At 51.0% G+C, this 70,569-nt stretch overlaps 1 protein-coding gene across 7 annotated transcripts; it reads left to right on the forward strand.

Annotated features, from left to right (window-relative positions):
• The first annotated feature begins 801 nt into the window (after positions 1–801).
• On the forward strand, positions 802–21,685 carry LOC143266930 (uncharacterized). Of its 7 annotated transcripts, XM_076542976.1 has the most exons (5): positions 802–1,167; positions 16,500–16,846; positions 18,076–18,157; positions 18,562–18,666; positions 20,061–21,685. In XM_076542976.1, the coding sequence occupies exons 2-5, from the start codon at positions 16,708–16,710 to the stop codon at positions 20,131–20,133; spliced, it is 399 nt and encodes a 132-aa protein (XP_076399091.1). In that variant the 5' UTR covers positions 802–1,167; positions 16,500–16,707; the 3' UTR covers positions 20,134–21,685. The 7 variants fall into 7 exon arrangements, 2 of the variants coding, with proteins under 2 accessions (XP_076399091.1, XP_076399092.1); XM_076542977.1 differs by lacking the exon at positions 802–1,167 and having other exon boundaries at positions 2,510–16,846; positions 18,565–18,666; XR_013041780.1 differs by lacking the exons at positions 802–1,167; positions 16,500–16,846 and adding an exon at positions 17,321–17,454 and having other exon boundaries at positions 18,562–21,685.
• The last annotated feature ends 48,884 nt before the right edge of the window (positions 21,686–70,569 follow it).

Raw genomic sequence — 70,569 nt, forward strand, 5'->3', positions numbered from 1 at the left:
AAGTGTCACATTAAGTTAAATGACTGCAAGCCTCCACCTGAAGATGGTTAGGGAACTCAATCTCGGTGATTATTTGGCTTCTCTATGGCCCCTGGAATCAATCTTCGGCTGACTTGTTTTGGCAGAAGCCTAGGGACGGTCCACACCGGCCCGGGATAAACACACAATTAACCACTCCCGCGCTGGTAGAGAGGGAGGAGACAGGAAAACAGGTAGCCGGTCAGCTTCGGGAAATGCTCCTATCTGCACAGCAGCAGCTTCTCTGTCTCACCCTTCACGGAACCCAGCTTTTCAAGAGGTTCTCTCCCCGAGAACTGCGCCGGGTACTTTAAATATACCATCTCCTGGGTCTGCCACGGAGCCCTCAAAGGCTGTCCCTGCCTAGGTGGAGGGTGGGGAGGCTGAGGCCGGCTGCAGGGCGCTGCACCGCGGCGGGGGCGCGGCCTGAGAGCAGGGCGGCCGGCAGGGGGCTCCCGGCGCCGGTCTTCGAGGGAGGAAGCGCCGGCAGCGGATCGGACCGGCCAGAGGAGGAAAAGGGAAAATTACTGGGGCTCGGGGTAGGGGGCGGGAGGTGGGAAGGGCTGCGTGACTGGGTGGAAGGCACTCGAGACTGTCGAGTCGAGCGTCCAGTGTCCAGATCCTCGGCCCAGGGGCGACTCTGGAGGGGGAGTCCCCACCCCACACTCCCCGCAGGGTCTACCCGCTTGGGCCGCGAGCTGGAGCAGGCGTCTCGGCCGGGGGCGGCGCCGGCGAGGGGCGGACGGAGGGGCGGGCTGGGGCGGAGCGCGGTCCGCTGGGCTCGAGGAGGCTGTGCTGGGCGGACGCTGGTCGTGTCGGTCCTCTGGGAGCCACGGAGCGCGCAGCCTTCCTGATGTGTCACCAGCACGTGGAGCCAAGTCGCGCCGAGAGAGCAAACGAGAGGAACCCCGCAACTTTCGAGGGGCCCTGCTGCAGCGCACACGTCCTCCCCGGCGCGGCGGGGGTCCCGCGGCGGTCCCTAGGTCCCCGTGCAGGTCTAGAGAGGCCCCGGATCCTCGGCCAGGCGCGCACGGAGCTACGGGAACATCGGGGCGCGCGGGCCGGGCTGCGGCCACTGTGCGGGAAGAAGCAGCTTGGGTTCCGAGGCGCCGCGGTTCGGTCCCGCCTCGCCCGCCGGGCTGGGCGCAGGTAACAGGGCGGCTCGCAGTTGGGCCTCGCGGGCACGGCGTGCGAGCGCTGGGAAGTTTCTGGGTGTGCAGCCATCGCGCTCGGGTGGATTTAGGGCCGGGGACGCACACCTCCTCCCGCGTCCCCAGCACCGTCTTTCGGGCCGCGTGCGCTGTGCGTCGTGTAACCCTTCGAGGGCTGGTTTCGGAGCCCGCGGGCCGAGGCCGGGCGGGGCAGGTGGCTTTTTTGCGGAACGGTCCCTGAGCCTCCGCGGTGCCAAGATCGAACGGCGGGACTCAGCCCCGGGCAGCCCATCGGGGCGCACGGCACCCCGAACTCCAAAGCGGACGGGAGCCGAGAGCTGGGTCTTTGCGGGCAAGATGAGGGTGTCAGTTCAACTGGCCTACAAAGTCCCAGTCCTCGGTCCCCAAGACCGGCATTTTCTCCACGCTCCTCGCCGCCCGAAGCCGGCCCCTTCTTGGTCCTCGTGCGCTCCGGCTGGGCCTCCACCTCCCATGTCCACTAGGGTGGAAGGACTGGGAAGGCGCGCGCCGCGGGGTGTCTCTGCGGTTTGGGGGAAATCTGTGCTTCGGCAGAGAAATAGCAACGCACTTGAAAGTGTGAGTCGGCAACCTCCTGGCAGAGCTGGGACCTTGCTGGGGGTGATCTGGGGTCGGGGGAGAAAGGGCTTTTTTCTTCTGGACCCGCCTGCCTTGCTGTATGGCGCCAACCTTGAGTTTGGGGGTGGGGAAGATAGAGCCTGATTTCTCGACTTGCTCCTGGGGAAGCGGCCTGGATGCTGAGCCCCTCTGTGTCTTAAATGCTGAGTCTGTGGACACATCTCTAAGCAGTCTTTTGCCCACTTTCATGTAACCTAATACTGAGCACCATCAAGTTTTATGCTGAATAAAAGCTCCTTCTTCCTTAAGCGCTATTGCTCGTAAAACTTTGCTTATTGCCCCCCCCCCCCCGCGCAGACACACACACACACACACACACACATACACACACACACACACACACACACACACACACACACCCTACACACACATACACACAAATCCACGAAAAGTCTTGAAATCTCGGGTTCCAGAACCTGGCCCCTTTTGTCTTTATGTGTTGTGTGGCTGTCTGGGCAGCTTTGAAAGAAACATTTAGGAGCATGCGCTTAGGAGACTTGAACTCTGTGTATGAAGGGCAAGTTGACCAAATAGGGCACCGCTGGCCCCCTTCTTCCTGGCATTGGGAAATGAGAGAGGTTTCTAGAAGCTTAGAGGCAGGAGAAGGAAGAAACCAGGTTGGCCCACCACTTGGACAGTTGTACAAAGACCATATAAGAGGTATCCCCCCCCCCCCCCCCCCCGCCCCCAGGCTCCCCACACCTGCGGGCCACGTGCAAAGCTGTCCCTGTACAAATCATATGCGGGCTGCTGTCGCTGTCCCTTGGTGGCACGTAGCAGTGAGAACAGGGGAGGGAGACAGGTGTGGAGAGAAGTCAGGATTGGGCCGGTGAGTCCCTGCAAGGATCATAGCCTGAGTTTTGTCCACGTAAGCTGCGTCCTTCAGGCTCTAGGTGGTGGAATGTGCCTGAAGTATGGAAGAAAAGAGTTCCTTTGACCATGGTGTAGATTTCCTAGCATCTTAACAAATTCCATTTCGAGACGAAACTGTTTAGGAGTGGAAATGGTGGGCGCTTTAACTGGAAGCCTGGTTCCTAATTAAGAAAAATGCTTTCTTTGGGGTTGCTGAATCAGGCTGGAAAAAAACATGTTACCCTGTTGAACCAGTGCCTCTCCCAGCCCCCCGGCATAGGTATCGAAAAGTAAATGACGTGGAAATCTCCATAGTATTTTGTGGTCATAAACCATCCGCAGACGTGAGCTGGAATCGTGGGATGCAGAAAAGCCGGTGGATCTGGCTGCTTTGCATCCACCTTGGAGGGGACAAACTTTGGAATGTAGGACATAAGTCATTGGGACACAGAAGCCCTCCAGCATCGGTGGCCTCTAGTTCCTCCTCAGGCCATGGCTGGCCAGGTGTTGGGGAGTTTTTTTTTTTTTTAGGTAATTATTTGGTCCTTCATTTCTTTGAGGGATGTGAATGATTTTCTTTTCTTTCGGTGTGTGTGTGTGTGTGTGTGTGTGTGTGTGTGTGTGTGTGTGTGTGTCGGGGAGGTTCCTTTACAGGAAAACAAAAAGGATTCACTGAACTAGGTACTAGGCTGGGCTAGCCTGCCCTCCAGCAGCAGCTGATTTCTGCTTTGATTCCAACAAATGCACTTAGCAAAAGTAAATGTTACAGTTGAAGGCTTTGCAGCTCGGCTGTCTACAGGCAGACACCTCCCTCCTGGCCGCGGTACCACACCCTATTCCATCCTCGGAAAATGGGTACCTCAAGGATTCTCCAGAGGAAGTGACTGGATAGCCAGGCTCGGTGTGCTGGAACCTTCTTCAGGAAGCAGCTAAATGCAAGGTGGAAAAGCCAATGGGAGGATTTTAGCCAGACCTCCAGGGAGACCCATGCTGGACTCAGGTACTGCTTCCTGGGAGGAAACTTTCATTCCCTCAACTCTTAAGTAAATTGCAGCCCTGTGAATAATTAACCTCACCCTTCTAGTTTTTTTATTATTTAAATAAAATCCCAACTTATTAAAGGTTAAATATCAGTTTTTGCCTAGCAGGATAGGAATGAAAAAAGATATATTGGGAGAAGCTAGTCTCCTAGTCTTTACCTTCAAGTCTCCTGGCAACTTTGAAAGCTTTTATTTTTATTTTTATTTTATTTTATTTTATTTATTTTATGTGTATGGGTGTTTTTTCTGCATGTATGTCTGTGTATCACATGCATGCCTGGTGCCCGTGGAGGCCAGAAGAGGGTGGGACTGGAGTTACAGATGGTTGTGAGTGGCTTTGTGGGTGCTGGGAAGGAGCAGCCAGTACTCACTGCTGCTAAACCATATCTCCAGCCCCAGAAGTCTAATATTTAGAAATGCTCCCAGTGTTTTGTAGTTGACTACGCTACTGGCCTCTGAGTTTCTTCCTGGGCTCTCTTCACTGCCTCTTTGTCCAGAGTGAAGCTGTCTGAATGCTCCAGGATAGGGACATTCTACCCCCACCCCTGCACCCCCTTTACCTAGCAGCTGCTTGGCCCTTTACTACTTCACGGGGTTGACTCCCTCCCAGGCTGCCCTGCTTTCCTCTGGAAGGCCGGGAAGTATTTGGCTAGTTTCAGGATGTTCAAACAAAAGCATGGAGCCCCTAATCAGTGATAAGTCCCTGAAAGAGAGCTGTGGGAGGAGGGAGGGACCATTTTAATTTCCAGAGGCCACCAAAGCACATGGTGGACTTGGGGGTATTGAGGCTCCAGTTCTGATCCCTCTGTAGTCAGGGTGGCCTTGGCTCGATGGCTTGACTGTACCCCAATTTCTCCTTTGTGAATCAAAGGTTATGAGTCTTACCTTGGGAGGGTGTGGTGAGGCTTATATTTTAAAATGTGTACAGTGGCTGGCACAGTCTGGCAGCTCTCCCACGGTTAGTCTGTACACACACACACACACACACACACACATTGTGAGGTCGGGCGTGTTCATGGTGGTGTGGCCACGTGCCCCACTTGTATTTTGATATCCCTGTTTCTGTCTGTTGGTGAAGGGAGCAGTGTGATGGAGACCTTAGGCCTTTGAGTCTGGCAGGTTCTCCTAATGACGGTTGTTTGCTGACACATACGGCCTTGGGGAAGTTACTTGGTGTACTTCGGGAAGTACACCAGGAACAGTGGCTTCTTGATCAAAAGCTGGGGGTAATATCTGGGAGCCTTTCCACCGCCTCAGACTCGGTCCTTTGCTTTTTAGAAAAAAAAATTAGCATATTTTATTTATTTGTTTGTTTGTTTATTTATTGTATATATGCGGGTGTGCCTTCTATCATGTGGCTCCCAGGGATCAGAATCAGATCATCAGCCTTGGCAGCAGAGGACTTGACTTCATTCTTCCCAGCCCTCCTGTTGCTTTTTAGTGGCTGTCCTCTATGTGCTGAGGACTGGACCATCTGTGAGAAAGCTGGCCTCCCCGTCCCCCCCCCCCCCCCCCGTCCCCCCCACTGCTCACACTGGCTTTTCTGGCAGCCCTGAGAGCAGATGAGGGGAAGTGTGGCGGGAAGGGCTTCCCCAGGGTCTCACAGCTGGCCTTCGTGGCACAGCAGCCAGTTCCCTGGCCTTTCGGGGTGTAGCTCCCAGGTCGGGAGCCAGCAAGCCTGAGCTCCAGCCCGGGAGGTGGGAGGTCTGAATTAGCCAGCACGGACCTCAAAGGAACCCTGGCTTGTAGATGTGGTCGCTTTGCACTGTTCTGCACAGGAGTCCATCAGCCGGACAGCCTGAAGACTCCTCTGGGGGGGACCAGCCCCCACACTGATTGACCCCAGGAACTCTTGGGGAATGAGGGATAAGAGACTTAGTTAGAAATAAGGAGAGAGAAATAGAAAGCACAGGACAGACTCGGGTGGGCCTGGATCCTTTTCCACCGGCCCAGAACTTTATTCCAAAGGTCTGTTTATAACAATGCCAAGGATGGAGCAAAAGCCCTCCCCCTTGCTAGTTAGACCCTTCCAAACACCTGGTACCCAGGCCCATGGCCCAGTCAACCTCCCATGCAGTCAGTCCTGCTGGGAACAGCCACTAGGAGACGTATGGGCTCCAGCACACTTCATGAAAAGCCCCAAGAAAGACACCTCAGTTTCTCTGGTGGCTCCGGGCTGGCTTGCTCACTGGCTCAGTCACAAGTTCAGCATACTCTATAGGGGAACAAAAAGTTTGCTGTATATATTTTTTAAACAGATAATCATCAGATTGGGGGGGGGTGTCAGGATTTCATGGGCCTCTGCTTCCCTATGGCACAGTAATGCTTTTATTTAGAATTTCTAAGGCTTTAACTATGCTTCAGTCTCTAGCTGCCTTAACTGGCGCTGCACAGAAAGGACAGGCAGATGACTTCTCACCCGCTGTGGGTGTGCCCTCCCTCCTTCTGGCATGTTCTGGGCAACTGGGGAATTTGGAAATCACTCTGCCGCCAGCCCAGGAGGACTGAGGAGACGTGCCCCATGGATCCAGCTGTTCTGTGATTGTGATTTCAGCACTGCCACTCTGGGGCCTGAAAGTGCCTGCTCTGCCCAGCAGGGAACTGGACTGAGGACACTGTACTCCCTGGGGACTCAGCCCTCCTGAGTATCCTGGCCGGGAGGTGCAGGTGCAGGGACAGGACATGGCAGAGGGGGGATGGGCTGCGTGTGGGAGAGCGGGAGGGGCGTGGGAGGAATTTGGAGAGATGCAGCTGTGAAGTTTGGAAGACTTTGTGGTGCATGCTCATGCAACCCGCTTCCTCTCACTGGGCTTCTGCCCTGGGGAGTGTGGGGTTCAAGGGCAGGCACTGACTCCTGGCTCTTAAAGGCTAAAATCCCAGTCTCACGAGCACATGCGTTAAGAAATGACCCTCCAGGGCTGGCAGGATGGCTCGGTGGGTGTGCTGCTGAGCACACCTGAGGTCTCAGTTTTATTCCCTTGAACCCATGGTGGAGGGAGAGAACTGACTTCTGAATGTTGTCCTCTGACCTCCATGTGTGTGCTGTGGCATGGACGCATCTGCATTTTACACACACACACACACACACACACACACACACACACCAATAATAATAATTAATTTTAAAAAATAACCCTCCACCTTTTCCCTCCTGTCCCTCTGAAAACAAAGAAAGGGTATGGTGCTCTTTGCTGGTAGCATCTTGCTTTCTAGAAGGCTGTCGGGGAATGTGCCCTTCTGCTGAAGACGAGGCTGGGGAGACCGTATTTCAGATTTGGAAGCTTGGTCAGTGTAGACACTGGCTGGATTGGGCCGGTAATGCTTCCTAATATGCAGTTTCCTGACTCTGCCCAAGCTTGCTTTGTGGGGCATTATGAAAAATGAACAGAAACGCCCGTGGGAAATGCCAGGCCCAAGGTGGAGGCTAGGACATGGATACTGTTCCCAAGTGTTGTCAGAGTGTACCCCTGAGCTTGTGGGGCCAATGAGCAAATTCTGGGGAGGCCAGAATAGGACAGCCTGCAGCTGGCAAGCCTGCTTGCTGACTTGATATCTGGAGAGAAAACTCTAGAAGGAAAGCCTTTGCCAAAGAGGCTTACCTGAAACAGGGTTGGGGTGGCAGAAGTGCCCGGTTTTCCAGAGGACTCCTGTGGTCACTACTGGAGACTGTTGGAAGGGACAGGTCAGTGGGAGGGCAGGGTGATGTCTGACCCCTTACTACTGACCTTGGCTGTTGTGGGCTTCAGTACGTAGAGGCAGGAGCCGATTTATAGGAAGAAAATATGTCTTTGCTTTTGGGAGGTTTTTGTTTGTTTGCGACAGGGTCTCGCTGTGTAACCTTGGCTAGCCCGGAGCTCACTATTGCTCTTGGAAGTTTGAGAGCAACAGATACTTGGAATTATGAACTTAAGTATAAGCAGAATGTTAGGGTTCAGTGTGCCCGGCCAGACCTCTCCACATCGGGGAGAAGCCATCACGCCACTAACTCCTACCTGGTTGGTGTGGAAGGTGAGCCCTCCCTTCCCAGAGGCTCTGACACACACACACACACACCCACTCACTCACCCTCACACTCTCTTCTTCCTGAGTCTCATGGCAGCGAGTGCTCATCCTTGGCCAGGTCCGAGGGCGGGCATACACACCACAGTCACGCTAACCTTGGCCAGATTTTGAAACGTCTGGCAAAAGATCCCATTTCCACAATGTGTCTTTTCCACAGAGAGAGGCTTAGGGCGGGCAGAGCTGCCACGCTAGGAAAAGGGTCTGGGATCCTAACTTGGATGTGAGGGTGGGAGAAAGGCAGGGGTCAGCCTCTGAAAATAGAAGTAGCTAGAAAATCGGCCTCTTCTTGCCAGGTCCCGAGTGGGGGAGGGGGCTGTTGCCAGCCTCCCCTGGCATTCTCCTTGCCTGTCCTCTTGCTGGCTTTTTTTTTTTTTGTAACTAGACAAGTTGTGACAAATATCCCATTGCTCTCTGGGCCGTAGACTTGTGAGGAGCCCTGCCTGGAAACCCAGCCTCATTCACTTGGAGCCATAATTAGGCAAGAGAACAGTTCATGGGCCTCTGATTCAATAAAGACTCTTTTATGATGTTGGTTTTTCCCAGAAAAATAATACCACTTTGCCCCATTTATTGCATTTGATGTGTAATCATATTAGAGGCAGGCAGCCCAGGGGACTGAAGTTACGGATGTGGAGGTTTTTGTTTTTTCTGTTTTTTGTTTTTTTTTTTCACTAAAGTCTGTCCGTGTCTTCAGAGAGCAACAGTGTCTCCAGAAAGAGAGAGAGAGAAAAAAGTGACATGGGAACATTGTTGAATGTCTTGGAGGATTTTTCTCTCTTGTCCATTCAAAAGATGTTTTCTCCCTTCAGGGCGAGAGGTGACCCGGGAATAAAACCCAGAAAGTGAAACTAACGTGCCTGGCCCTGGGCACCGCCACCCTGTTGCCTCTGGGCCGTCCTATGTTGCTTCCCCCAAAGCAATGCATATGCTCCTCATGTGCCCCTGATGTCCGTGTTTGCCCTGTGGGCGACACATGTGTGCTGAGGAGGGCGGGGGAAGGTACCCTCATCCTTTCTGTAATCCCCTGATGGAGCTCTACCAGACCACGGAGTGAGAGCTGCAGGCACCACTGTGGCAGGGTGGCTGGCCCAGCTAGCCTTGACTAAATATAGCCAGGAGTTCCCCAGCAGCATTGGGTTTATCAGCCCCCGTGCCCCCCCCCCCCCCCCGCACTAACAGGACATCTGTCCCAGGTGCGTGGTGTTTGGAGGGTATGCCCTTCCATGTGCAGGACCCCTCCCACCCCCCACCCCACCCCCCAGCATCTCCTTTGCCATCTTGTCCCCAGAGCTGTTCTCATGTTTCCCAATCAGGGAGTAAAAATGACTCCCACAGATCTGCCCAGTGCCAGGGTAAGGAGGGGGGTGGGGGTGGGGGGGGAGAATCACCAATGGAATCAAGAACTTCTTTCCCAATTTGGGGTTTAGAAATCTCGGGCGATGAGGAAATTGCTGGTAGTCATTCGTAGGAGTAGTCTTAAGAAAGAGGGCATGACATTTCAGAAAGCTGAAACTGGGTTGCATTAAACAAGAGAAATCGATTTAATTCCAGAATGCGGGGTGAAGCCATCCCCCAGCAGCCTCTTCAGACGTGCTATAGTGGGGACGGGCCGTGCGTTTTCTAGGGGAAGCTTTGTCTGTGTGTCATGAGGTCTGTTGTAGTAAATACTCCTAATTTGGGCTAACAAAATGGATCAGCAGGTAAAGAATGCTCCCGCCAAGCCTCAGGACCCGAGTTCAATCTCCAGGCCCCACGTGGTGGAAGGCGAGAACTAACTCTTGAATCTGCTTTTTGCCCTACAGGTGTGAGCGCGTGTGCGCTTACACACACACACACACACACACACACACACACACACACACAAAATTAAAAAAAAAAAATTCTTACTCTAAGATTATTTTTGAAAGGTTTACCTTAGGTTTTCTGGATGAAGTCCTGTTACATTTTATATTTTTATTATATTTTATACCCCTCCCACCAAGGAGTATAATTAGAACATCTGAAACCAGATTATCCAATTAGCACATTTTTTTTTTTTCTAATTAGCTTCTAGGAAGTTGTGATGAGAGAAATCATTTTAGATTTCCAAATGGAGCTTTGGCCACGGGGATCCTCTGAGGAAGGACACAAGGGAAAACAAATGGGGTCTGTAAAGTTTGGGGTTCCCACCCACTCCCCTGCCCCTGATCAATGCAACCCGTCATGCCTGCCCCTCAGACAGCAGCAGTGACCGGCCACAGGACAGTTTATTGTCCTTGTCCACATAAACAGAGTGGGAGAAACTATTCATTCACGACTGCTTCCTCCTCCTGATAGTACTGCGGGTTTCTCCACTTTTTAGCCAAGTCAGGAGCTGTTCTTTGGAGGGAAGAGATGTCTGGCGGTATGTAGTCGTTCAGTGTGTCCTTACCGAATGCCTGTGTTGGCTTTCTTGTATCTACTTGCAGTGAAGGCCGCTGGGCCAGGGTCAGGAGTGCTGCCCAGCCAAGGCCAGCAACGTGAAGTCGAGACACAGTGTCTGCACTTTGTAACTGTTGCTGCTGCAGGCCCGCACCCTGCCTCCCAAATTCTGAACTGGACAGAACTTTGAAAACCCCAAGTTGCAGCTTCTGTAACTAAATCTTTGGGAAAATGTGACCCAAACCGACCTCAGACTACTAGTCTATATTTATCCCAATGTATGAATATTCATAGGTCTCACTGCAGAGGTATTAACATGTTTGATTACTGTTGCTGTCCCACTGGGGTATTGTGTAATGTGTGGCTTAGGCGTCACGTTCCATCTGAAAACCTGGAAGGTTTCACAAGGACATCTGGCCTGAGACGCTGGGGTAAGAGACGGTGGCTCTTAATCCACTTCATTAAGGTGACAACAGTGGTGTGCCCCGAGCTGGGGCAGAGAAGAATCTGGCTTTCTAGGGTTCCTTTCTGGTTATAGTAGGAGCCAGCCAGCCCGCAGGCGGGCTGCCCAAGTAACCACACTTCTTCCAGTGGCGGTGGCTGGGCTGCGCTGCCCGGCCCTTCCAGCTGTTCCCTCACAGACCTTGAGCCACAGCCCGCAGGCTTTGCTTACTTGTCTTCTGTATCAGCACTGTGCTTGCTACATGCCAGTAACTATGGCTCGGGAACCAGCAGAAGCATTTTTTTCTTGTATAAAAGTTCAGATTACAAGTATTTTATGCCATGAGGGCCGTCCATGTCTTATAACTAAGAAAGTCTCTGCCCTTAACAATGGTTCAACCATTTTACCATGATGGGCCACAGTGTTCTGAGAGGAAAGTGTCCTGTATACTTAAGAAATCAAGGTTGATTTCTGAACCTTACAAAATGTGTGGGAGTAATATACTTAATATGTGTCCGTCCGTCTCCTCCAACTCGGGGCATTGTTTGTGGTACCATAGGAAGAGTCTGGGCTAAGCTACATCACTCTGTTCAACCATAAGCATTTACTAAAAACTTGCCCTTAGAAGTTTTTTTTTTTTTTTCCAAAATTTATTTTATTTATTACATATACAGTGTTCTGTCTGCTTGCAGGCCAGAAGAGGGCACCAAATCTCTCTATAGATGGTTGTGAGCCACCATGTGGTGCTGGGAATTGAACTCAGGACCTCTGGAAGATCAGTCAGTGCTCTTAACCTCTGAGCCATCTCTCCAGCCCCAGAAGTTCTTTCTTTGAAGCTCTTTTCTCATATGTATATGTTAGTGCCCATATGTGCCACGTGTGTGCTTTGTGCCCACGGAGGTCAGGAGAGCACATTGTTACAGACTGAGTTGGGCCGTGTGGGTGCTAGGAACCAAACCTGGCTTCTCTAAGAGCATCGAGTGCTCTTCTTCACTGCTGCGCCATCTCTCCAGCCCTGCCCTTAGAATCCTGACCTTTTCCTGGGCTAACAATGTGCAGTGTGTTTCTGTCACAGTACTGGACAGTGGCCGTGAGCTGCAGCATCCAGCCAGCCCCATAATCTCAAAGATGAAACAGCCCGCCCTCTGCAGTGGGCTGTTGTTAAGTGAGGAAGTCCAGTAGGTTAGGCGTCGCACACACATTTCATCTCATGATGCCCTTAGCTTCTGATAGGTGACTGGCATGACCCCATGAAAGCTGAGGAACGTCTCTAGTCTGTTCTGTTATTGTGGCCTGACAGCAGCCATAGAACATGCATCAGTGGATGAACACACCTATGTTCTAATAACACTTTGTAGAAACAGATGGCTCAGTGGATGAGGCACCTTTGTGCCGTTTGGAGCCTTAGGTAACCCAGGTAAAGGCTCGACAGGATTTTACATCTATCCGTAATGCACTCGCTGGTCTGGAAACATGAGTGACCCGCACTGGGCTTGGGAGCAGATGTGTGTATGTATATGGAACGTACATCTAGGCCCAATTCCAGCTGTGCTGAGGGGCACCTGGGTCTTCACCCTCTGGGCACTGAGCTTGTGCCCCATGGTGTTCCAGCCATCAGCACAGGCCAGACAGCCCTGCGGCTGGGAGAGCTGGGGAGGAGCCAAGGCTCTGAAAGTGAGTGTTCTTACCAAAAGAATGTCTGGCAGAGAGATTGGTTATCATAAAGCCAGCAGCTCTGATGGATGGCTTTTAGATCTCCTGGCTTGTTCATCAGAGGCCAGAAAGGCCAAAAAGACTGTTCACTGCAGGCCAGGATGAAATCCAGCGAAGCCTCTGACCCTCTGACCCCCACCCTCCTCCACAGCCTCCTGGCCTGGAACTGACTCCTTAGGAGAGCTGGAAGGAGCCGCAGGCAACCGGCCCCTGCCCGCAAACCTGGCCTCTGTCGGGCTAGCCCTCGCCCCAGTGGCTTCTCTCTGCAGGACAGGTTCCCCTAATGACTCCTTGGGCCTGGCGCCCTCTGCCTAGACCACTTTCCAGCCAGGGTGGGGCTGGTACATAGCTTCCCTTCCCCATCGCATTCCAAACAAGGGCTGATATCTAGTTGGCTTTTCTTTCCCTTCTATCATGGTTTTGTGGGTGACTGGCTATTTTAGGGATTCTGTTTGATGGGAACGTCCCCGCCTTCCAGCTCCCTGTAAGCCTCGGTGTGGGTCATCAGCCCCAGAAGAAAGGCGTGGGCCAGCTCGGTCAAGAATTTGTGCCCAGCACGGGCCCACACGGAGTGAGGACTTTGGGGAGGCGAGTGGCACTGGGTTGGGTGGCCAGTGTTCAGTGGCAAAGCCAGGCCTAGAGGTGTCACGTAGGCTAGCAGGGGGGTGTTCCTCTGACCACTGCCAGGGGTCAGACCCTGCCTTCGTTTTGAGCGCCTGCACCAGAATGGGAAGGACTTCCAGGAATCCCAGGGGAGACTGTGGCCAATGAGGATTCCGGGCCTCCTCATGAGATGGTGATGAAGGTGCTTCTGGACCATTTCCAGATGGGGTAGACCAACAGTGAGGCGTAGTGTCACACAGTGTGATGTGTGTGTTCAGGTGGTAGAGCAGGAAAAGATTCTAGCCCGGGGACGGGCTGAGGTCAAGAAAGGTCACCCAGAAAAGGTGAGTTAAGCCTTGACGCACAGAGCAGGGAGGATGGTGGTGATGGCTGGCCTTGACCAAACCATCTCACTGAGGGCACAATTCTGAGTCCCTCACACAAACGTCTTTTTGGGGTGGTGGGGTGGAGGAGGTTTCCTCCAGACAACCTGTGAGATGGGCAGACCCAAGGCTCACAAGCTCAAGCCTAAATCTCCAGGAGGGAAGTGCCATCCTAGGCGTCTGTGGCTAGTAGGTGAGGTAGCAGGTGGCCCCGGCAGGCTGCAGGGGCTGTGGGGATGGGCTGCTTAGCAGACGAAACATGACATGGTCATGTTCAGAGCTGTAGATGACTAAGATCCTAGTGTTCGGGGGCCATTCGGGTTTTTGATTTACTAATGGAGTATATGGCTATGATCTTGGTGAAGGCGGGAAGCTGGGCTTGCTTCTCTCCGTGTGAGCAGGGAAGAGACCTGGAACATGGGGAAGAAGGTATATTGGCAGTCCTGGGGCACAGTAGGGCACACCTGACCCCTCTCCCCAGTCCTCTTAGTGGGCAAGAGTTCTCCCAGTTCCCCCCAGCCCTCGGCATAGAGTGGGGTGTATGTGTTGAGCCTGCCAATCAATCACTTTGTCTACTTGGGTTCTTTCTAACCTCACATTGCCCTGCAAAGTGGGGTTTATTATTCCTGTTGACAGATACAAAAGACAGCCAGGCAGCAAAATAATCTGCAGTCACACATTGAGGAAGGTGTAGCCTCGGGTCTCTGTCTTTCTCAGGGATGCACTCTTTGCCATTATGGGCCACAGTGTTCTGAGAGGAAAGAGTCCTGTGTACTAGACAGAGCTCATGGACCCATAGAACTTATCTTAGCTGGATAAGGTAGACTCCCATTGGCCTGTGGGGTGGATTCCATCCTTGCTGGGAACCTGGGTAGAATGGCCTGGCACCAGGAACCAAGTGTCTTGTTGATGAATGGCATTCACTGAAAGACCAGGCTCTGTGGAGTGGGGTCTGTTTGGATCTTCCAGGGTTACAGCCGGGAGTTAACCCTCTGTTGTCAGGTGGCTCCCCCAGGCCTGAAATGGGGGAAACCATCCTGTTAAAGAGTATCCTGAATAAGACCCTGATTCCGGAAGATTTTACACTTTTATGATGTGTATGTGGGGGAGAGCGTGCACATGCACGTGCCTCCTTGCAGAGGGCAGAAGACGGTCTCCAGTAGTGTGTTCTCTCCCACCGTGGGTTCTAGGCGTTGAATTCAGGCCACTGGGCTTGTGCTCCGTGTGTTTACCTGCTGAGCCATCTCACTGAGCCATCTCACTGAAAGGTGTTTGTTTTTTTTCTGTTTCCTACAAGGCGCAGGGCAGGGCAGTTACTGGCCTCTTCTTTTTGCCATTTTCTATTACCGTTCCACCCTCTCAAAGCCTACAATTCCCTGCTGAGTCAGTTTTCCACAGTTTGAAAACATGTGGAACATTCCAGAAGTCCGTCTTTGCCCACTGTTTTGGTGGATCCACCTTCGTACATGGGCCCACCTGAAGCTCTGGACTGTGTGCAAAAGGTAGGGCAGGGTGCAACAGAGAAGCCAGAGGGCTAGCCTGTGCTACCTCTCCCCCACGTCCTCATGTCATAGCCACTTGCGTTACTTACTCAGTCACGGACAACCTGCGATTGATGGTATGCCTCCACTAGCAGTCCTGAGTTTAGTGATAGAGAAGCTATCTCATTCCCTTTTTATAGATTATGTGTGCGCATGCAGGGATGCGTGCCTGGGTGCAAGAAGGATCTCTTGGAGCCGGAGTTACAGGGGTCTGTGGGACGTGTGACTGGTGACTTGGATGCTGGGCTCTGAACTCTGGTCTCCTGCTTGCACAGCAAGCGATGTTGACCACTGAGCCATTTCTCCAGCCCCGGGTTTGTGGGTTCCACATTAAGACAGGGTCTCATGTAGCCTAGGTTGGCGTCCAGCTTACTATGTAGCCAAGGCTGACCTTGAACTCTTGCTGCGCCTGCGACTCCTTGTCTGGCTTGTCTTCCTTGGGTTGTTTTTTTTTTTTTTTTTTTGCAGCGCTGTTAGCAAAGCAGGGCAGAGCCCAGCTGCTGTTCCTCAGGCTCACACCTGCAGACCGATCTTCCGCAGAGCTGGCTCCAGGGTTCCTGGGCTGCTTTCCTTCTCTCTTGAGTCAGGGCTGGCCTCGGCAGGGGCCTGTCCGGAATAGGCTAGAAACCCCTCTTCCTGAGCCGTATCAGACCCGAGACCCTCCCTTGACTCCCGAGACCCATTTGCCCCAGGGTGGATCCATGTCCACCTGTGAGAGTCACATCCCTCAGTTCAAATCCCTGGATCTCTGCGGCAGAGTGCACCATTTGGGTTCTGGATTGATTGACTGGGGTGGGGGGGCGTCAGTGGGCTAGGGCTGGGTAAGGGACCAATGTCTCTACCTCTCCTCACCTGGGCCAACTGGATGACCGACCACCTTACCTGGCGCGTGTTCAAGGACAGCAAGAAAAATGAGGGACTTTCAGGGGCAGCTGTGGTTTCTGACTCAGTCATAATGCCCCTAAAAATCCTTATTGTTCTTGCAGTGTGCATCGGGCGGCTGAAGGTGGCGGCCCACCCATCCCTGGCCCACCCGGCCCTTCGAGGATGGAAGCAACTTCCTGTTGTTAGATTGGAATGTTACCCACTCCCCACCCCCCAAATGAGGAGGGATGGGGACATGCTGGTTGTTGAAACAGTTAATGTGTCTCACACATTCACTTGCATGCATGTACACTTTTGGGGGAGGGGGTATGGGGGTGGGAAGGGCTGGGGGACATCCCTGTTTCATATGAGGTAAAGGTTGTTGGGGGAAAAGGTAGATGTCTTGCAGGATTCCCGCTCCTGTTTCCTGAGAAGTGGGGCAGGTACCTGGGTAGGAACTGGTTTTTTTGTTTGTTTGTTTTTTGTTTTTGTTAAAGCCTCAAGTGAAGAGGTTCCAAGAGCTGGTAGCCATGTTCATCCGGGCATGTCCCCTCTGCTGTGATCACAGAACTTGCCTATTCTTAGGTGGACATTCTCTATCCCGTTACTTCAGAAACCATCATCTCCATGTTCACCCGGTGCCCCCACCTTTTCCAGCCCCACCCTACATCTATTTTGACTTGGGGGGTCTCTGGGTGTGAATAGGGGGCTGCAAAGCAGCATGCCTGCTTTTAATCCAATCATTTATTCTTTTTTTTTTTTTTTTTAAACAGGATCTCGTGTAGCCAAGACTGGCCTTGAACTCCTGATCCGTCTGCCTCCGCCTCCTAAGTGCTGAGATTGTAGATACTCAAGCTACCATCCTGGTATGGTCCAACATTTTGTGACATGCTCCTCTTCCCTACCAAGCCACAGAGCTGTCACCAAAAGTCAAAGCCAGCTGAGGCTGGGCTGGTGGCTTGTCCTCAGATGGACAGGTGAATGAGCAGTAAAGCATCATGGGGCCTGCTACAGCAAGTCACCCAGTACCTCGCGGACCTCGCGTCATCGAGGGACAGTCGTCTTCAGGATGTCTTCAGGAGCCAGCTTGGAAGCACTCGTCATCGACAAGATGGTGTCGGTGCGTGGTGTATGCTGGACCACCATGACTGTCCCGCCAGCCCTGGGTCTGTGGGCTCCATGCCCCCAGCTCTGCGAGAGCTGGGTTTGTTCAGGAGCTAACTGCTGGCGTCTCACCGGGTAAAGGTTAGACCGGATTTGCTCTCACCGGGTGAGAGATGAGTGAGACTCTGACGCTGAGACTCTCACACTCGGGATGGACAAGGGTGACAGCTGTTCCTTCAGCTCTAACAGCTTTGCTGGCTTTTGCCAACTTCGGTCACCACCCTCCTCCCCTGGAGCCTCTTTGCTGGTCCCTGCCGCAAACCTCCTCGTGTTCCCCCCCCCCCCCCCCCCCCCCCGCCATGGTCCTCATTCTTTACCCCAGTGCAGGGCTGGGGAGATGCTTGTCTTGTTGTGGGTCCCTTCCTGAACACGCGGCGGCTCGCCTGTGAGCTCACGTGGAGAGGCAGAGACGGTTCTGTGCGACCGGCCAGCCAAAGCCAGCTTCAGTGAGACACCCTGTCAAAGAATAAGGTGGAGAGCGACTGAGGAAGGCACCCTGAGGTGGGCCTCTGGCCTGCACACACATGAGTGCGAACATACGCACACAAAGACAACATACATCGGGTGGGTTTTTTGTTGTTTGTTTTTTTCAAGAGAGGGTCTCACTCTGTAGACCAGGCTGGCCTCCAACTCAAAGGGATCCACCTGCCTCTGCTTCCCAAGTGTGTTCGAATACCATAGAGCAATGAAAACATGAGACTTGCTCTCAAATGCTGTCGGGCATGCATTTGGGAGGAACAGGGCTCGTCACGCCCATGCCTGACTCCTCTGTTCTGAGCCCTGTCTTCACGCTTTCCTTCTGGCCCCACCCCGTTAACAGGATGGGGACTTTTATCGGTGGGGGAGGGGCACATGCCGTGGGGCACGCAGGGGGGTCAGAGGATGACCTGTAGGTCTCCAGGGATCAAACTTAGGCCATCAGGTTTGGTGACAAGTGCCTTTACTTGCCAAACCATCTTCCTGGCGCCTTTTAAAAATGTATTAGTTTCTCTTTTCGTCTTCATAGGGGTTCCTGGGATTGAACTCAGTTTGTCAGCCTTACAGAGCAAGCACCTGTGAGCCAGAGAGGGACGTTTTATAGGAGCCATAGGGCTGTGCCTTCAGGAGCCCAGATTTCTTTTTTTCCTCTCTTTCTTCTCACCTCTCTTCTCCTCCCCTCCCTTATCCTTTTTCTTTTCTCTCAAGGAGGATGTGACTGTGCAGGGCCACTGCTGCCTTCCAGCCAGGAACTCGGGAGATCTTGCGATCTTGCTGGAGGGAATCTGAGGTGAGGTCCTCAGTGAGGATGTCCTTGACTGACAGCTGTCAGGCTTTTTGACCCTTGAATCACTCAAGGCAGTGGTTCTCACCCTTCCTCGTGCTGCGACCCTTTAATACAGTTCCCCATGCTGTGGTGACCCCCGACCATAAAATGTCTTCGTTGCTACTTCATAACTGTCATTTCGCTACTGTTATGAACTGTCATGTAAATACGCAGGGTGTCTGATGTGGGACCCCCCAAAGGGGTTGCAGCCCACGGGTTGAGAACCGCTGACTTAAGGCGTGATAAGGGCCTGTAGCTGGGTATCAGTTGACGCAAACCAGATCAGAGTTGTAGGGATCAAGAGGAACCTGGGGTGAGTGCCTTGGCTTGCTGGTGGCTTTTCTTGCATGCCTTTGTGTTCTGTTTAGCAGCCAGGAGGCTACAAGCCCGCCAGAGGGGAAGGAAGACGTTCCCTCCAACTCTGTCTGGAGAACCCCTTGGAGGATGGGACCCCTTGCCTCTGGCAGGCTAAGGTGATCAGGGTACTCCCTGGGGGACCCAGTCAAGAAATGGCAGAGCCGTGATTCACATCTGCAGTATTGACTCCAAGATCAGCGACATTTCTGTCATAATAGTGATAGTCATTTTTAGTATATAAGAAACCAAGTACACGTTTTAATATGTTTGTGTTTGCCTGTATGTATGTGTGCCATGTGCATGCTGGTGCTCACAGAGGCCAGAAAAAAGATGGTCAAGACCCTGGGAACTGTATGTGTATGTATGCATGTATGTGTTCCATGTGCATGCTGGTGCTCACAGAGGCCAGAAGAGACGGTCAAGACCCTGGGGACTAGAGTTATAGGTGACTGTATATAGCTGCCCAATGTGGGTGCTGGAAACGGAACACCTCTCCAGCCCCCTAGTGTAGTACTGAATAGCAACCACTTGATCGTAATATCCAGAGGTGGGTGGGAGCAGGTGTCTGACCCACAGGAGGGTGGGTCACTTCCGTTAACTTCCAGAGGGCGAGTGTACACGGGCCTGGATCCTCGGTTGCCATTCAGTCCGTCACACTATTACCAGTCCGAGCTCTAGATAGGACACAGTCACCTGGTTGCTGGGTGACAGCTGCCTGCCATTTCTCTGCTTAGGGACAACCAGGAAGGAACATAGCCATGCTTGGGGCTTGTGTGGAGGGAAAGCCCCTGGTGCTGGGGTGTCATGGTCCTTGGCAGCCTGCCCCTCCTTCACTTCCAAGTAGCCCCAGAAGCACGGCCTCGGGACTAGCTGAGTTGGCCGTCGGTACAGTGAGCTGACCGTGGATGCATTGTTAGCTCCAGGAAGTGGTTAGCTATTTTCCAGAAGGTCTGCAGAGCCGGACAGCCAGCCTGCCTTGGAATTGGCGGATGGGAGTCAAGAACACTGCTTTCCTGGAGCCCCTGGGCTCTGGGCCAGGCCCTCAGGCTTCCTTTAGAAGTGTGTGGGGGGGGGAGGCAGTGAGCGAGTGAGCCATTCTTGCCCAGCTTGGCACAGGCCCTCTCCCCTCCTCAGTCTGCCTCATGCCCCTCTTTCCACCCAGCCGCCTCTGCAACAGAGCGCACACTCTTGGCAGTGGCATCCACGAAGCCTGCTTTCCAGGCCAACTCGGCCAACACCTCAGCAGGGGAATTACACAGCATGGGCTCTGGCCTGGGTAGTGGGGCTAAGAGGAAGCCCCCGGTTGCCTTGTCGGACCCGAACCACCAACCCCTGCCACAGTGGAACCGAGAGCTCTGAGCGCAGGTCCTGGGGTCTGATCGAGCGCGGCCTTGGGGAGGCTTGCGGCCTCTCTGGGCCTGTTGCCCACTTGATAGCTGCAGAGTCTTCTGTAGACCGTCTGTTTTGCATACAGATCTGACACTGTTTCTGCCTTTCTCTTCCCTTGCAGGACACTTGTGCGGGGAATGCTGGTCCCTTGGAGGGTACTTGCACTGCCTGACCCGGAGGTGACATCCGGGTGAGTCTTCATACGGTGGATGGCGTCTTCTGCGGTTGATCCTGCAAGATGATCTTTCCTGACAGTTTCTTCTTTGGCCTCTGGCCCTGGCTGAACCAGGGGCTGATGACTCTGGATTGAGGGGCAGTCCTTGCCTCTGCCCTGGATTCCCTGAGGTTTGGGTCACTGAAGCCCAGGGCCTGAGGAGGTATCCTTCCCCTGGGAGTTTCAAGCTCAGACTCCTGCAGCTACAGGGCTCTGCCTTAAGCCTGTGGCTTCTGCACAGCTCCCCCTTGCCCTGCCAAATGTCTTGGGGACAGGCACCCAGCAGCTTCCGGGTCTGCCTGACTGCTGGAGAAGCAATACTAACCTGCCGTCCTATTTTTATTTTTTGGTCCTGGTGTTTGAACTCAGGGCTTTAGACATACTAGGCAAGTGCTCTATCACTGAGGTACATGCCCAGCCCCTTTTTGAGACAGAATCTTGCTATGTAGTCCAGCCTGGGCTTGAACTCAATCCTTTTTGCCTCCATCTCCAGAGTGCTAGCATTATAGCTGTGTACCACCATGCCCGTGTGGCTTTCCTGTTTGGACTCCTGTGTCGGGAGAGCGACCCTGATGGAGGTGGGGTCCATTCCCCATGGCTTGGCCATTGCAGAGCTGTCTGGACATAGGAATGGGTAATAGCATGGTACACTGGATAGGCAGAGGGACGGGTTAGTTTCCCATGGCCCTTGTTTCTGTTGATATATTGTTTACTCTGTGTCACCAGAGTCCAGGTAGGGCCAGCACCATCCCTGGCTTTAGGGGTAGGCATGTGTTCCAGGCCTGGACAAAGACTGCTGAGTTCCCCCGCCCCCCAGTGGGACTTCAGCTGCATCTTTTCATGGGAGTTAAGTTGACAAGATGTCAGCTTAGAATTGCTGGTGGCCGACTTATGCAGCTGAGGATGAAGCCAACAAAGAAAGAAAGAAAACACAGATTATGCCATGTGGACTTATTCCTTGCTACCCAGCAAGTCCCTGAAGCCAGCAGTTGGACTGACCTGATTATATGAGCCAGTGTATTTTTTCTAAAACAAACTCATCTTGGGTTTGTGTTACAGAACGGCTCCTAGTACCGCCTGTGATTCCTACCTTCCTTTCTCAGAACAGCGTTGTTGAGCTGTTCTTTCTTTACATGCAACAAAATTCACCAGTGTTAAGTGTACGACTCCTAGTTTTTTCAGGAACACACGCCCTTGTAACTATCACCATCAGGTTGGAATATTTCTTAACCTGCCCTAGAAGCTCCATCGATCCCGTGACGGTCAGCCCTCCAGCCGTGGCCCACCGCTGACCTGTTTTTCTGGTGATTCTTGTCTTTCCGGGTGGTCACACGGTGTCTATTATGTGTCTAGTTTCTCTTAGTGTGTTTTCATGATTCATCCCTCCATGTGCATCAGGGTCCAGCCACTCTGTTGTAGGCCGGGCAGCATCATGCCATGTGGGTACAACCACCATTTGTTCATCCGTCTGGCATACGATGGCTGGTTCCAGATTTTGACTGATATGAATAAAGCTGTTCTGCATGTTCAAATATTGTGTCTTGGGTGTATGTTTGCATGTGGACAGCAGGTTCGCTCTCCGGTTGAAGAAATGGGTCTGTGAAGGTAGAAAGACTTGGCCAAGGTCATACAACTGGCACAGGGGACCCGGGGAGGGTGGTGGTGCAGCTGAAGGGCTGAGTGTTGGGTGTGCTTAGTTCAAGGGGTTCAGGACCACGTGGGGAAGCAGCTCACAGTCTCCTGGTGCCCAGCCACATGGCTGCCAGGAGGAACGGCCGGATGAACTGTAGCCCCGGTCTTCACCTGTAACTGGGAAGCTCAGTGTGATTCCTATTCTCACTGTGAACCCCAGGTAAACTCTGACTGGACGTATATCCGGAGCCAGAATCCCTTCTCCAGATGCTTCTTTCCATGTGGATTCACAGAGCTCCATCCAAGCCACGCCACCCCCACCCCACACCCGAACTCTACTGGAGCCACAGGGAGAAAAACTCGTGCTGCGGTTACTCCAGCCACAGACACAGACCCTTTTTCTTTTTGGTTGACACCAACAGGTCACAGGTTCCTCCTGGTCCTCCAGAGGTCAGGCTGATCATTCCGGCTTTGACGCTCTCATAGCTGCGGCAGCCACACTCTCTTCTGGGCTCTGCCCATCTAAACCCTTGGAGTGAAGGAGGCTGTGTCCCTCCCTACCTGTGAACTCCCTGGGCCATCTTCTGTGAGATCCTCGTGTCCAACAGTGCCCAAGGTAAAGACCTTTCAGGGTTGCTTGTTTGGACAAGGCCTCACTATGTAGCTCTGGTTGGTCTGGAACTCACTATGTAGACTAGGCTGGCTTTGAACTCATGGAGAGTTCAGGTCCCACTGACCTTTCAGTTTTGTGAGCCAGTTTGTCTTCACTTAAGCCAGCTGGCCCCTGGGAGAGCCCTGGTTAATACGGCTGCTCCGTGACATCACACAGAGACTCATAGGCAAAACCCAGGGCCAGCCTACTTTGCTTTGTTCTACACCCCACATGTGCATACTCCAGCTCTGGAGGGAGGGACTGCAAGGGAAACTGAGGCATAGATGTGTAACATATATCTTACCTGTTGCCTCAGAGCACCTCAGTTCCATCTGTCCGTCAAGTCCGTGGCTGTTCTGGTGTGACTGAGGATCTTGTGGGACACCCATCTCATAACTGAAGGTGACCTGCTGCTTTCCTCAAGCCTGACCCCCCAGTAGACAGCAGCCCAGGACATGGATGGGCTCCCAAAGGGGCCACAGCACATGATTCAACCGTGTGATGAGTTCATCATAGGGGATGAACCTTGAGCATGAAGAGACAGGAAGGTAGCCTTGGTGTCCGATCTGTTGTGAAAGCCTCGGGTTTCCAGGAAACGCAGGTGGCCTGGTAATACTGTGCTGCTTCAACAGAGGATGGGTGTAAAGGAAGACGAATAGATGAATGGCCCTCTGTGGAGGACATGCTGCCGGTGTGAGGTGGAGAGGGGACACAGAGGGTTGCCCACGTCATCTGCAATGATGTTTCTTGGTCACATCCCTTCCCTCCACTGGGTGTGGTTAGCCAAGTCCGCTCTCACCTTCAGCGTATTTCAGAGGCTGCATCCTCCCATTAACAGCGAAGCTGATGCTTCCTCATGCTCCCCCTGTCGGGGAGGACGCTGGCAAGGTCTGCAGCCCCAGAGTTGGTTTCTTGCCTGTGAAGTGGGGACATCTTTAGTCTCACCCCCTAGGACTATTAGGATTGTCCCTGGTATGTGGGCATGTGGTGGGGAAACTGAGGCTGCCTGTCGTCACGTTCCACCCTTCCTCCAGTCCCCATCCCAGTTCCCACGAAGTAAATGGTGCCCTCCCCTCTCCAAATCACTCCGAGCCTGCCACCAGACCCAGGCTCCTATCACACTGACCATAAGACGTGGCAAAGGCCCAGGCATGGATCCCGGATCCAGCCAGTCACTGAACCAGTGCCCCGAAACTTGCTGTGTCTTGTGGCGATTATGAGCTCTGAGCTCCCAGGGCCATTTTTGCTCTTTGGCCATTGGAGAATGAAGTCGGAAGAGCACCAAGAGAGAGAGCAGAACACTGAGCCCCAGTAATGTCACTGCAGTACCTGGATCCAGCCACGACAGACACTTGTTAGCCCTCGGTAATTTTAGGAATACGTCGGATTTCCATTTTTTGTTGCCTTGCTAGTTTAGGTTGACTTTCTGTTACTTGAATTTTACTGTAAAGACATAGACAGTGCAGCCAAGGGGTGCAGAGCCCGGGTTCCTCGGGGGTACTCTGCCTTTCACATGCGAGGCCCTAGACGTCAGCTCCCTGAGGCTCCGTGGGGCATAGGGGTGGCACGGGGGGGGGGGGGGGTGCCTGGTCCGCCTGCTGCTCACACAGCCCGGGGGCCTGAGGCATGGCAGGTGATTAACGAATGTGTTGAAGCGGGTCCATTGCCCACTCCCTCCTCCTTCGGGGTGCCCTCCTTCTAGTCCCCATGCAGAAGACCATTTTGCCTCCTCTACTCATCCTTGGCTGACCCCGGAGCTTACTGGAGTGGCTCCCAGGAGTCTGTGGTGGTAAACTGGTCTCATGGAGTTTTCATGGAAGTTTTCTATCTAGGGCCTCATCTATCACTCTCTGCTCACATGTTCAGCTTTACAATTCCCTAGTAATGTGTCCACTCTGAGGACCAGGCCTCGGCCTGCCTTCAAGGAGCTTGTGATCTAGTGGTGAGGGTATTGACAATTTTAGTTCAGCCGGGTGATCTTAGGCATTTGGATAACTCTGGTGTCCTTCCACAGACCAGATAGTGAAGCACCTCTAGGGAGGATAGCTTGGTCCTAAGCAGGCAGGAATGAACGTGGTTTATCTATAGCAAAGGGAAGGCAGAATGTCGCGGGTGGGCCCTAGTGGGCCCTGGGACTGAGGGAAATGCTAACGTGCGCCAAGCTCTGTACTTAGCTTGTACAGGAATTTCTGTCACATCTCACTGACAGGGACAGGGGCTCAGAGGAGTAAAGCCCCTTCCAGAACAGAAGGATCTGAATCCTCCACTGTGTAGTCGTCGGGAACCTGGAGTGGAGGGGAGACCCAGAAATTGTAGAGCTGTCTCAGGTGATACACTCGGATCTCCAGACTCCCACAGAACTGTGTGAATGCCCTCAGAGTTCTTTCCACACCCCCTGGACCACAGTGGTTCGTGGCCCTGACTGAGCTTCATCTTCGTCCTCAGTCACAGCTCCGTGGCGCCTTCATCTACATCTCTACCTCTGACACACTTTGCATTGGGTGCGAAGGATGAGCCAGTGCTGAAGTCTTAGTACCAGGAACATCTCCCTCCATCCCATCCCTACAGCATCCATTCTCTCCTCCCGGTGGTAGTTTACCTCTTCCTTAGAGAACTGCTTGTGGTGTGTGTGTGTGCGTGTGTGTGTGTGTGTGTGTGTGTGTGTGTGTGTGTGTGTGTGTGTACATGCTGAGGATCGAACCCAGGGCCTTGCATGTGTTAGGCCAGCACTAAGTTGCCCCTTAGCCCTTAAATTTGTTTTAAGATAAGGTCTCAGTTGCCCAAGCCTACCTTGACCTTATTCCAAAACCCAGGCAGGCTTTGAACTTGTGATCCTCCTGCCTCAGCCATCGGAATAGCTAAGATTACTGGCCTGCACCGCCAGTACTGTGTTGTTATTGTTCAGGAGGGCCTCGCTACAGTACACATGTGGAGATCAGAGAGCAATGTGACCAAGTCGGTTTCTCCTTCCGCCTTTGCGTGGATTCTGGGATTGAACTCAGGTCTCTCGGCTTTCATGGCAAACATCCTTGCCTGCTGAGCCACCTCATAGGCCCACAAACTGTTTATTCTTCTCTGGTTCTGGAATATTTTAACCTTCCCGAAAACCAAGTAGTCACACGATCTTACTGAAGCCAATTCTAGTCTAGCCTACCGTGGCTGGTTCGCGGACTGGACATGATCCAAAAGGAATATTTCAAATCTTCCTTGTGGATCATAAGCTGTAAGCACCAGCTTCCAGCTTCCAGGAGCTTCGTGACAGAGCTCGAGAGTATGAGAGGCCGAGGCTACTGGCTGAGCTCAGCCCCTTTCCCCCTGAGCTGGCTAGTTTATGTCAACTTGACACAGGCTAGTCATCTGAGAGATGGAAACCTCAAGTGAGAAAAAGCCTCCCTCAGTTGGGGCTGTAGAGCATTCTCCTAATTAGTGACTGATGTGGGAGGGTCCAGTCTATTGTGGGTGGGGCCACCCATGGGCTGGTGGTTCTGGGATTCTGTAAGAAAACAGGCCAAGCCAGCTATGGAGAGCAAGCCAGTAAGCAGAACCCTCCATGGCCTCTGCATCAGCTCCCGCCTCCAGGTTCCTGCCTGTTTGAGTTCCTGTCCTGACTTCCTTCCGTGATGAACAGTGATGTGGAATCATAAGCAAAATGAACCCTCTCCCCTCCAACTTGATTTTGGTCATGGTGTTTCATCACAGCAATAGTAACTCTAAGACACCCTCTCCGTGACTGGCTTATATGGAGTACCACCACCCCCTTTTACCTTTGAGTGATTATTGAGATAATACAGGAAGGTGCTTTGGAAGCAGACTCCTGCTCTGCTTCCTCTTCACCCCAGCTTCCCCGAAGGCAAACGTCTTCACCTGCTTTCTCCTGTGTGCTCCATGACTCAAGCTCATGCACTCTCTCACCTCCTTCTTGACTTCCAACTTCAGCCCAAACCCCCTGGTAAGAAACCTGAGAATTTGGCTCACGGACATCCCTACTCTCTTCCTTTGTTTTTGAGACAGAGTCCCATACATCCCAGAGGGGCCTTGAACTTGGCATCTAGCTGAATGACTCTGAACTCCTAGGGTCACAGCCGCAGACTACCGCGCCAGCTCTCTCGTATTCTTTATCATCTCCAATGTTGGAAGTGCCCCAGGGATCTATATCCTGCTTCTTGCCTTCCTCTGTTAAAACGTCTTCTCTTCTGAGTCGACTTTAGATGTGTTTTTGTTTGAAATCTGTCCTGCCCTTTTTAGATCAGAACTATGGACTCCCACCCCCGTGACTCTGCTTAACCATGGCCCTCCCTGTCCCTGTCACCTGTCACTTTCTGTCCATGTCATTGTCTCTTCCACTTCACAACCAAAGTTTTCACAGTTTGGGCCACAAGTTAAGTCATGAAAAAGCACGCTGGGGCATGGCCCGTGATGGCTCATGGGTAGAGCACTCACCCTGCATGCCAACTTGCACTCATGGGTAGGACACTGCATGCCAGAGACCCTGGCTTCCACCTACAGTGGCTTACCATGGCTATGATGGTCAGGTACTGTTCACGGTAAACTCCCCTTTTATTTTCCTGTTTGTGTGTGGTTCTGGGGATGGAAGCCAGGGACTTATCCTCGCTGGGCAAATGCTCTACCACTGAGCTCCACCTGTGGCTCTCAATGCCCCCCTTTAACTGAAGCTGGTTTGATCTGGCTTTGTTGGAGATGGCCAGTGTGTCTTAGCTTTCACATTCAAGCTTTGTTAACTGTGGTGATAGGCTCATATATTTGAATGTCTGGTTCCCAGTTGGTAGACTGTTTAGAAAGGATTAGGAGGTGTGGCCTTGTTGGAGGAGATGTGGCCCTGTTGAAGGAGATATGGCCTTGTTGGAGTAGGTGTGTCATTGAGGGTGGGCTTTAAAATTTCAAAATGCCAGGCCCTGTCTCTTCCTCTACCTGCTGCCTTTGGATCAGGATGTAAGCTCTCAGCTATTATTCCATCCACATGCCTGCCTGCTTCCTACCATGATGATCATGGATTAACCCTCTGAAATTGGAAGCAAGCCCCCAATTAAATGATTTCTTCTATAATTTGCCTTGATCATAGTGTCTCTTCACAGCAATAGAACAGTAACTAAGACATTGACTAAGATGCAATGTCTCCACATGCTCCCAAGCACGTTGGGCCAGAGCTTGCCAAGAGGAAGTGTCAAGTAAAGCCCTGTGCTCTGAAAGGAGCTATGCTTGGTTGACTCCTCTGTTGTCACTGTATTGAAATTCTTAATGATGTCTAACCAAAGCCTCAAAAATTCTGCAGCTATCCTGTGCTCACTTCTTGCTAAGAGAAGCCTGAACCTTCTGAGGAATGCTCTCCCATCCAAAGCCAGCCAGGAGAAAGACAGGGTCCCCAGGAAAGTGCTGAAGCAGCCAGGAAAAATCCAAGTGAGGGGCCCCGGGCCTGACTGGTAATTCTGGGAATATACAGACCTTTGCTAGTTCCAGTGAGAAAGAGGGATCCCTACCTACATTACAAAGTGGCCCATAGCTGAGTGTGGTAGTACATGCCTTTAATTCCAACACTTGGGAGGCAGAGGCAAGTGGAGCTCTGTGAGTTCGAGGCCAGCCTGGTCTACAGAGTGAGTTCCAGGACAGCCAGGGCTGTTACACAGAGAAATCTTGTCTCAAACCACCCCTTCAAAAGTGGCCCATAGGCCATGTCCCCAGGATCTGCCCATGTTCCAAGGTTTATGACTGGTGGGTCCTATATTCAAGTCTGAGTTCCTATTTCCCAGGCTTAGAGCCTTTGGCTCTGCCAGGCTGCCACAGTGACCCAGATACTGTCTACCTAAGAATGCCTGCAAATCTAATTTGCTGTGCTCATTGGTGAGGAATCTGCCCACTCTAGGCTGCTTACCCCAGGAGTCCAGTGAGGAAGGTAAGAAGATCTGAAAGTGACTATTAAACAGAATTGCTATGTAACCAGTAAGAGAGGAGGACAATCTTTTATCGATGGATTCCAACTGATCAATGCAAAAGGCGTGAACTCTAATACCAGATGGGTGTGGTGGCACACATCTGCACTCCAGGACTTAGCAGGATGATGGAAAGTCCAAGGTCAGCTTGAGTTACAAAGTGAGTCTTGCCTCAAAACAAACACATGCACACATATACAAACATACATACATACATGTTGTATATATACATATATGTCACATGTATGTGTGTATACATATCCCATTTTCAGTTTTCAGTGAATTGAATTGAATAGCAAGAACCAGCCTCAAAACAAATAGATATCAAGCACGCGCACACACACACACACACACACACACACACACACACACACACACACTCGAAAGTGCCCACCATGTGTCCTCTCCCGATAGAACTCAATGCCATCTAATGATACAGTCTGACCAAGGCAAACACCACAGCGCACACTTGACGCTGGCCCTGCCCTGTGCCTAACTGCCCATTTACAGGGGGAGCAGAAGAGACAGAGGGACCTGCTGAACTACACCACAGGGCAGCAATCAGCAGATCCAGACAGCCAGACACCACAAGACAGACTCGTTTCTCCCAGTAAATAAACTGCAAGCAAAGACAAAATAAAAACCCTGGGACCAGCCGAGGCTCGGGAGGCATACCGAGCGGTGGCGATGTGCAGACTTTATTTGGGTCTAAACCTAAACTGACAAAAAAAACAATTAGGTAATAAACAGAAACTGAGCATCCACCGGCTCTTGGCTGGTGCTCGGGATGATTGATTGTTTTATTGGGCTAATGGTGTTGTCACAATGGTTCCTGATAGGTTTTTGTCAGGAATAGTCCTTGTGGAGACACATACCAAAATATTTATGTATGAGATGATGTCATGCCTGGGATTGGTTTCAGAACAGCCCTGAGGATGGGTGTAGACGGAGGAGGAAGGGACCTCAGGAGGCAGCATGGGCTGAGCGCTGATGGGGGACACATTGAGTGGCGAGGGGAAGGGGGTGTTACACTTTCCCGTTTTATGTCTAAGTTTCTTACCTGTTTGCAGTGCTGGGGAGTTGGACCCAGGGCCTTGCATGTGTTAGGAGTTAAGAAGGACTTTTGAATCTGTAGTCCTAGCACTCAGGAGGCCAAGGGAGAAGGATAAAGAATTTGAGGTCAGCTTGGGCTATACAGCTAGACTGTCTCAAAATAAATAAAAAAGGACTCTTGTGGCCTGTGGCAGGTATCTGGGGGTGGGACATTGAAAGAAGGACTGCCATGCCTTTAGGGGCACAGCAGCGCTGACTTAGGGGTCACCATATATTACTCCTTCCTGCCCTGGCCAGGCTGGGCCCTGGAGGTGAGAGTCACTGGCGCCCCAGCTCACATCAAAAGAGAGCTTTCTTAATGTCTGGATGAGCTCATGGCTCTGGACACTGTAATTGTTGAATAACTTTGGCCCCAGCCCACAGTTCAGCTTCTTCCCTCCCACCCCTCAGGCATGTCCTGGGCCGTGTCAGGCCATCTGGCCACCAGCACGGGACGGAGAAGGTGCAACAGCTGGAGGGAACCATGGTGCACTCACAGACACGCTTCTCAGAGCCTCCCTGGTGCTGGTAAGCCAGGGCCAAGTCAGGATCCGATGACCTGGAGGGTCAGCAGGGTTCAGTTCCACCTCCCAGGAGTGCTTCTTGCAGGGAGGGAACCCTGAAGACGCTGATGCCTAACTTGCCACATAACTGTGGCCTTGGGTTCCCCATCCAACGGGAGGCAGCTCAGTGTCTCTCTATGGAGCACCGTTTATCTTTGGGGAGGAATAATGCTTCCTGGATAATATTCTTGGACCCCTGCCTATTAGCAGCCTCTGTCACTATGGCAACCAAAAAGACTGCTATGTCCTCCCAACCGTCCCTGACTTGTAGACCACTGTGGGTCTTTAAGAGTTTTACCACAATCATAAACCCTCTGTCTTTGTTGCCTGATAACTCAAATCAAGTTGGAGAAGGATGGGCCAGAAGCTGTGGACGCTGTCTTGACCCCGTCTTGCAAGAATATAAAATCATAGCAGTTCTTGAAGGGTAACTAGGACTTATCCAAGGTGCCCAAGTTCTGGGGACTGAATGAGAGGAGCCAGACACTTCAGTGGGAGGATCCCTCACCCACGGACCCAAAGGCAAACAGCGAACCAAAACATGGAGTATTTGGAGAACGGCAGAAATGCCCCGTGGCCCCAGGGTTTGGCATGGACTACTAAGCCATTCATCAGGGCAGGACATGCACTGTGGAAGACAGCAGGAGCTAGCAAAGCTTTGCAAAGGGGGCAGAAATAGGCCTCCCGGCTAGGGAAGGAGTAGGCTTTCCACCCTAGTCCCTGTGGACTGAGAAATCACAGATGCCTGTGTGTGAGTCAGAAGCTGTCTCCCTCCTCCTGGGTCAAATGCATGGAATGCAGCTGGACAGCTGGGGCTCCTTGCCCTGGCGGTGCCCAGTGGGAGAGGGATTTGGACATTGACAGTGAAGGAGTGAGCTGCTCAGAGTTCTTAAGCTATATAAGGACACCATGTGCATGCCCATGTAAGCACAGGCCCATCTTCCTTTCCTTCCTTCGTTCCTTCCTTCCTTCTTCTCTCCCTCCCTAACTTCCTTCCCTTCTTCCTTCTTTCATTATTTCAACAAGACAATCTATGCCAGCTGTTTATGTTGAGCAAATACCGACCCCCCACTCTCACGGAACACATCCATAACCCAATAGATCCAGTGAGGAAAGAAGAAAAAAAAAATATGTCCTATAAACCAGTGTGTGAGACAGCTCGAGTGTGTGTGTGTGAGGATACTGAAGGGCCAGAGCAAAGAACTTATTGTGTGGGTGTCTCAGAGAAGCTAGGGTTGAGTCTCCCAAGGGCCTAGGCTGCACACACAGCTGTCCTGCTAACAATCTCTGTCCTCCAGGACAGCTGAGGTCTGCCAGAGTCTGCCAGGTACCTTCTGCCCCTTTCTGTCAGAAGACAGACAGGAGTTCCAACCCAGCCAGCAGGCACGTCCAGACTTCTCACTCTTGAGTCGAGTGGCCATGATAGTTGGAATCCTCCAGCTGCACCCCACTACACAAAGTCGTCCAGCTTCCTGCCTGCCCTTTCCCAACCGACCCGCGGTCCGCTGGAGCAGCCTTGGCTTCCACTCGTGACTGGGAAGGGTGGGTGTGGGCTTTTCATAGGCAAAGCTTTAACAAGGATCATAGAAGAGAGGCTCACACACGGCAGGGCCCGCTCAGCTCTTCAGGCCAGCTGCCTCTGTGTGGCTCTCACACACAGGTCCTGGGTACATCCCCTTTCAAGCAAACTGGAGTGCAGCCCTGGCAGGCCTCACAGGAAGGAAATGCCAGTCGCATTTCTGTACGCCTGGCTCAGCCTCCCCAGGGACCCTCAGGCAGCCCTAACGTTTCCTCTGAGGCATGCCAGTGGTGTGGGCCTGGCCGGCCAGGGTGGGCCTCTGGCAGGACCTGTGACTCAGGGCTAGTCAGACCAAGGCAGGATGTCAGCACTATTCACTGGGCTACAAGGAATCTCACTCTTCTATTTATAGGCAGTGCATCTGCTGGCCCAGCCTGATGGGAGGAAACGGCCAACGCTGCCAACGCATCGGGGGAATGGGAACAGAGAGCCAGGAACCAAAACCGAGCGATGCTGCGCACCATCCCTCAGTCGGGCTCTGTAGGAGGAAGGGGACTTCCCGGCTAGGACTGCTTTCCACCCCAGAAAGGCCAAGGCTAGGCCAGGCCAGGACAATGAGCCTGCATGGCCGCACAATTAACAGGCAGTGGTAGACTTTAGGGGGTTTGGCCATGAGCAGGATGGGGACCTTCTAGACTAGCGGTTCTCAACCTTCCTAAGGCTTCCTAATTCCTAACCCTTTCATACAGATCCTCACGTTGTGGTGACCCCCCCCCCAACCATAAAATGGTTTCATTGCTACTTCATCACTGTAATTTTGCTATTGTTATGAACTATTATATAAAAAGATATGTGACCCCACGGGGCGGAGGGGGGGGATGTCACAGGCCACAGGCTGAGAACCATTGTTCTGGACTCTGCTGGAAGTAGCTAAGTAAAACGTGGCACCCAGTAGGCTGGTAGCCTAGAGAAGTCACTCTATTTGCGTATCGGGTCCTAAGGTGCTTTCTCTGTCAAAGACCCTGCTCCTTCCAGTCACCTTGCCCGGTGTCCAGGTCAACTAATTGTCCTTCAGAAACCTGATCCCTGCCACACACAGTCTCTCTCTTGTTTTACAACACCTGTGTGTGTGTGTGTGTGTGTGTGTGTGTGTGTGTGTGTGTGCGTGCGTGCACATATGGGCTCCTGTGTGTGAGGGCACAGGTGGTCGTGTGTACACATACTCATGGAGGCCAGATGTGCCATTTCTCAGGAGCCGTCCGCATGCTTTGTTGATTTGAGACAAATGTTTCACCACACAGCCCTGGCTGACCGGGAACCCTACAGAAGCTCAGCAGGTAGCTGGCTGGCTAGTGAGTGAGCCCCGGGTACTTGTCTGTTTCTGCCTCTCTGTGGCTGGAATAGCAAGCATGTGCCACCGTCCCTAGATTTCACGTGGGTGCAGGGGATCAAACATGCTTAAGCGGTAAATGGCAGAACTCTGTAACTTCGGCCCCTCACGACTGCTTGTGAATGTAAGTCCACTTAAACAGAAGTCAAAACTGCCTCAGAACTGAAGTTCTGCACCGTTAAGGTCTTGCCTGATGGTGGGCACGTGTACCAATATGTCCCAAAGGTAAGCGGGTAAACGGGAGCTGCTCCTGTGCGGAGTGTGGTGAGGGACAAGGGCCGCGCCCCTGGCGGCTGCTCACTTGGTGCCATTGGCTGTAAGGACGCTGTCTGCACAGCTGACTGCAGTCCTCACCTGAGCCTGTGGCCGATGTGTGCTGTGCTGGATTCTTGAGGTCTGGGAGGGAAATCTCATCCCTCCTGTGACTCCAGTCCCCACTCAGAGCCTGGCTTGCAAGGGAGCTCAGTAGCGTCCCTCCCGCCCAGGCGGCTGCAGCGGCTCCTCTGCTCCGAAATGAGCGCTGCCTGTAGCTGGGTCCCTAGGCGGGGAGCCAGGCTCGGGGCTCCGGCCTCCTGTCCTCCAGTCCTCCAGTCCTAATAGCCCTTCTAGTGAGACACAATTTCCTAAGTGGCCGACACTTCCAGTTGAAACCAGCCAAGAGCCACTGGGAAAACTGGAAGCCTGACCTCTTCAGCAGGAAGATGTGGGAGGCGGCTCGCGCCTTCCTTTGTGTTCTGTGGGGGCAGGCTCAGCCCCAAGTTCCTGTCTGAGGTGCGGAAGTGACTAAGCCGGGGTACAGCACTGCCCACTGGTCCCCTAATTCCTGTCTGCTGACCAAGGGTCAGGGAACCCCTCCCTGACAACTTCAGGGGCTGTTGAAGAACGCAGACACTTGTTCCCAAGCAAAGGAGAAGAGAAGGGCGGGAGATGATGGCGGAGAGAGTCAGGGCTAACCCAAACCCGAGTCCTCCTGTGCCGACACCTCACCTAAGGAGAGCCCCTTCCGGCTTTCCCAGGGGCCCCTGCCTTTTCCCTGGGCTGTCACTCCTCCGGACGCTCTCTTACCTCCCCAGCCACGGTCTCATCCCTCCTCTCAACCCCATGCACACCCCTTCCTAGGGTGAGCTGCCAGCCTCAGGGTCCTTTGAGTCTTGCAAAGTTTGCACCCGTGACAGCCCCAGAGGCAAATGCATACTCTTCTACACAGCCACCTAGAGCGCACAGAGGGGATGCCGCGTGCCTGGGGCTGGCTCCGAAAGGCTCCCCAAGGGAAGGAGGATGCGAAAGAGACAAAGAGAAGAGGGGTCCTCAGGGGTGAAACCGAACATGGAGCTGCCCTGGCAGGTGGCACCCCAAGGTGCGGGGCGGGACAGGAGGGGTGGAGGTGTGCAGACTGTGCAATATTGAACTACACGGAGCCAAGGGCCCCGGGCAGGAGGCTGCTTCAAAAACTGCCTGAGGAAGCAGGGATGTTACGGGAGTGAGGGGGACAAGCCAGAGGAAGACAGTGTGCTCTTCCGGTGAGAGAAGCCGTGGCTGAACTTGGGAGGACCGGTCGAGAGAGCTATCACACAGCGTTGACTGGCCTTGACACCCTCACCAAGGTCCGCCGTGCTGGAGAGAGGCTGTCCAGAGGGTGCAGAGGGAGAACCTTCGATGTGGGGCGGGAGTCCAGCCTAGAGACCTTGTCCCCTGCACCCGCTGGAAAGGCATACAAGTGACATCATTTTCAGGCACTCAACACAAGGTAAACAGTGTGGAAGAACCCAAGCAGCTATCCCCTTGATAGCTGGCTGGCTGTTTAACAACTCATTTCCTGGGATTTTGCTTTCCCGGAGTAGAATGAGCCACGGCTGTACACAGGGCAAAACCCCTGGTCCCCAGGCTGCCTGTGGGCGTGTCAGAGGCTCTGATCGACCCCTATGAGTTTACAGAGCTTGGTCTGCTGAGGGCCAGGCACCAGGCTAGATGGTGTGCCCAGTGGAGACCAGAGCAAGTGTGGACAGGGGTTTTGATGCCAGTGACCACCAGGTAGGCTTGAGACTTTCGGAAGAGAAGAAAAAGTGACCAGAGAGAGGTGGATGTACATATTCAAACATGAGCTGGGCACATCCTGGGATCCCAGCAGGCACCTGGGAGACCAGTTCAGTGTGATTCTTGAGTCTATAGCATCAAGGCCCAGAAAAATCCAGTGGCTTATCTAGAGTCATCTGGGGGAGAAGCAGGAGCTGTATGACACAGGTGTCCAGTGTCGGTGACACATTCTGAGAGATTCACTAAGGCCCTCTGATGAGTATATTGAGAGCCCAGAGCCTTCAAGAACAGAGGGATGAAGTAGGCCAGGCACAGAAAGACAAATATCAAATGTTTCCTCTCATATGCAGAGTCTGGAATGAGGATAGATACAGATGTGAGTGAAGAGGAAGGGGACCAGGGGGAATGGAAACGAAGAGAGTGGATAATGGACGGGAGGGTGCGTGTGAGCAAAGTGCATGATCCATACACACGGAAATCCCACAGTGAAACCCACCATTTTGTACAATGAATATACACTACGAAAGAAAGAATCGAGGGTCAGCAAGAGAGCTTCGCACAGGTAAAGGCGCTTGCTGCCAAGTCTGATGACTATGGTTCAGTCCTGGGGACCCACATGGTGCGAGAGGAGAGCTGACCCTCGCAGGTTGTCCTCTGGCCGCCACACTCTCGCTGTGGTGCGTGTGCGCACACAGAGGAAGAATCAGAAAAGAAAAATTGATCCAAATAGTCAGCCTTGCTCTTTTTCTTGTCACCCAAGCATACAAGTATGAGTTCCATAGAAGGTCAGAGGGACGGAGCAAAAATCTCTTCCCACTAGCTGGCTCCAAGTGTCTGCTTTTCACCTGGAAATGGAGGCCAGAGTCATCAAGAACAGAAAACCGTGGCCACCTCGGGGTGTGTGCTGGGAGAACTTGGGCCTCCCCTTCCCTGAGGGGCTCTATGAATTCCTGATGGAGGGCCCTACCCAGGAAGGATCTTTGCCCACAGTCAGGTCCCTCAGGAAGCCTCAGGATCTCAATGGGAGGCTTTTACCTGAAAAAAAAAAAAGGCTAAAACAATAACCAAGTAGATTCTGTTCTCCACCTTTAAAGTGTCTGCCACAAACAATACTGCTTCTCCCTTTCAGATGTCAGTTTGGAAAACGCACAAATAGCAGGAAGAAAGCTGTCCCTGCAGCCTTGGACGAATCCCAGCTCTCCTTGGGCCTCACTTCCCCCATGAGTATTGAACTATAACCATCCCTAAGCCTTACGAATCTGTGACTTGGATGGCCATTTTAATTTGATGCCAAAGCTGGCTCATTCCAGGCCCTAACTTTCTGAGTTCTAGTCCCTCGTGTCTTTTTTAGAGCCTCTGAGATTGCCTGTGTACTCTTTAGGGGTATGTGACCAGCTGAATACTGATACCCCCAAAGATGCTTGCTTACATGTAATCCCCCAAACCTGCAAACATGTTCCCCAATGTGGTATACTAGTTATGGGGTGTAACAACAGCCCCTGACAAAAGCGACTTGGAAAAAAGGATGTGGGGCTGGGCAGTGGTGGCGCACACCTTTAATCCCAGCACTCGGGAGGCAGAGCCAGGCAGATCTCTGTGAGTTCGAGGCCAACCTGGTCTACAGAGCGAGATCCAGGACAAGCACCAAAACTACACAGAGAAACCCTGTCTCAAAAAAAAAAAAAAAAAAGGATGTGGGCTCACAGTTTGAGGGGATAGAGTCTATCAAGGAGGGAAGGAAGAGTGAGTAGAACATGAAGCAGCTGGTCACATCGAGTCTGCATTCAGGAAGCAAAGAGAGAGGAAGACTGGTGCTCAGCTTAGTTGTTCCTCCTTAGTCCCTTTTTATTGAGTCCAAAGCCACAGCCTATGACAGATGTAATGCTGTCTTCAAGGTGGGGATCCCTTCCTCAGTAAAACCTCCTGAAACTCCCTCACAGACACACCCAGCGATGCGCCTCCGACATGGTTCTAAATACAGTTGACAATGAAGATTGTCACACACAGTCAGAGACTTGGTCGATGTGATGAAAGTAAGAGGTGTGTGTGTGTGTGTGTGTGAGTGTGTGTGAGTGTGTGTGTGTGTGAGTGTGAGTGTGTGTGTGAGTGTGTGTGAGTGTGAGTGTGTGTGTGTGAGTGTGTGTGTGTGTGTGAGTGTCTGAGTGTGTGTGTGTGTGTGTGTGTGTGAGAGTGTGTGTGTGTGTGTGTCTGAGTGTGTGTGTGTGTGTGTGTGTGTGTGTGTGTGTGCGTGCGTGCGTGCGTGCGTGCGTCATTGTTTGTTTTGTTTTTTGTTTTTTCGAGACAGGGTTTCTCTGTGTAGCTTTGCGCCTTTTCCTGGAGCTCACTTGGTAGCCCAGGCTGGCCTTGAACTCACAGAGATCCGCCTGCCTCTGCCTCCCGAGTGCTGGGATTAAAGGCGTGCGCCACCACCGCCCGGCGCGTGTGTCATTGTGATAAACTTCCTGAAATAAGCGACTTAAAAGGAGGAGAGGTTTATTTTGACTCTTGGTGCTGGAGGAATCAGTCGATGGTGAGCCCATTTGCTACAGGCCGTGGGAGGGCAGAACCTGGTGGTGGGCAGCAGGAAGTCGAGGACACTGCTCAGCTCATGAATCACAGGAAACAGAGAGGGACCCAGGACAGGACAGGAACAAGACATGCCACTCAGAGGCACCCCTGCTGTCTTAGTTGGGGGTTACTCTTACTGAGACGAAACACCATGACCCAAAGCAACTTGGGGAAGAAGAGGTTCATTTGGCTTATGTATCTGAGTCACAGGTCATTGAGACAGGAATCACATCAGGGGTGGGGGTGGAGGTGGGGGGGATGGAGATGGGAAACTAGACTGGACGGAGGAGCTGATGCAAAGGATATGGAGTACTACTTACTGGTTTGCTCCTATGGCTTGCTCAGTCTGTTTTTTAAATTTTTTTTTAAGGTGTATTTATTATGTACACAATGTTCTGCCTGCATGTATGCCTACACTCCAGAAGAGGACGCCGGATCTCATTATAGATGGTTGAGAGCCACCGTATGGTTGCTGGGAATTGAACTCAGGACCTCTGGAAGAACAGCCAATGTTCTTAACCTCTAAGCCATCTCTCCAGCCCTGCTCAGTCTGCTTTTTGTTTTGTTTTTCGAAATGGGGTTTCTCTCTGTGTGTCCCTGGCTGTCCTGGGCTAGCCTCGAACTCACAGAGATCCACCTGCCTCTGCCTTCTGAGTGCTGGGATTAAAGGTGTGTGCCACCACTGCCCTGCTCAGCCTGCTCATTGATGACTAATTAAGAAAATGCCCTATTGACTCACCTACAGCCCAATCTTATGGAGGCATTTTCTCAATTGGGGTTCTCTCCTCTGAGAGAACACTAGCTTTGAAGTCAACATAAAACCAGCTGGCACACCCAGTGAACTACTTCCTCTAGGAGGCCTCACCTTCCGGTTTCTATCACCTCACAGTAATGCCCTCAAATCAGGAATCCAAGGGACCAACCACCAGCCAGGTCAGTCAGAGCCCCAGGATCCAGTCATTTTCTGAAAGCCAGCAGACGGCCAAGCCTTTACCCATGAGGCTTTTAGGAGACAGTTTGAACACAAGCCGTCTAGGGAGGCAGGGGAGGCAGAGAGGTCAGAGGTCAGAGTGTTACGGGACAGAAAGCAGTGAGAAGTGTGTAGATGCCAGACCCTAGGGCCAGCTTGGAAGGCACAGCCCAGGCAACTCTCAACAGGACCCGTGCAGTGGGTCTAGAGCTCTTTAGGGGCCCCCGTTGTTCCTCAGTTATGTTCTGGCCTTGACTCCAATCCTGAGGCCCCCAGCCCCTTCCTACCTTCCAGATCCATCCTCTGCCTCTCAGCAGCATCCACAACCTGCTTTCTGGACCCAGCTTCACTTTCTTCCTAGAGAAAGCCCTGGCAACAGTTGCCTATGCAGAGGCCTGAGAACAGCTTTCACTGAATCACACAATGACGTGCTCCCTAGGGAAAACAACTAGAAGAAGAAGAAGAAGAAGAAAAAGAAGAAGAAGAAGAAAAAAGAAAAGAAAAAGAAACCATTAGCAAGGGAAAAATTAAAAATAAAGAACAATATTTGCAATATCACCCCAAACAAGACAAATCAGTCTCTAATCCTACCTCAAGATACAAATGTAGGAATCCTCTCCGGGCATGGCGGTGAATAGCTGACTCATCTGTAATGTGTTACTACGCAACACTGTCAATTTATTTTCTTTATAAATTTTTGTTACATTTTATTTATTCCTTTAGGTGTGTGTATGCATGTATGTGTGGGTGCATACATGCTGTGGTATATGGAGGCCAGAGAACAACTTGAATCAGTTCTCTCCTTGCCCTGTGTGGGTCCTGGGAATCAAGCTCAGCCTTCAGTCTTGGTGGCGGGCACCTTCATCTACTAAGCCATTTGACAGTCCTGTCTTGTTGTTGTTGTTGGGTTTTTTTTTTCCCCTTTTGTTTTTTGAGACAGGGTTTCCATGTGAAGGTCTGGGCTGTCCTGGAATTCACTATGTAGTCCAGGCTGGCCTCGAACTCACTGATTCGCCTGAAGGCGTGCACTGCCACCACCCAGCCCTGTCTCTTTCCTTTTAACCCAGCCACATCATCACAAGACAGCTCCAACACAGCCTTTCTTGTTCAGGTCCTGCTTTCGGCATCAACATACATTATGTCCACAGCACCTCACCTCATGGCTATGTGGCATTTATGTATGTGAACATATATGATATATATGTCTATCATATAATATATATAATATCATATGTGAGATAGACAGACAAAGATAGATCACTGTGTAGCCCTGGGTAGCCTGGAACTTGCTATGTAGACCAGGCTAGCTTTGAACTCACAGAGCTCTGCCTACTTCTATCTCCCAAGTGTTGTGTTAGTATTAGAGGTGTGCACAACCATGCCGGCCTGAATTTGCTATCTTTTATGGAGTCCAATGTTAATTACATAACTTCCAGCTTTGCAAACCCTTCTTTGCCCAGCTCTCCATCTCTGTCGAGAAGGCACATTTCCAGAGGTGAGGGCCAGAATGTGCACACTTGGGAAGCTTCTGGTGCATGGTCATGGCTTGCTCTGAAGTCCAGACCTGTTTCTTTCATGTTCTGGGTCATCCAGTTGCTTCTGCATTAGCTCAGGGACAGCTCAATGTAGGCATTGAACCTGCTATTTGTCATTCCCTAGGCTACTTCTCTTCATTAAAATGTATGAACGAGAAGATTCCGATTTCCACATTCTCCAATGCCAAGTATTTCCTCACCCCAATGTTCTGGTGTGTCAGGCTATTTATTTATTTGTTTGAGACAAGGTCTCCTACTGTACCCCAGCCTGGCCTTGAACTCATGGCTATCCTGCTGCCTCAGCCTTCCAAGCACCAGGGTACCATGTGCACCACCATACCCAGCTTGCTATCCCTGGCTCTTTTTGGTTATTAGAAAAGTGGATCAGAGGCCGATTTCCTTGTAGACTAGAGTGAGATGCTCCTGAGTAAAGGCAGAGAGGGAGCAATTTCTTTGTGCCTCAGTTTACTCTCTTGTAAAGTGGAGGCGTTGTCAGGACTTTGCAGGGCTTGTGTGTGGGTGGAGAGAGCCCCACTGGCATCTGACATGAGCTGAGCTATCAGTATTTTATCTTTAAAAAATGCCTTGTACATGCTGGGCAAATGCTGCACCACTGAGCTACACCCCCACCCCATGAATCTCCGAGTTCTGGTCTCCCCCTATCCAGTGCCCAGCGGGCTGTCCTGGCCCATGACTGCTGCTCCCATTGCACTCTCAGCCCTGCCTGGGCTCTGCCTCTAGCTCCCCGTGCGTGCGCGGCTGCATTTCCAGCTGCTCAAGGCTGAGCGTCTCCCTGAGAAGAGCTCCCGGAGCAGTCCACCTTAAAAGGTCCTTGAGTTCCCAGAAGGACAAGCAAACAAGAGAGAGAACATTAGAGCAAATTGCTTGTCTGAAACAGACAAATAATTTTCATTTCATCCTTCTCTCTGTGTTCCACTTCGCCTGCCTGCTGTTCCCTTTTCTTACGTGAGCCAGGCATGAGGACGGCACCGTTCTTATGCATTCTTGAGATGGATTATGTAACGATCTGGGGACCAAAGAAGCAAAGGCGAGTGCCAGGGAGATGGGCAAGAACCACTTCACTGATTCCAGGAGGCTGAGTCCAGGTGCCCCCTTGCCTCCCACCCTCAGAGCCGACTGACCTCTCTCATGGGTCACTAGAGGTCTAAGGACCACATGGGCTCCCGAACCCTGAATCAGATTTTCTTTTTTTTTTCAACTTTGCCAGCACACTAGGTCCCTGGAGCCTTGAAAAGCCCCCAAGTCCAGTTAGGTCAGAACTATAGTCATCTCGGGTAACAGAACCCTGAACCACACAGGACCAAGAGGCCCATGCCCTCACTTGGCTCAGGCTTAGTCACTCTCTCACACACACCGGACTACTCCAGTTGGAAAATCGTTTCTGTGTAGGTCCGATGAACGGTCAGTGGCAGCCTGAGTCCCAAGCTGAGGCCACAAGGGGCTGGGACTGGACGACACAGGAGGAACCCTGATTGATTAACGATGGCTGCTGGCGGCACAGTTGAAAGGGTGTTGGCTCCTGTGTCACCATGTAGGTCACGACTCAAGGGGCAGGGTCCTGTGTCACCACGTAGGTCACGACTCAAGGGACAGCCGTTGATAATAGCCAGGTGCTATGCCGTAGGTAGGTAGCATGGCACCCGACTAGGAAGAAGTCTACTGAAAATATTCCCAAGAAAGTTTGCTGACTTTCTGGAGGAGCAGCAGTCTTAGAAGGTGTCCTAAGAGTGGGACTTTTCTACAGGAACCCAAGATGCTGGGAAACACACAGACCTTGGCGGAATGTGAGCGCGTAGACCCAAGGGTCTCAGCCAACCTCAGCTCTTCCTGAGCCCGAGGCGGCAGGGACAGGCTCACCGCTGGGCTGGGAGAAGGATGTGCTGGGTGAAGGCCAGGCTTGCCCCTCCTTCTGTCCTCCTCCAGGGTGAAGAGCAACTCTCCACACGCTCTGTAGGGTGTTGAGTCATCACAACTCTGAAAATGCTCAAGTGTCCCCCCAAAATCACTGTTCTCAGGAGCAGCTGTGGCCAGCCAAGCCTCCATAGCTAGTGCCTTTGTTCCTCTTTCACATGGCCTTCACATTTTCACATGAACTTAGATGCTTTAACTAGGGAGAAAGGACCTCTTGTGCTAAGAGCTGCCTCGTGTGGAATGGGGAGGAAGGGCTATTTCTAACACAGATAACGTGGCAGCCAGTCCTCAGAGGTCCTTGAGGCACAGCCCTTGGGGTGGACACCTCGCTTTTCCTGGGCTGGAATGGGATGCTTATTAGAGAGTAACACCAGCCTCTGAGGAGCTGGGATGCTGGTGATGGTGGGCCCGTCTTCCCAAGAGGCAGACATAGGGTCCTTCAGACCACTGCCATGTGCCTTTGAGACAGTGTCTTGCTAAGCAGCCCAGGCCAGCCTTGGACTCATAATCCTCCTGCCTCAGCTTCTGAGTGCTGGGATTGTAGGTGTGCACGAACCTATGCACACATACATACACCACACACACACACACACACACACACACACACACACACACACACACATATCTGGACATACATTTGGGAGGGCCTTTTCAAACAGTCGTCTAGAGTGGTGGAAGAGAACAGAATGAAGGGCAAAAGCAGAGATGATACGTTCGTGGAGGTAGTTCTGAAATCTTCCAAACATGACTTTAGAAAACGCTTTTTTCTGGGCTGTCGAGAAGGCTCAGGGGTGAAAGTACATGCTGCCAGTTTGGTGACCTGAGTTTCAACCCCAAGATCCACGTGGTGGAACAAAAGGACTGACTCCTTCAAGCTGACCTCTGACCTCCACCTGTGTGCAGAGTCACACACACACACACACACACACACACACACACACACACACACACACCAATCAATGCATAAACATAAAAAATATATTTTTTAAAGGCCTGTTGCTTTAATCTCTGGTCAATGGACCTCACAGAGCAGAGTCACCACAAACCCAAAGCCTGACCTGGCTCTTAGATGACAGACAGGGGCCTTTTCTTGTTTCTGTGCTTGGCTAGCATCTCGCTGGTCTGCCCTGACAGACGCACAACCCTGCCATTGAGCTCTGACCTTGTTCTCTCGAGCCTGGCTTTGGAAGGTCTGGACTCTCTCACAGGACCAACCTTCAGCTTGACCTCAGGTCCTTCTTTAAACACGGCCTGGCGGAGCTGGGAACCCAGGCCCTGTCATAGCCTTGCCAGGCCCCAGACCCATGAAGACGCTAGAACTCCACATACTAACACTATCCATGGTCCCCTGGCTTTATGCCCCCCTCCCCCTTCTCTGCCACCTCTCCCTCCTCCCCCCACACTATTATCCGTGACTCACAAGGTCAGCCTTGTGTTCTTCCACCTCCCCAATCCACTGAAGCACAGGCACCATGGATTGAGCTCCCATAGTCTTATTGGATTGTGAAGAGATACCCTACAAACGACAGAGCCAAGATTCTACATGTCTGATAATTCTGGAACATATCCTACTAGCTCAAGGCTATCAACTTCTGAACTTCGGAAGAGAAATAAAGTATAAGAAAAAGAAACTTCTGTTTAAGTTATTATTATTAGTTAAAACAAAAACAACAAACAAACAAAACTCAGTTTCTGGGTATAATGATGATGATACACAGCTAATCCCAGCACTTGGGAGGCAGAGGCAGAAGGATCTCTGTGGGTTCAAGGCCAGCCTGGGCTACACAGTCAGCTCCAGGCAAGCCAGGGTGATATAGTAAGACATTGTCTCAAACAAAACGAAACAAAATTCAAAACACAAACCGTTAGTCTCAATGGGTAAGTCTACACCCAAGAGCGGTCTCGAAGCATTTCTGCAGGGCCGCACTGCGGGGACTCTGTGTGCTGTCTGCCACTTTAAGTATGCTGAATCAATTCTACAGCCTCTGCCCAGAGCTGACCCATGACAACTCTGCTCAGGTTCCATTGGCCTAAATCAGTCACGAGATCAGATGGAGTAATGTGGTAGCGACGCCCACTCCTCCTGGGGAGGACAGGAAATACTTGGACATAATAATACAACTTGCTCTAACGGTTACAAACCCAAGGCCCGAGGGAGCACAGTGGCTGCCTGAGGTCTCCAGGACCCAGGAGGCAGAGTTAGAGTCAGGGTTAGGCCCTTTTGGGCTCGATGGCTCTCTCCCTTCTACGAGTCCCTCCTCAGCAAAGAAGTCCATCGGCTGGCTGCATAAGGACTCCCAAAGAGGCGTGGCCTGGGAAGTAAGGCTCACACTCGGCTGCTGTTTGCAGGGTGTACCCCTTCATCTTTTTCTCTTTCTCACTTTTGTGTGTGTGTATGTGTGTGTGTGTGTGTGTGTGTGTGTGTGTGTGTGTGTGTACATGTGGGGGGGGGTGGGGTGCACGTGTGTGTGGAGGCCAGAAGTCAGCCTCAGGTGTTGGTCCTTGGGCATCATCCATCACCTTGTATTTTGAGACAGGGTTTCTCACTGGCCTGGAGCTGAGCGCTGTTGCCTGGCCGGCCAGCAAGTCCCAGCAATGCTCTTGTTTTGTCAGCCACGCACCACATGCCTGGCTGTTTTCACTTGGGTTCTGGGGATCAAACTCAGGTCCTCCCACTTACACAGAAGCACTTTCCTGGCTGAGTCATCTCCCCAGCTCCCTTGTACACTCACCTTAGCGGCAGCAACCACAACGGGTCCCAACTCATCTCCTCTTCTTCCCCACTTTTTAAAAAAGTAAATGGTTATTTTATTTTAAATTATATGTATATGTGTATAGCTCTGTGGGTATGTGCATGTGAGTGTCGTTTCCTGAGGAGGCCAGAAGAGGGCACTGCATCCCCTGGAGCCGAAGTTAGAGTCAGCTGGAAACTGAACTCATGACCTCTACCAGAGCAAAAAGTTCTTTTAACCGTTGAGCTCTCTCTGCAGCTACTCCTATTTTCTTTTTTTAAAAGCAGTGTGGGGACACATGAGTGTCATGGTGTACATGTGGGGGGCAGAGGGCGCGTTTGAGGAGTTGGTTCTCTTCGTTCACATTTATATGGGTTCCAGAGACTGAACTTGGGCCATCAGACTGACACTGCAAGTGTTTGATCGGATGAGCAAACTCTCCGGCCCTCCTTCCCCTCATTCGAGGTCAGCATTCACTACTCCAGTGGAGAGTGGGGAGCAAGCTTGCCCCAACCTGAGGGCAAACAACCAGCACGTGCGGGATGTGGCCTGTGCACACCCAGGTGCTTCTGCAGCGAAGCAGAGGCTGCAGTTTAAACGTCTAGTGGGGCCGGCCATCTTGGGAATCAATGAACACAATGATTTTACGGACATTGGCCGAAGTGGGGAGGGCAGGCGCAGCCATGAAGCATGCAGGAGCTTCTGCCTTCAAGCGCTTCCTCCTGTGAGCTGTTTCTGTCTCTTCATCTTCAGGACCGTGGATTTGATTTAACAGCCACCCTAGCTGTCAATAGTCTGGAGATTCTTTACCATTCCCGTGTGCAGCAGCGTTTTCAATTCTAGAACACTTTTTTTTTTGAGACTGTCTCACTCTGAAACCCCAGCTGGCTTTGAATTTGTGATCTTCCTGTCTCGGTCTTCTGAGCACTGGGATTATAAGTACGCACCACGACGCCTGGCTTCAGAAAGTGTCTTTGTGTGTGGCAGGATCTCATGTATCCTAGGCTGACTTGGAACTTGCTATGTAGCCAAGAGTGGCCTTGAATTTGGGGCCTCTACCGCCCAAGCGCTGGACTTACAGGTGTGCCCCATTATGCCTGACTTTAGAAATCTTTTAATATTCTCAATGTCTCTCCTCAAAAGCTCTTTTCCATTTTTGTTAACTTTATTGTATGATTTTTTCAGCAGTTCATTCAGAGATTTGCTCAATTAAGGAAGAAGTGGCTGGGGGGCGAGCGGCTCCGTGGGTAAAGCAGTTGCAGGGCAGGCCTGACGTCCTTGTAGAAAGTCAGCTATGGGGCTGGGGAGATTGCCCGGGGTTTGAGAGCGCTCACTGCTCATGCGCAAGTCCTCGCTTGGGTCCCAGCACCCGCAAAGTGACTTACAATGTCTGTATCTCCAGCTCCAGGGGATCTGACACCCTTTGTTGAGTTGCATGAGCACCAGCCTGCACACGGGGCACAAACGTTCATCCAGGGCAAAGCTCATCCACATAAAAATAAGTAAATCTTGAAAAGAGAGTCAGGTGTGATGGCATGCATCTGCGGTGCTGTGGTGAGATGGGAGAGGGAGAACTGAGCAGACGCTAGTGTGTGCAGAACTGCACCACAGAAACGAGAGAGAGCCAGCTTCAAGAGAAGGCAGAAGGAGAGAATTGACTCCCAAAAGACGTCCTCCGATTTCCACGTGAATACAGAGAAATACGTATTTTCTTTTTAATTTAAGATGGGGGTCTCACACATTCCTAGCTAGTCTCTAGTAAACCTATATAGCCAACACTTTACCAACTAGCAACATCCACAGCCCTTAGGACAATGTTTAAAAAATGTTTGTTTTTTCAATATAGCATGGATACAAAAGGGGAAAAGATGTAAACCAAGTCTCAGTAGATTAACCTCGTTCAGAAACATGAAGGAAAAACATCAAAAAGGTCTAACCTTATCTGCCTCTGTCTGGTCACCCTCTCCCTGTAGCTACAGTCTTGATGCCAATCACTTTCTTCTTTATTTTATTTTTTTATTTTAAGTGTATGAGTGTCTTGCCTGTGTGTCTGTGCGCCACATGTGTGCAGTGCCCACAGAGGCCAGAAGAGGGCGCTTGATCTCTCGGGACTGGAGTTACAGACACTGAGCTGCCATGTTGAAGCTGAGAGTTGAATCCCTGTCCTCTGGAAGAGCAGTCAGAGCTCTTAACCACTGAGCCACCTCACCAGCCCATTTCCCTGCCTTTCTTTCTGGTTTTACCCTTAAGTATCATCCAGTTTTGTCTTGTTTTGAGCTTCACACGTGGAATTATAAGCATGTACTCCTGAGCTGGGCACAGTGGCAGACACCTGTCATTCCAGCGTTTGGGAGGAAGAGAGGATGCTCATCCTTGGCTACACAGTGAATTCAAGACAAGCCTGGGGCACGGCAGACCCAGACCCAACTGGTGGAAAAAAAAAGCCAACATTTGGGGAGGGAGGCTTTGTTTTGCCTGGTTTACATCATCCCAAGTAACTTCTAAGGTGACTGCGTGCCATTTCCACACAGCTTCTCAATAAAGAAACATCTAAACACATCGTTGGGAACAGTGCTAGGAAAGACAACCCAGAATGTGTCAAGGCCTGTGAAATGTGCTAGGGAAAACACAAAAGAGCTTTGAAAGTCTCCTCAGAGAAAGTGGGGGAGAAAACAGAGTCTGTCAGGGCTTGGGGCTTTCGGCTTTTGATATGAATAGACCGTGGGGAGGAAGCGGAGTCACTTGGCTCTTTGCTCATCTTCAGAATAACATTCTTCCTGAAGAAGACGCATCACAAAGATGGAATTAAAGCCCAAGATGAAGAAGTGATTCCTCATGATCAGAGACTAATCAACAGTGAGTTTAAAAGTTACATTTGTGCGTGTGTGCGTGCGTGCGTGCGTGCGTGCGTGCATGCGTGTGTGTGTGTGTGTGTGTGTGTGTGTGTGTGTGTGTGTACATATACATAAGTGCACATGTGTGCCATCGCACGCCTGTGTGGCGGTCAGAAGACAACTTGCAGGAGTTGACTCCCTTCTTCCACCATGTGGGTCCAGGAAATGAACTCTGGTCACCAGGGTTGGTGGACAGCGCCCTGACTCTCTGGATCACCCCCATCGGGCCCCAGGTCAGCAGTTTCGTAAAGGGCATCAACGAACGCCCCGACAGAGTACCCAAAGCCAGGTATAAATACGGTGAGATTTCTTTAGCAGGCGGGGTTCACTTGGAGCCTCCACTGGGTCAGCAAGAAGCAGCCTCACCAGATGGGGTCCATTTCACCCATGGACAGGATCAGAGGATCGAACACACCAAGCAGTTTGGGCTGGGGCACACGCAAGGACGTGTGTAAACCTGACCGAGTTCGGTAAGTTCCCGTAAGAATGGGGGCAGTTGCTACAAATGGACATTAACCTGAGGCCCGCTGAGGTCTGGATAGGAAGTGACCTCTCCCCCAAAGATACTGTCAATCATTGAGGCGAGGCCAGGTGAGGCTGCGGTCAGGGCTTCAGGCAGAAGGCTCCCTTGTCACTCCTGCGTCAGACCCTGCACCCTGCAGCTGGAGGCCCTGCCCTCCGCCTTGTCCTGGGGCCCAGGCTGGGGAGCAGACTTTATCTGGAGTGGGGCTGGACATGGCAGCAGAGGGGAAGAGTGTAATGAGTCACAGGTTGCCTCTGAAAGTGTCGTCTAGCAGTGACAGACCAAGTGTCACAGCTTCCTTTCAGAGATGGTGGGCAAGTGCCTCTGTACCCTGCAGGGGAGGAGAAGGAACCAGCAGTTCAGGGGGGTCGGTACTGCTGGCCTCCCGAACACTGTCTGCCAGGAGCCGAGCACATGGTGAGAGCTTATCTACAGAGGCCCTGGGCAAGAAGAGGTTAAGCAGAGCTTCAGCCCTAGGGCATCTGACTGGGGTCCTGAGGGCAGGTCAGAGTCCTCCACCAGCCCAGCCTATGGCTAGGATCGAGGGAAGCAGATGTTGGTTGAAGGCAGGATTCCTATTCCACTCTTTTTCCACATCGGCCGCCTCCAGGGACTCAGTCTTTCTTCACTTCTTATTTTTCTCCTTCCTGGTCCTCATGGGTTTAAGGCACAGAAATCTAGTATAGTCATCCCTACTTAGTATTACCCCAGAAATACACTATGCACAGAAATCACCTCAACCTATCACAACAGAGAAGGTTAAGGGGTTGCCAGCCTGACCACATAAACAGACAGCTTCAGTTGTTTAAGAAGCATTGTGAGCATTTCGGAGCATTTGTAGACAACAATCTCCATGAGTCTGTTCTCTCTCTCTCTCTCTCTCTCTCTCTCTCTCTCTCTCTCTCTCTCTCTCTCTCTCGTTTTTTGAGGCAGGGTTTCTCCGTGTTATTTTGGTGCCTGTCCTGGATCTCGCTCTGTAGCCCAGGCTGGCCTCGAACTCACAGAGATCTGCCTGCCTCTGCTTCCCAAGTGCTGGGATTAAAGGTGCGCACTACTGCTGCCTGGCCAGCAGTCTGTTTTTTCTGAGGAGGGTCTGCAGGTGACAAGGTGATGGCAGGCCTCAGGGCATCTGGGTGGTATTGGCTTCTAGCCCCTGAGAGGAGGGAGCTGGGCAGGGCACAGTCATGCTGATTCAGAGAGCAGGTTGGCCAGGTCTGGAGGAACAGGCCGCTTATCCCAGCTCCTCTGGAGGCTGAGGCAGGAGCATCACAAGGTCAAGGCCTGGGGAGGCAGAAGCAGGGGGGTCCTCAGGGCTCCCTCTCAGCCAGTCTAACTACAAACTGATGATCTCCAGAGTCAGTGGGAGGCATCGTCTCAAAAAATAAAGTGGAGAAGGGACTGAAGAAGACACCCAGCACCGACCTCTGGCCTCTGTGTGTATCCACATGCACATGCATGGGTGTAAGGCCTGGATGATAACATTAAGATGACTTTCTCTACAGATAGGTTAGTTATGGTTATTTTTCCCCTTGTATAACTTTAAATAATAAACATGTAGATTTGAAATATTTGGTGCTATTTTCCATTAAAAATGGAACAGACTAACAGAATTAAAAAGACAAGGACTCACTGTGGGCTTGGGGCTATCCTTGAGCTACTGATCCTCCTGCCTCACGTCTGTGCTCCTGGGTTCTGGAGCCACAGGTGTGTCACCTGGCTTTGTTTCCCCCAGAGTCTCTCTAGGTAGCCTAGGCTGGCTTCAAACTCTCAATCTCCCTGCCCCTGCCTCCCAAGTATTGAGATTACAGGGACGTGTCACAGCAACTAGCTTGAGAGGATCGTCTTGCTAAGTGCATGTGTGTGTGTATGTGTGTGTGTGTGTGAGAGAGAATGAGAGAGACAAAGAGAGAGGAAGCACATTACATTTAGGGAAGGAGCAGAGCAGTCTGTGACAGAAAACTGTCTCCACCAGGTTTCATGTGTCTCCATGACGCCCCATGCTACAGATGAACCATAATTAAATCAGCCCTGCACCATCAGAAAACTTATAAGATTACCTTGAAGGGTGGGTCTACAAGATAACTCACAGGTTAAGATGCTTGTTGCTAAGCCTGGCAGTTTGATCCCTGGACATACACAGTGGAAGCAGAGAGCCGACTCTCAGGTTTGTCCTTTGACCTTCACACGAGAGCCTCTGGGGAGTCTTGAGTAGACACAGAGAGAGGCAAGATGAACTTGCTGTACTGAGAAAAGGTACCAAGCCATGTGGCAGAGTGTAGATAAAAATATAGGATAATTTAAAATGTAAGTGTTGGCTAGTAACCAGTCTGAGTTATCCACTGAGCATTTATAAATTCTTTTTTTTCCCCTTGAGACAGGGTTTCTCTGTGTAGCTTTGGCTGTCCTGGAGCTTATTCTGTAGCCCAGGCTGGCCTCGAACTCACAGAGATCCGCCTGCCCCTGCCTTCCATGTGCTGGAATTAAAGGTGTGCACCACCAACGCCGGGCTTGAGCATTTATACTTAATAATAAGTCTCTGAATGGTTATTTGGGAGTGGCTGCCGGGACACAGAGAAACTCCACCTACAACACTCCAAACAAATATATGTAATCTAAAACTACCCAAATGATGCTACAGTGAAAACATTTGTATATAAAATTTTATTCAGGTCTTAAAGTGAGATTGTTACACACTGGTCCTAGAGCAAAATCTGCCTTGTTCCTCCTGTACCTTACGCCTTTTGATGTTGTGCATATTGCTGACCCCAGTGTTCCGGGCAAGAAGAAACTGTGGTAATCACGGCTACTCTTACTTCCGGCTCCACCACCTGCCCTTTCCCTGCTCAGCAGCCCTGCGCCTGGCTGCCCATCTCATGCCAGGCTGCCCGATGAGGCAGTCCAGAGATGGTGTCATTGCCTCCAGCCAAGCCTACAAGCACAGGCTCCCAATTACAGGCTCAAGTGCTCTCAATGACAGGCCCTGCAAGGCTCTACCTGGCCGTGTGGAGAGCGAGAAACAAGCCACCTCAAGCGGCAGGAAGGGCTGTTTACTTAGTACCTCCCCCTCCCTCAGCCCTGCGGGGCTGATCTGGGTCACCTAGCAGCATTGCGACATGACCCTGCGCCACCGCACAGGACAAGCTTTGTGGGCCAGAACACACTCCCACAGACCTTTGCCCTTTGCACAGCCCAGCAGGCTGCCAGGCTGGGAGCACTTTGCACGCTGAGCTCATGGTCTACACGAAAAACCTCACAGCATCTCAGCCCTCTCCCCTGCTCTCCCTTCCAGGATCCTCTGGCATCTACTTGGCCAGGTCTCACTCGTTTCCTACCTTCCTGACTTCCTAACCCTTTGTCGGACTCCATATCCACTTCCTGCCACCCAGCTCCTTTAGAGAAGGATTTACAGAAAGAAGTACTGTTGTGGAATGGTCCTTTACACTGTGTGGAGATGTGTCACTGTGATTGGTTTAATAAAAGCTGAATGGCCAATAGCTGGGCAGGAAGTCTAGACAGGACTTCTGGACAAAGAGAGCTCTGGGAAGAAGAAAGGCAGAGCCACGAGCTAACTGGAAAGAAAGTAGAACTCAGAGTACAGAGTAAAGGTAACCGAGCCATGTAAAAGTATGTAGATTAGGGACTGGGGACCTAGCTCCGTGGTAGAGCAAGCGCAAGGCCCTGGGTTCGGTCCTCAGCTCTGAAAAAAATATGTAGAAGAATAGATAGGTATTAATTTAAGTTATAAGAACTAGTTAGGAACAAGCCTAAGCTAAGGCCAAGCTTTCATAATTAATAACAAGTCTCTGTGTCATTGTTTGTGAGCTGGTGGCCCAAAAAGAACAATCCATTTACAAAGTACCTGGAATGTATCAAGAACCCCTCCCTCCAAAGTCATGTGACAAACTAGTTTGTAAATGGGTAAAAGGGACTGGAGAGATGGCTCAGTGGTTACGCACATACTGCTCTTATGGAGGACCAGAGATCAGGTTCCAGTACCCATGTCAGGAAGCTCACAACTGTCTGAAACTCCAGCTCCAGGGGACCCAATGCCTCTGACTTCAGTGAACAACTGTACTCACGTGTCCTCACACCGAGACATAATTAAAAATAGTATTACCATTAAAACTAAAAATAAATACTAAAAATAGGTAAAGACATTAAAATGCAAACCATAGAAGAAAAAAAACCCAACAAATGGCAACGACAGGGTCTTAACTTGGGATATGGAAAAAAAAATTCCCTCTGAGACAGGGCTTCTCTGTGTAACAGCCCTAGCTGTCCTGGAACTCGATTTGTAGACTAGGCTGGAATTGAACTCACAGAGATCCACTTGCCTCTGCCTCCCAAGTGCTGGGATTAAAGGTGTGGCACCACCACTCCAGGAGGGAAATGGAAATTTTATACAACACTGCGATGCAATCTCACACTCATCAAGTTAACACAGTTTTCTTAGCCCAACAACACCAAGTATGAGGGGACCCTGGTATATTTAGACAAGAGCTTGTATTCGGATTTTAGGTGGTAGAAGTGTGAGTGGGATCGTCTGTTTTGGAGAGCAATTTCTAGTTATCTAGTAAAATTTAACCCTGCACAGGGTAGGGGATGGCTCAGTACCCAGTCAGGTAAAGTGCTTTCTAAGCGATCAGGAAGAGCTAAGATAAAAGCCAGGCATGGTGACACATGTCTGTGATCACAGTGCTGAGGAGGCAGAGAAGATCCAGGGGCTTTCTGGCCAGACAGTCTAGCCAAATTGGTGAGGTTCTAGTTCAGTGAGAGACCCTGCCTTGAAGAATAAGGTGGAGGGGCTGGAGAGACGGCTCAGTAGTTAGGAGCACTTCCTGCTGTATGTAGCGGAGGGCCTGTTGGTTCCTGTCACCCACGGTCAGGTGCCTCAGAAACCACCGGTAACTCCAGCTCCAGGGGCTCTGATTCCATCTTCCAGCCTCCACAAGCATCCCCAGCCCCTCCAGAGAGAGGCACAAATAAAAATAAATCTAAAAAAAAAAAAATAAGATAGAGAGTGATAGAGAAAGACACCCAAATTGACCTCTAGGTCAAGTGTACAAGTGCGCACACGTACGTACGTATACACACACACACACACACACACACACACACACACATCCTCTTCTCAACACACACAATAAAATGCCCACAAGTACCGTGGTGGGTGAAGGCAAATGATTCTCTGTCACTTTCCCCATTAACGAGTAGAGTCTACTTCAACTTCCTCTGAATCTTTTGTTTTGATCAAAAGAATTGATGGGCCGGGTGGTGGTGGCGCACGTCTTTAATCCCAGCACTCGGGAGGCAGAGGCAGGCAGATCTCTGTGAGTTCGAGGCCAGTCTGGTCTCCAAAGCAAGTTCCAGGAAAGGTGCAAAGCTACACAGAGAAACCCTGTCTCAAAAACAACAACAAAAAAAAAAGAAAAAAGAAAAAAAAAAAGAAAGAAAGAAAGAAAAAGAAAAAAAGAATTGATGGGAAGAAAACTGTGTAACCTTCCAAGACCAAGAAGCCTACAACTTCCACCTCTGGGCCTGGAATGCTCCTTCATGACAGCATGCCATGAGGAAGTCTCAGCCAGCCATGTGAAGCTACGAACCTCTCAGCTGTCCTATTGCCCAGCGCCCACCTCAGTGGGCAGAACATGGAAATGTGGTAGATTTAAGTTATTGTAAGGTGCAGGTTATGTGGTAATGGGTGGCCAGACCCAAATTGTATTGACAGGTTATATTCAAGACAAGCTCCCCCACGGGAGCACAGGAAGGCAGGTACTTACCAAAGTGTTCTCTGGGATGACAAAAAACCAAATTTCCATCAGTTCAAACTGGTTAAATAAACTGTGCTGAGTCACACTGTGGAATACCATGGAGCTCATGAAATGAATGAGAGTGAGTTAAAACCCCCAAACCAATTTATTATTTAATAAGTTAAATAATAAATAGTCATAGCTAGATATGTCACCCAGAATAAATCTCAGTAGTATATAATAAACAAATAGTACATGAAAAAATAAAGGCAAATGATGTATGGTTCAGTCTATGCAAAGATTAAAGGCATGCACACTCCACACATGAATGTGCTTCAAGAACAGAGTGTGCGCAGAGCAAGGACAGATTCGGGACTCCAGTATCTGTGGAGAAGGAGGGAGGTTGGCAGGGAGGAAATGACTCCATTGGGAGCTCACAGGGGCTCCAGGTGTAGTGATGAGGTCACGTTCCTTTCAGGTAAGAGGTGGGACAGGAGGGGTGACCTGCAGATGTTGGCAGAGCTGGAGGGGAGTAACGGTGCCAGCTGATGGAACGATGAAAACACAAGATACAGTCAAAGAAAAGAGGGGGGGGGAGTAAACAAATGACCCCCTGTTCTCCACAGTCTCAGGAGGTCTGTGCTCTGCCCAAGATCCTGGGGCTGGTCATGCCAAGTCCCAGTAGACTTACAGTGAGGGAAAGTCCTGGATCCAATTCCGGCAGCCCCACTGCCTGACTCCCTGGCTCAGATAAGGTCTGGAGGGTTGAACGGATTCAAGGTCTTAATCCTGTTGCTTGCATGGCCTGGATGGTTTTTTTTGTTGTTGTTGTTTGTTTGTTTGTTTGTTTGTTTGTTTGTTTGTTTCAAGACAGGGTTCCTCTGTGTAGTTTTGGGGCCTGTCCTGGATCTCTGTAGACCAGGCTGGCCTAGAACTCACAGAAATCCACCTGGCTCTGCCTCCCGAGTGCTGGGATTAAAGGCCACTGACGCCTGACTGGCCTGGATGTTTATGCTTATGCTCTCTGTCTCTCACTCTCTTTCTCTCTCTCTCTCACACACACACACACACACACAACCTTTGGGATGTGGTTAGGGCCTCAAAGTGAAGCCTATCTAAAACAGACCCCTCATGCCTTCTACTGTGTGGGAACACAGTAAGTCACTCCTATGAGCCAGGAAACTGGCCCTCACCAGACCTTGAATCTGCAGGCACCTAGATATTGGACCTCCCCAACTTCAGGGCTGTGAGCATATTTCTGTTGTCTATAAGCTGCATAGTCTGGAGCGTTTTTGTTATAGCAACCTTATCTGACTAAGAAAGCCTATATGAAAAATAGAAGAAAGCTTATATTTAGACTCTGGGACAGTCACAATGCTTGAGGAACTGGTAATGGAAAGACAAAAAGGGACATTGAGGCAGGACAGGCAAATTCCACAGAGCAGGAGGTGGGGATCCCTCTACTTCCTCCTCTTGGTGCACCCCTGCCATCCCTGACTCTCTGAATCCAGGAGTGACAGTCTGAACTCTCAAGGCTGGGAGTCTCCTAGGCCCTCCAGGGCAGGGCCTCTAATGTCTCTCCACTCTCTGCCTCTTTTTGCTGGAGAAGATTTTACAGGACCCTGGGTATGTAAGGTATGCAGAGTAGGTACCCAAACCAAGCACTTGCTGGTAACAAATCATTGTTTTCAAATAATTCTTTGGTATACATATAACTTAACTATTTATTAAAGAGGAAGTCAATGTGTATGCTAATGAGATAGAGGTCCTTTATTTTACATAAAGAATTAAATGTTGGCCAAACATTCAGTACCTCAAGACACAGAGCATCCTCACTGTTTACAGAGTTAGCCAACATTTTGATTTTATAATCATCAGTGTGAAGAATGGCCCTTTGCATAAATACATAGTACAAGATGGCAGAAATATTTTTAATGCCATCTTAGAAATAGTTGGAAATGTACTAATCTCAAGCCAAAATTCTTTAATACTGCTTCTGAAGCTCAAGCCAGCAACTCACACAGCAAGTTTTAAAACCAGATATTTGAATACACTCCATCCCATAGACACTAGTTTGATAGATGCTGAGGAATGGAGGCAGACAACAGGAAGACTTTGTTTTCCATAATTAAACCACTGTCTTCCTATAGGAGAAGGAAACTTTGTACGTACGGTAAAAACACTGTGGATCAGCACATACTCGGTCTCTAACCCTAGCCGAGGTGTGTCAGGAAGCATTCAGTGGCATTAAGAGAGCGGGCAGCCTGATGACTTCTGCAGTGTGCAGAGTCTGTGTGTTCTGAGTTCAGAACCAAGACTACAGGCAAGTTCCACAAAGTCACACAGGCGAGCCCTGCCAGAAACATCTCTGATTCAATGTGTGTTTGATTTTGGTTAATTTTTTTGTGCTTGCACATCCAGAAACCACTGTTGCCAAGCTGCTTTTGCGGTTTTTTTTTTTTTTTTTTTTTTTAAACTTCTTGTGTCTAATTGAAGAATCCCGGCTCCCAGGCCTGTGAGATGGCTCAGTGGGTAACGGTGCCTGACCATGCAGGCCTGATGACCCAGGACCTATGTGAATGGAGGAGAAGACCACCACAAGCTATCCTTAACCTCCACCCTCACACACACACAGGAAAAGATTAAAAAATTAAGGAAGCTGCGCTCTAGGAAAGGGTCAGCTAGGAATGGACTCTGGTTATTGGTGCTGTTTGATTTTTAGACAGAATCTCTTTGTGCGGCCTAGGCTCACTCAAACTTAAGACCTTTCTGTCTCAGCCTCTGCAGCGCTAGATTTCCAGGCGTGTGTCACCAGGCCTGCCTGGGGATGATGATTCCAACCCTCTCTTTGTTTATGCTGATCATGCAGAGGTGTTACCAGTGGCTAGATAGGTCTGTGCAGGGAGTGTCCCGGTTCTTGGTTTAAGAATGACAGAAAAGGGCACACAGATTTGCAAAGCCACAGTATAGTTGATATGCTGTCAAGAATGACAAGCCACGCCGGGCGGTGGTGGCGCACGCCTTTAATCCCAGCACTCGGGAGGCAGAGCCAGGCGGATCGCTGTGAGTTCGAGGCCAGCCTGGGCTACCAAGTGAGCTCCAGGAAAGGCGCAAAGCTACACAGAGAAACCCTGTCTCGAAAAAACCAAAAAAAAAAAAAAAAAAAAAAAAGAATGACAAGCCACAGGAGTAAGAAAGTACCACAAGGACCCCTGGGATTTGTTATAGGTTCTAGAGGAGGGAGAACCTGATTACTAAGGATGTACGTTGAGTAGTTCTCTATTTTGATGGACAGACTTTAGTTATACAATTTTCTTCTACTACTCATGTTCCTTTTTCATGATGCATCTGATTTTAATCATCTCTCATTCAAGTATGCAAAGGAGTATGATGGTAGATGGAGGATCCTTCCTAAAAATGTTCACTTAGAACGTGTCTTACTGTGCACACACCCAAAACCAGTCTAGGCTGGATCTGGTCCCCCTACCCTTAAACAGAACATAACTGGAGTACTGATTCAATATACCCTATGTTGATGGTCGCTCAAGAGAGGGGACACTTACTCCGTTGTTCAGAGAGGGGTGTGCATGCAGCTGGTTGCAGGTGGGGATCCATCTTAGCTCGCTAACAGGTTCCCGGGTACATTGCTCAGAGAGGCAAACTGTGCGTATATGCCGAACAGACAAGGGTTTCAGGTTGCCAAGTGTATTGTTAGAAGAGGGATGTTTGTATAGCCCACACCAAGTGGAGTCCCAGTTTGCTAAACTATCCCCTATGCTTGCCTGCCTCAGAGGAGAATCCCAGAGACTTACACCACCCAGAGAGCCTGCGCCAAGATTGTGCATCTGCTGCTTTAAGAAACAGAAAACACCCAAAGACACCTCTCAACCCCTTTTCTCCTCCCTCTGTTTCTGCAGCAACCACATGCAGGCCCTGTCACCCAGGCCATCTCATCCTGGAGTGTTTGGAAGCTGGTTCAGTGTTCACCCAGGAGCCTGGCAGGCACCACCTCTCCTTACCACCCAGGCCTGGAAGAGGCAGCGTGAAATCAAGGGAAGACACAGGCTCCGGCATGCTCATTGTTCTGTCGCCGAAAGAAATTGAGAACTGACCCTGGAGAGTTCTTTCACCACCCCATCACCTGAAAGAAAGCCTCATTTTACCCCTTTGCAGGGGAAGTTTATGTTTTGAGTTAGATTCTAGGGCCTCGACTTCCCAGGGCCTCAGAGTCAGCGCCGCAGAATGGGGGTGGGGGGGGGGCACAGGGGACCTCTTCACCAGGCAGTTGAGTATCCCGACTGACCTCCCACCAGCACCTTCTGGGAGGAAGCCACTGGCATTTCAAGCAGCCTGTCTTGTTGTGAAGGATTACCCTACACGTTATAGAGTACTTAACAACCCCGGCTCCAGGCCACTCAATGGCTCGATGTCAGCCATGTCCTCGCTTCCTGTGATAACACCAAGGATCTCCAAGCAGATTGCCCAAGAAAGCCATCCCCCAGTGGTGACAGCTGGACTTCATGAAGGCAATGGCCATGCCCTGGAGCTTGCAAAGGCTTTTTATGAGTTTACCCCTTCCTTGGATTTAAATTTTTTTTTAATTATGTGCATTTGTGTGTATCTGTATGGGTACATACATGTGAGTACCAGTTAAGATCCCATGCAGCTGGAGTTGTAGCTGCCTAACATGGGTGCTAGTATCAAGCTTGGATCCCCTGAAAGAGTAGTACCTGCTCCTAACTGCTAAACCATCTCTCCAGTTCCTGGATTTTTGTTTTGTTTTTCGAGACAGGGTTTCTCTGTGTAGTTTTGGTGCCTCTCCTGGATCTCGTTCTGTAGACCAGGCTAGCCTCGAACTCACAGAGATCCACCTGGCTCTGCCTCTCGAGTGCTGGGATTAAAGGCCTGCGCCGCCACCACCCTGGCTTCCTGGACTTTTGTATTTGATGATGGTAACACACACCTCCCCCACCCTGGACAGTCATGTGATGATGTCCTCATCCAGGCTGTAGGCAGGACGCCATCATCTTATCAGTTCCAGAGATCCGCTCAAAGTTGGCTGTGGTGGGGTGAGGTGTGATGAAGAGGGTGGGGTGGGGTGTGACAATATCCAGGGTGACATCGCAAAGCTTCAGGGCAGAGTGACATGACACTTTCAGTCAGATCGGCCTGACTCCAGGCCAAAAGTCTACCCTCCTCTGACACCCAGCCAGCTGGCATGATCCTGGGCCAGCTCTGCCCAGAGGAGACTGTGGGCATGTCTACTTCATGACCCATTCCCAGGGGCCATGGCAGGTTCTGGGAATGCCACTAAGACAGGCACTGGCCCCTTGGGCGAAAGCGCCAACCTCTCATCCCTTTGTCTCATCTGCACATAGAAAAGACATCCATGCTGAAGGCGAGGTCTATTTGGAGAGCACACGGCAGGAAGCTGGGGCTTCCTTCCTCCTCCCCTCCTGCCAGGAGCAGCAGCTGAACCAGAGAGTCCAGTCCCAGCTCAGGTAACCATCAGATACATGCTTTTGCAATTGATCATCAAATAAACTCATAAACCCTTGCTGCTCTTTCTGCCCCCGGGAAGCTGTTGGGACAATCCAGTGGACGATGGCAGCCTTTCTGAAGGCTTGAAAGCCAGCATGGCCTCCTGTCTATCTTCATCTCACCCGTGGCCAGAATTCTAGCATGAATTCTAGCCCTCCTGTCCCTTCCTGGCTGGTCTCTCTAAGGGGAGAGCTCACTGGCTTCAGAGATACCTAAGCATGATGGAATTGTATACTCTTCATCCAGTTACCCTATTGCTTTCCATGAGAAGCCTTTTCTCTTTGTAACGTAAACTCCATCAGGTTGCCATGCTTGGGATTTTTCTCTCTTTTGTGTGTTCGCTTCCTAAGAATGGGAGAATTCCCTCCACCCTTTCCCCTTACCCAACAAGCTTTCTTTCTGAGCAGGATTGATTGCCAGGGCTCGGGGGAGCAGCCAGGGACTGCAGAGTCGATTAGGAACAAATATCACCTCCAGTTTTACAACCAGGAAGAGATTTTTTTTCCCCTCCCAGCTCACTTCACTGGGAACACATTAGTCAAGCCAACTGGCTAACACGTCTCTAAGAACAGCAGAGACCCACTGATCAGGTGGCCTGGTAGCTACACAGCCTTTGGCCTGCCTAGTCGTTTGCAGATCAGGCAGCGGGTGCGCTCTCAATAAAAGCCGTTCCCTCCAAATGGGACCAGAACCCATAGCTGCCTCTGCCTTTTCACCCCTTTAAAAGGGCTCGCTGCCAAAAGCCAGCCAGCTTTGACTGATGTGGCTTAATCCTATCGCGCTGTTCTCATAAAACTCACTAATCCCCAAGACACTGAAGCGCAAAGCCTAGGCACAGCTTCCTCCTCCAGGAAGTCACCCTCCTCACAGCTCGGCTGTCCGTGGACACTTTGCCCTTGAGAGTTCACGATTCTTCGCTCTGTCCTCGGCAGACTGCCCCGACTCCCACGTGTTTATCGGGACCCACTTCATCTACACCACCCCTCTATAACTGTGGGTTCCTACGGGGCAAAGACAGTCTTGCTCCTTGTTGTGGTCCCAGAATGCCAGCACTGAGCTGTCCCCAGAGTGAATGAGCAAGTCAGGCGCCATCATCCCCTTTCACCTTCACGTGACCACCGTCTCCCAGCTGAGCCAGGCTAGAAGCAAAGTCACCTCCACAACTTCATCTACTGTTGGTTCACATCCAGCGGCCACGCGAGGCTTATTGTGTAAGTGGCCAAGCGTTGGATTACATACAGCGGTGTTGAACTCAGAATATACTCAGATTTGTAGTGGAAGCATCACTCTTTTCTTTATAGCTGAAGTACTGCCTGTGTGTGGTATACTGGAGATGGAACACAGGCCTTGTGCACAGTAGGCAAGCATTGTCCTATTTCACTATGAACCTGTCCCTAGGTAGCCAGGCCCGCTAAGACTCAGCGACTAAAGGCGGTCTATTCTACTGAACTCTGAACTGAGTTCTAGACACATGACCACTAGCTTGATGTTCTCAGGGTCCTTCTGCCTATTTGCACAATTTTTATCCTAGGTAGGGGAACCTCATTCTTAACCAAGTCCTTGGGACTCTGGGCTTGTGATTTCTTGGTCTTAGATTTGCTTGCTATTCCAAAGCAGCCATCTGTGGGGTCTTTACACCCATGGAGGGAATGATGACAGGTCCTTCCCGCTGCAAGACTCAGGCACCAGAGGAATAGAGTGCTCCTGCCTCTCCTCCATGCCTTGCTCTCAAGCATTTGCTATGGGGTCCAGTAAACATCTAATGGACAATGGTACATGGCGGTTGTTGTTCTAGTACGGTGGTTCTCGACCTTCCTAATGCTGCGACCTTTTAATACAGTTCCTCATGTTGTGGTGACCTCCCAACCATAAGATTATTTTTATTGCTACTTCATAACTGTAATTTTGCTACTACTATGAATTGTAATGTAAATATCTGTGTTTTCCAATGGTCTTAGGTGACCCTTATGAACAGGTTGTTCAACCCCAGGAGCCACAACCCACAGGTAGAGAACCACTTCTCAAGCAGATACTGCCTCCTGAAACCCTTCACAAGGAAAATTTGATAGCAACAAGAGTTACAGATATGGAAATACATGTAGAAAAATGTCTTATATAATAAAATCATATTTAAGGGCACAGTCTTAACTAGGTATCATCAGTCTTCATTACTCATGGGTTCTGTGATTTTAAATCTGCCTACTTAATAATATTTACTTATAATGCCAAATGGATACGTTTTCTAGCAGGGTCAGTGAGGCTGTGACACCCATAGCATCCTGCACCTACTCTGATGGGGCTCGCTGCCTACTCCATAGCCAACCTGGCTCCCCAGGTGTCCTGTCACTCCAGGAGCAACCCAGCAACAATGGAGTCATTGTGTCTAAATTACCCAGAACCATATATATATATAGTATATGATATATAAATACATGTATATTCGTAGTACATATGCATTTGGTGATTATGTATGTATGCATACATATATGTGTGTGTGTGTGTGTGTGTGTGTGTGTGTGTGTGTGTGTGTGGTGTGTGTTATACATATTGTCAATTTGACAGGATCTAGACTCACCTAGGAGACAGACCTCTGTGTGTGGGTAAGTTTCCAGATATGGTTGGTTGATGTGGTAAGACTCACCCTAAATGTAGGTGGCACCATCCCCATGAGCTGGGGTCCTGGACTAAATAAAAAAAGAGAGTTTCCTTAGTTAGGGTTTCTTTTGCTATGATAAAATGTCATGTCCAAAATCAACTTGGGAGGAAAAGGTTTACTCCAACTTACGGTTCCACAGCAACAACCCATCACCGAGCAAAGTTAAGGCAGGGACTCAATCAGGCTAGGAACCTAGAGGCAGGAGCTGATGCAAACGCCATGGAGGAAGACTACTTAATAGCTTGCTCCTTATGGCTCTGTCAGCCTGCTTTCTTAGAGCATCCAGGGCCACCAGTCCAGGGGTGGCATCCCCCACAGTGAGCTGGGCCCTCCCCTTTCAATCACTAAGAAAATGCTTGCCTACAGCCTGACCTTACAGAGGCATTTTCTCAGATGAGGTTCCCTTCTCTCAGATGACTCCAGCTTGTATGAAGTCAACATAAAACTAGCCAGCAGGGGGTAAAGCAATGGCCACACAAGCATGAAGACCTGCGCCTGAGTCTCCAGAAACCACGTAAAGCCAGACACAATAGTGTGGCTCCGGCACTCTGACGGCAAGGCAGAGGTGGTGATGGGATAATCCTCACAAGCTAGCGGGTTGACTAGTCCCATGTACACAGTGGCAAGTGGAAACTGAGGACTGACCTGACCCCTTTTGTCCTCTGATGGGTGTGCAAGCACACGTGCACAGAGACTTTTAGAGAGGAGAAAGTGAGCTGAGCACCAGCCTTCTGACTCCAGACTCAAAGGAACTTGTGGCGGCTCCGGCCACCATGATTTCTCCGCCAGGATCAACTGCAGCCTCAAACTGGGAGTCAAAACAAGCTCTTCCTTAAGGTGCTGTCATCAGGAATTTTGTCTCAGAAACCAGAAAAGTAACTAATGCAGAGTGCGGAGTGGATGGTGTCAGCCTGTTGGAGGTGACTTCCTGGACTTGAAGGCTGGCTGAACATTTGCCATGAGAAAAAAAGAGGAAGCAAATTCCAGGTAGGCAAACAACTCGTGTGTCAGCATGGAAGAATGATCAATGGGGACACTGGGGACATTACTGGAGTCACTCCGGGAGGCTGGGGCTTATGGGGAGGAAAAGACAGGGATGAGGCTTCAAGAGTAGCCTGCAGCTGCTGGGGTGAGGAAGGAACCAGGACTCCCCTTCTTTTCACTGGCCCATGAGACCCCCATCCACACACTCCACCAGATCAACGCAGTCCACACCACCTCTATCCAAACAGACCTGCCGCCAGGGTGAAGAAAACCAATGCGGTTTCTTCTATGGAGCGAGGGCAGTCCCTCACAAGGATATCAGCTGTGGCTTCTCAGAGGCTCTGAATGGGAATGTAATCAAGGAGAAGCCAACTCTCCTGGTCTGCTCAGGCTTGCTAGGACAAAAGACCCAGACCAGGATTCTTCAATACAGGGTATTTCTGTATAACCTGAAGACAAAGGTCAGCAACTGACGGATGGCCAACTTCCTACTGGGCACTTATGTACTATGAAAAAAGAGCGCTTTCTCTTCCAGTCCTCTGAAATCAGCTCCTCCCTTAGGGCCCTCTGTAAGCTTTATCACTTCCCTGAAGACCTCTTTTGAGCTATATTCAATAAATGAACTGGGGAGTGGAGGGATGTCACATAATTCAGCTTGTAACACAGACCTCTGAGGTGCTTCTGAGTGGAAAGGAACCTGCCTGGAGGTAGAGACCAACTTTCCCAGCCTGCTCTCACTGGGCAGTGGGGTCCTGCTGAGCCATGTGGTCAAATCCCCAGTTTCCTGCTCCCACTATGATTTTCTGAGGCTCCTTCCTGGGGGACAGCAGGGGAGAAGGCCATGCCACTCAGCTTACAGAGCCCCCCAGGAAAGGGCAGGTCACAAAGAACTTGGCTCTTTTCCTTCTAGCTTCTTTGCGAATATGCTTGGTGCAGAGACTATCTGCTGCCATGGAGACAGCATGCTGTGGTGCTCAGCCTGAGAGACCTCCTGCTGGTTCTGCGGCATCCCTGGGGAAGATGGGTGCTGGACGGGGAGGGGAAATCGAAGGATTCAGATGGAGGACAGGTCCAGGACCAACAAGTTTTCTATCAGTATTGGCTAAGGGGGAAGTGAAGGGTCCCACTGGTCACCAACCCCCATCGTTCCATTTCTTTCTCTTCTGACTTGTGTTCCCTGTCACCTGGCCACAAGTTGAAGACGGAGTCACCTCCCGTAGGCTGAGAGTCTAGCAAAAATCAATCTGGGACTGGGAAGGGGCCTGCCATGTAAGCATAAGGACCTGAGTTTGCCCTCCAGAATGCATGAGAGAGAGAAAAAAAAGGCATGGGGGCCATGCCAATCTGAGCAGCCTGCCCTGCCACCTGTGGCCATGGTGACATCCGAGCCCGGACTGCTGCTGAGTTCTATGTTGATGTCTGTGACCCATGGCACCACCAAAGGTCACATGGATGCCTGGGGTCTAGGCCGCAACCTGTGGCCATGGTGTCGTCCAGGCCCAGGCTGCTGCCATGGTCCATGTCTGGGTCTGTGGCCCAACAGCAGTTAGCGTCTGGGTTGATGTCTATGGCTCCTGTTGCTACCAGGGGCTATGCAGATGCCCGGGGTCAAGACAGCCACCTGAGACCATGTTGGTGTCCAAGGGCCTTGCTGCCATGGGGCCATACTGATCTGGGTGGCCTGTGCTGCCACTGGGGCCGTGGTGATGTCCAGGCCAGAGCTGCTGCAGAGGGCCATGTCTGGGTCCACGTTCCCGCTGCAGTTAGGGTCTATGATAATGTCCATGGCCTGTGTTGCCACAGGGGGTCATAGGAGCCATGCACGTTGAAATCCGAGGGCTGTGCTGAGCTGGACCCACTCTTCACTGGTGCTGGGATAGCTGGCCCTGCCCCTTGCTGGACACTGCATCAGGAGAGCAGGCCCCGCACACCCACGGGAGTGTTGCAATGGCGTGGGCCTAGGAGAGCTGGCCCTGCCCCTTGCCTGAGGGGAGTGGTCTCAGTGGCCCAGACCAACCAGCTCAGCTACCATCCAGACGCACATTCTGGGTCTTGGGTTGGCCCACCCTAACATCTACCCCATCTATGACCTGATGGAGTGTCTAAAGAGATTGGTCCTGTGGAATGATAACCGCAGGATCTCCATGACTCAGAGCAACAGCAGGATAGCCGAGAGGAGTTTTCTTAAGGATCCAGTGATGATGGTGTGTCAGAGGCCCTGAACCAGACCAATGACTCATTGCAATGAACATTTTGTGGGTGGGGCTGATTGGACAAAGGGTTGTACTGCGTGACACACCACAGCTCCCAATGCCACTAGGATGAATGAAAATGTGTTAGAAAGACAGAGGTAGTTTTTTGTTTGTTTATTTGTTTTGGTTTTGCTTAGGGGGATGCTAAAGGGATAAGAGGAGGATATGGAGAGACTGGGAGGTAAGCGGGATTGGGGTGCATGATGTGAAATTCCCAAAGAATCAATGAAGAATTATGTTAAAAATAACAACAAACAAAAAAGCAAGCCAGGTGCAATAGTGTGCACTTATCCTTTTTTTGGATTTTAGTTTTTTGAGACAAGGCTTCTCTGTGTAGCCCCGGATGTCCTAGAACTCTCTCTGTAGACCAGGGTAGCTTTGAACTCACAGAAACCACCGTGCCTCTGCCTCCTGAGTACTAGGATTAAAGGTATGGGCCACAACTGCCCTGGCAGTGCCTTGCATTTGTAACCCCAGTGCTGGAAGGCAGAGGCAGATGGATTTCTGAGGTGATCTGGCCAGCAGCATAGCCTAATCATTAAGCCCCAGGTCTCAGTAGGAAATTTGTCTCAGAAACCAAGGGATATGGTTCCCAGAAAACATGGCTTAAGGTTGCTCCGTGAGGAGCAAGCCACTAAGCAGCACCCCTCCATGGCCTCTACATCAGCTCCTGTCTCCATGTTTCTGCCCTGTTTGTGTTCCTGTCCTGACTTCCTTCGATGATGAACAGACATGGAAGTATAAGCCAAAAAAAACCCCTTCCTCCCCAACTTGCTGTTGGTCATGGTGTTTCATCACAGCAATAATAACCCTAACTAAGACACTATCCAAGGGCCAGTCAATTTTAACCTTTCAAACAACTAAATTTAGAGATCTAGTGGAGGGGGGGTACTAACTCTGAAAGGGGTTAGAGTGTCCATGTTGGACCACTTCTGAGCAAAATAAGGTGATCAGGAATGAAAAAAAGAGCAGGATTCAGCATCACACGGATGCCTACCAAGAGCCTTGGAGACCCACGGGACAATATCAGAAACTGAATAATCATAATAGGAGTCTGAGAAGGAACGGGGAGAGGGAAGGAGTACAGGGGCTATTTAGGAACTCAGTGGCTGAGTTTTCCCAGTATTTGGTGAAAGATATAAACCTACAAACCCCATGTACTTGAGAACCCCAAGGAACCTTTAACAGGATATGTGCAAAGTACAACCCTAAACATATAACCAGGCTACCAAAACCAAACATCAAGACAGAATTGTGAAAACCACTAGGAACAAAGTAACATATTTCATACAAGGGAACAAGGATATAAATATCTACAACATCTTGTTAGAAAGACAGGAACATCTCTAAAGCATGGGAAGGAAAACAAAACTCAACAAAGAAACAGAAAAGACAACTGTTAATTCAAAATGAAATAGCCACAAAAATCCTTTCTATGAATGAAATGAATGAAAGGGAAACATTCATTCAGAAAATTGGAAAGTAGGGCGGAGGTGGGGAGGGGCGGGGATCCACTGCTAGTATGTCTGTGTGCAAAGGAAGATCTTCAGGTGGAAGGGACGGAAATAGCAAACGTGTGGGGAGACATGGGACAGTTTGCCCTTTGGCTTCCTTAACATGTATGTGATCAGTGGGATGTGATTAGCAGGATGTGGTGGCCCAGACCTGCATCCTAGCTACTGTAGGAGCAGAGAGAGGAAAAGGATAATTTCAGTCCAGGAGTTCAAGATGGGCCAACAGCATAGCAAGACCATGCATCTTTTTTCTTTTTTTAATTTAATTTTTATTTATTTTTGGTTTTTTTTCAAAACAGAGTTTCTCTGTGTAGCTTTGGTGCCTGTCTTGGAATTCACTCTGTAGACCAGTCTGGCCTTGAACTCACAGAGATCTGCCTGCCTCTGCCTCCTGAGTGCTGGCATTAAAGGCGCGTGCCACCACTGCCTGGCCTTTTAAAATGTTTTTTTTTTTAATTTATTTATTTTTATTTTATGTGCAATGTTGCTTTGCCATGGGTGTCAGATCCTCTGGAACTGGAGTTACAGATAGTTGTGAGCTGCCATGTGGGTGCTGGGAGTTGAACCAGGGTCCTCTGGAAGAGCAGCAGTCAGTGCTCTTAACCACTGCACCGTCTCTCTAGCCCCAAGACCATGCCTCTTAAAAAAGCAAAATAAGCCAGGCCAGGTACCCCAGGCCTGCCATCCCAGCTCCAGGAGGCCTAAGTGGGAGGAAACACTGAAATTCAGGGCCAGTCTGGGTAAGTTCATGGGAGTCTACCTCGAAATAAAAAGTAAAGATAACTCAAAATGGCCGATAATATAATTCAGCCAGCAAAGCACTTGCCTAAGAGGCATAAGACTCTAGTATTAAATCCTAGTATCATAAACATAATTAAATGTATATGCTGCCTAAAAGCAAAACCATAATAGTATATTGTAGTGTTTACAGCATGTATACATGTGACAGGCAGCAACTATGTACTCTGGGAGGGACAGAGGAGTTCGTGTTAATGTAGCTGCAAGGGTTCATATTTAAATAAAGGTACGAATAATTTGCCAGTATCCTCCAGTCCGGAAGTAGTGGAACACAGTATGACTAATGTCCAGATCCCCATGCTGTTTCTCCTTCATCAGACAAGAAAAGTGAGTGAGGCAGAGAGAACGAAGCAGGCAGGAGGAATCTGACAGCTTCCAGTAGCCCCAGAGGCCCCAAGGCTGCTGACCGCAGGATTCCCAGGCCTCAGAATCTGACCCAGCACACTGGGGCCTTCTGGTGCCAAGCACAGGGGTGAGGCAAGGCATCGGAGAGGAGTCCAAGCCAAGAGCCACCTTCTCATCCGGCCTTGAAGTCAGCACCCACGTCTAAACAGACATTGGAGTGCCAGGTCATTTCGGACAGGTAGACTATGTGGTCATCACAATGGCCCCTGCCCCTGTCCCTGCCTCCTGGCCAGGGAGAGGCCAATGGTCCAAAGACATCACCTTATTGCCTGTCTGGGCTTGCCAAGCCTTTTGGAGAAGACTCAGCTTAAACAAATTAGAATTCTCAGGGGAGGGCCCAGGGTGCGCCTCCTCTGGCAGCCCAGAGCCTGTCTGGCAGACTGTGTGGGTATGTTCACTTCATGCCATGTTCTAAGATCCAGGCTTCGGTCCCAGAGCAGGGGACATGTGATAGACTTGAGTGTTTTTTGGGGGGTAACCTAGCTCTTGGCTGGAGTGGAAAGGACAGAAGATGTACCCCTTGTCAGTTTTCCAGTTGTTCCCCAGCCTGGTTCTGTACCCACATTACCCAGACTCCTTTGCCAGCTGACTTTCCATTGGATGCTCCACATAGTAGGCCCGGGCAGGAGAGGGGCCAGCAGGAGAGGGGTGAAGGTACTTCCTTGTCCTGTTCCTAGTCGCCCTTCCTGTCAGCCCAGCCAGTAGTGGGTTTTGTCCCAGGATCCAGCTTCGGTCAGCCTTCCTGCAGAGCCAGGTGGAGGAGGAACAGCCCTGGGGACTGGTCCTCACTTCTAGTCCCTGTCACCCCAGCTTCCTCTCTCCTGTTTCCTCAGCCCTGGTGTGCTGGAAGTCATTTCCTAGGGTTATTTTCAAGGGGTTTCTCTAAGAATTTTTTTTTTCCGTCCTCTATAACCAGACCTTTAGATTAGCTTTCCTCAATTGAACTCCTGATGTGGTCCCCGTGGCCCTGACCTGACCCAGCTGATAAAGCCAGGGGGTCCTCCAGGGAGCCTTCTGGGATTACCAGAGGCAGAGTGGGATGGGAGGGGGGAAGGGCAAGGGCCCTAAGCCTAAATCTTCACCCAACTTCTCACACCCCAGTTGAGTTGGACAAGTCTCTTGATTTCCCCCAGTCTCGGTTATGTCTTCTAAAAATAGGGTTGACCAAACTCGATCCACTGGTCTCCGTGGTCACAAACAGGGATGGGGGAAGCACTGAACTACATGAGGCAAAGGGATAAAATTATCCTGGTAATTTTCCAGGAAGAAAAAAAAAACATGGAAGGCAAGGGAGCAGGGGTCAAGTTGGCCTCACACAGGGCAAGAACAAGAAGCTCTGGCGTGAAGGTTCCCCTTCGCTTCCCAGCAGTGCGTCCTCCACTGGAGTCAGAGGAGCCCAACTCTGGCTTCAGCCCCGTCTGCTCAGGGTGGCAGACAGAATGATCTGGAAGCTTCCAGGTTCTCATCCTTACAGCTCTGTCCAGAGAAGAAAGGGCTTCTCATGGCCAATCCGGCTCTTATCTTTTCCAGGAACGGTTCTGACCGGCCAGCCCCACACACGTCACTGTGCCCGGTAGCAAGAGGACATAGACTGTCAGATGGTTCTAGCCGATGGGGTTTTAGAAACCTGTATTGTTTCCAGGGTGAGGATCCCCATTCCACAGACAGGCAAACAGAGGCACAGGGAAGAAAGGGCTGGACCACCATCCCGTGACCTTTATCCAGTGAACAAAGCTGGATATTATATCAGCCCAACCTGGATTATAAGAAGCTGTGTCGGCTTCTGTGCCAGGTACAGCGCGGGGACCACATCCGGTGGATCAGCTATTTCAAAACCCAAACAGTTCTGAGAGCTTCCTTAGCCGAGGCCAGCATCCAGAGTTGGAGGCATAGCTGGAATCTGATGGGTTCTGGGTGTGGTCACCACACCATCTGCAGGCCTGATCCCCCGGGGAGACAGCCTGTGATTGGGCAGGCTCAGGATTAAGTGACATTCCATGGCTCTTTCCCCTCCAGTCTTGGATGCTGACAGGGCCTGCCAGGGCTTGCAGCCTTTGAGGGCCGGGGGAGGGAGGGTGTACGAAGAGAGAATAAAAATGACCAAGGACCAAAAGAGTCCTCGGAGCAAGGGAGAAGATGAGAAGTCTTGAAAGTGCTGGTGACAGAGCCCACAGTCACACTCAATTGTTTCCTGAGAACATCCGTCCCTGCTGACTAGGAGTGGGAAACGCTTCCTTACCTAAAGTTCCTTTTTCTACTCCCATCCAAACTCTAGTCCCGGGGAAACTCCTACACACCCTTCAAAACATGTCAGTCATTTCCTCTGTGAAGCCTTCCCGTGTTTCAGAGGTAGAACCTCCCTGCTTCACACACGAGGGTTGATTGTGCCCTTCGCCCCCACTGACACACCTAAGACCCTTCCAGAACAGTTGTAGTTCAACGGCTCCAGAACCACCTCAGGGGTGATTTCAGAATATTCAAGACCAGGCCCCACCTCATGAGAATCTGACTCAGAGTCTGGGGTGTGGCCAGGTG

This window comes from Peromyscus maniculatus, chromosome 8 (assembly GCF_049852395.1).
Source record: "Peromyscus maniculatus bairdii isolate BWxNUB_F1_BW_parent chromosome 8, HU_Pman_BW_mat_3.1, whole genome shotgun sequence".
Taxonomy (NCBI): domain Eukaryota; kingdom Metazoa; phylum Chordata; class Mammalia; order Rodentia; family Cricetidae; genus Peromyscus; species Peromyscus maniculatus.

What these genes read in the sequence shown, in the direction of transcription:
- LOC143266930 (XM_076542976.1), top strand. Translation starts at nt 16,708, where the DNA reads ATGAGCAGTAAAGCATCATGGGGCCTGCTACAGCAAGTCACCCAGTAC. An exon ending in TCATCGACAAGATGGTGTCG is followed by an intron (nt 16,847 to 18,075) that starts GTGCGTGGTGTA and finishes TTTTCTCTCAAG; the next exon opens with GAGGATGTGACTGTGCAGGG. An exon ending in CTTGCCTCTGGCAGGCTAAG is followed by an intron (nt 18,667 to 20,060) that starts GTGATCAGGGTA and finishes CTTCCCTTGCAG; the next exon opens with GACACTTGTGCGGGGAATGC.